Source organism: Castanea sativa, chromosome 11 (genome assembly GCF_040712315.1).
Source record: "Castanea sativa cultivar Marrone di Chiusa Pesio chromosome 11, ASM4071231v1".
Taxonomy (NCBI): Eukaryota; Viridiplantae; Streptophyta; class Magnoliopsida; order Fagales; family Fagaceae; genus Castanea; species Castanea sativa.
In genome coordinates, this window is record NC_134023.1 from 33,750,034 (window position 1) to 33,821,568 (window position 71,535).

At 37.0% G+C, this 71,535-nt stretch overlaps 3 protein-coding genes across 4 annotated transcripts; 2 read left to right on the top strand and 1 right to left on the bottom strand.

Moving 5' to 3' along the window:
• Window positions 1-11,830: 11,830 nt before the first annotated feature.
• Window positions 11,831-12,256, top strand: LOC142616385 (uncharacterized). Its single transcript, XM_075789248.1, has one exon. It carries the CDS (start codon window positions 11,831-11,833, stop codon window positions 12,254-12,256), a length of 426 nt encoding a protein of 141 aa, XP_075645363.1.
• A 13,632-nt stretch (window positions 12,257-25,888) lies between these two features.
• LOC142614913 (protein NUCLEAR FUSION DEFECTIVE 4-like) lies at window positions 25,889-31,462 on the top strand. Its single transcript, XM_075787547.1, has 3 exons — window positions 25,889-26,456; window positions 29,577-30,463; window positions 30,753-31,462. The coding sequence occupies exons 1-3, from the start codon at window positions 26,148-26,150 to the stop codon at window positions 31,216-31,218; spliced, it is 1,662 nt and encodes a 553-aa protein (XP_075643662.1). The 5' UTR covers window positions 25,889-26,147; the 3' UTR covers window positions 31,219-31,462.
• Window positions 31,463-34,381: 2,919 nt separating this feature from the next.
• Window positions 34,382-37,885, bottom strand: LOC142617588 (B3 domain-containing protein Os04g0386900-like). Of its 2 annotated transcripts, none has more exons than XM_075790494.1 (3): window positions 37,680-37,885; window positions 35,678-35,846; window positions 34,382-35,037 (listed from the first exon to the last, which is right to left on the bottom strand). In XM_075790494.1, the coding sequence occupies exons 2-3, from the start codon at window positions 35,813-35,815 to the stop codon at window positions 34,723-34,725; spliced, it is 453 nt and encodes a 150-aa protein (XP_075646609.1). In that variant the 5' UTR covers window positions 35,816-35,846; window positions 37,680-37,885; the 3' UTR covers window positions 34,382-34,722. The 2 variants fall into 2 exon arrangements, with proteins under 2 accessions (XP_075646609.1, XP_075646608.1); XM_075790493.1 differs by having other exon boundaries at window positions 34,482-35,037; window positions 37,640-37,885.
• Window positions 37,886-71,535: the final 33,650 nt, after the last annotated feature.

A 71,535-nucleotide genomic window follows, 5' to 3' on the forward strand; every position in this document is an offset into this window, starting at 1 on the left:
AAAATCTCAATCATACATCAATGCATGCAATTGCCCAAAGGATATCCAAAATACCATATTTGATTATACGTGCAACATAAGGAGAATTCCTAACAATTTATGCATCGTCTTCCAATGTAACTCTACTTTTTCTGCAATATACACCAGTTATTTTAACAATAATTTGAAGTTTCAAAAACACAATATGAAAAATATTCTTTGTGTTTAGAATATAAAGGTACAAAATTGTGCTACAAAAACTAACCTTTTTGAAAACCAAAAAAATAAAAAACTGAATTGTTGGTGTACCAAAGATAGGAAAAGAAGGAATCAGTTGAGTAGAAGATTGTTCCTATTTCCATCTTAAGCTATTTGTTGATGGAGCAATCACTTAAAGAGGGCATTATCTACAAACATAATTAAGATAATCACAACTGAAAGGTAAATTTTCTAACTTGTCCTCTCCCTAAATGGAGGATCTGAGATAATATAATACCAAAAGAATGCACTATATCAACAACGGCATGATGATCTTAGATGTCAATAAATTAACAACAATATTTCCAGTGAGAACCATCTAACTTTCAAAGTTACCACCACTCCACAACACATAATACGAATGATCAAAGTCAAGACTCTTATTGCACAATACTGAAAAAACATGAGAAAAAAACAGTATAGAGATACTGACCACAATCTTCGTTAATAAATTTTCCAGCTCTTTTGATGTAGGACATGGTTTGATTTTTAAATTTTGCAATTATTTAATTATAGGGATTTTATGTAATTTTTTTTATTTTAATTTTAGGTTATTTATTTCCTTCTTTTTAGGTGCTTTTAATGTTGTTTAGCCAAATTAGGGTTTTATATACTTTCACAGCCGCCTTAAGGTTTCTAGTTGCCTTAGGTTTTGTTTTTACTATTTAAACGCATTATAGCCTCCAAAGGCAATTCAGTTTTCAGATTAATAAAAATACATACTTTTTGTCAAATTCTTTCTCTTGGATTCCATTTTATCACCTTGTGGATTCAAGGAACCCTTTTTTGATTCAAGGTTTTACTACCCAGGAACTAATAGTTTAGTTTCTATCCATCAAAGAGATTATTGTGTGTGCTTTCTTCAAGCTTCCACGACATTAATTGGTATCAAATCCTTGACTTACCCTTCTTTGATGGCTAACCAACGAGAGGATGACTACCACAACAATGACGGCGATGACAACGTTAACAACCCAATCCTCACTAGGGCTAAGTTCCTTAATTTTTGTGATGAGAATCACCAATTTTGAGAAAAGAGTCAGAAAATTATAGGAGAAATAGAGCAAAAGATTGCTACTCTTCTTGCTAGGAAATCATCTCACAATAGTAATGATCAATCTATTCAAAGACACACTCCTAACTACAAGAAAATTTCATTATTCGATGGAGATATGTGTAAGTTGGATTTCATTGGCTAGCTTCTTGACTTGGAAGAATATTTTAATTATTGGAAAATTTGTGATGAAGAAAGAGTGTAGCTTGCATCTAATAAATTGGACAACGAAGCAAAGGAATGGTGGGAAGTCAAATCGATAGAAAGCGACAAGGTAAGCATCCAATTTGCTCTTGGCAAGAATGAAAATGGTATTAATTGATTTATGGTTTCCTCATGACGAATATACTAGATTATACAATTGTTGATTATAAATTTGTATATTCATATAAAAAGTAATATGTTCAAAACATAAAAGGTCAACCACAAAACCAAAATTATCACAACCAAGTCCATGTGTCAAGTAAAGGAAAGGGTTATAGGTTTAGAAGAAGGAGCCTATTTCTAAAGAAAATATTGAAGTGGTTAAAAAAGATCAAGACTTGCAACAAGTTACTGAATTGAAGATTGAAAATACCACTTGTCAAAAGTCTGATGAAGATGTCAAAGAAAAGAAGGTTGAGTTGATTGTGATTAATGACATAAATCAAGAGATGGTAATTATTGAGAACTTAAGGAAGATCCAATTGAGGTTAAATATGAGGATGAGTTCACAACTCACAATCTTCAGGTTTCAATTGATTTTTTAAAGATGGCTACGTAATATGTTGATTTCTTGGAGTAACACTTTATGAAGGATTCAAGTTTTAGAACTGGATCAAGTTATTAAAGCATTCAAAATATTTGTTTATTTGGAGTGGAAGATTTCAGATTTCAACTATCAACTTGAGGACGAGATTTTTTTTTTTTTAAGTGGAGGGGTCTGATGTAGGACACAATTTGATTTTTAAAATTTACAATTATAATTATAGTATTTTTATGTATTTTTTGTTATTTTAGGTTTAGGTTATTTATTTCATTCTTTTTAGGTACTTTTAATGTTATTTAGTCAAATTAGGGTTTTATATGCTTTCGTAGGAGCCTTAGGGTTTCTAGTTGCCCTAAGCTTTGTTTTACTATTTAAACGCATTGTAGCCTCCAAAGGCAATTCAGTTTTTAGATTAATAAAAAAAAAAAAATTTATCAAATTCTTTCTCTGGTGGATTCTAGTTTATCACCTTGTGGATTTAAGGAACCTCTCGTAAATTAGAGGTTTATTACCCAAGAAATAACAGTTTAGTTTCTATCCATCAAAGAGAACATCGTGTGTGCTTTCTTCAGGCTTCTGCGACATCATCTTTCAATTAAAAAGATACCTTAGCTTGAGGTTGGCACACACCAAAACAAAAGAGGTTGGCACACACCAAAACAAAAGAGATTAAGAGAGATCTTGATATTGCAGGGAAGAGAGGCTTTGATGAGAAGGGAGTGAATGTTTTAGGTTTAGGGTTTTAGGTTTAGGGTTTTATTTTTCAGTAGTAGCGTGTTTTTTTTTTTTTTTTGAAAAAAGTAGTAGCGTGTTCTAACTATAATAACTGAGGATAATATCTTATTATATTGGTGAAGATAAGTGTGCAATAAATCTGATAACGTGATTCACTACTCCGCTTATAATAGATTACACAAACAATACCAATCTCTCTAAAGAAAAGTTTAATATAAAAACAAAATCCTAAATCACAATTATCTTCACCAAAATTTATTATATATAAATAAAAAACGTATGAGTATGAAATAGAAAATTAGAATTTTTGTTTTTTTATCGAATACATTTGAGTTTGAGTTTAAGTTGGAAAAAATAATTTTATTTTAAAAAAATGATAATGATGTGGCAATCTCTAGAGAGGTCAATAAATAGTCAAATGCTTCGATATTATCTCTATGTATGGTCCATTACTAACTAAGTGTATATATATATATATATATATATATATATATATATATATATATATATATATATATATATACACTTAGTTAGTAATGGACCATACATAGTCATAGTATATTACATATAGAGTAATGCTACAACCACAAACTATTTTACAACATTTTTACAAAATATTGATGTGACCAACCTCTTATTAGTTTTCATTTAAACCCATCATTGATATCACTTTTTCATTTATCAATAATCACTCACCACATTAGCAGTTTGTAAAAAATTTTGTAAAATAGTTTGTATCTCTAGCATTATTCATTACATAAATGACTTATAAATTTGAATTATTTTTAATTACACAAAAAATGGTTCATAAATATAAAATCATTTAAACTCTCTCTTCCTCTAATTTTATACATAAAGTTAGATATATGATTAGATTTATTTATGGTTTATTTATATTAGACTCCTCGTTTTCTACACTAAACTAAGTCACTTGATACAATAATTAAAAAATGTTGATTAGATGAGACACGTAGTACAGAATTAAACTCTAATTGAAATCCAATTTTTACACTAAAGAGTTAGATATATGATTTAGATTTTTATGGTTTATTTATATTAGACTTACCGTTTTCTACAGTGAATTAACTCACTTTGTAAAAAAATTAAAAAACTTTTAGATGGGACAGATGACGTAAAATTAAACTCTAATTGAAATTTAATTGTTACATTGAATTAATTCACTTCGTATAAAAATTTAAAAAATTAGATTAGATGAGACATGTGGTTCAAAATTAGCCTGTAAATGAAATCTAAATTGAAATCTAATTGAATTTTCTCTTAATTTTGGCTTTTAATATATATTATAAGTGCATAAAGAATAAGAATTTACTTGATCATGATAATTTTCGACCATTTGTGTAGTTTACCAAAAGATGTGACGAATATAAATAGATAAAGTACTAACCCGGTGAAGGATGTACCTAAAAAACTTTAAATCAATGTAGCTAATAATTGAAATAAAATTGTAACAATTGTAGAACAATATTCAGTAGCTAAAATACAGCAATATAAGCAAAATAAAACCAATTAAGATAAGGTTACTTACCTCCAAAAGCTATACCAAAAGGAACTTTTCCCTAACACTTCTTCTGAAATTCTTAGATATCACCTAAAACAATTTTGCAAGTACTATTTACTCAATTATTAAATAATTTAAGAAAAATTTTTAACGGTACCTGACTAAAAAAACAAACTGCTAAAAGTATCCAACAATTTCTCATTATTAACTCTTCTCACAAGGACAAAAATAGCATCATAGGGGATTTATCATATATTTCAGATTCATCATTAATTTATTATATTTATTTACTCCCTCCGTCCCAATTTGTTTGTCCTCTATTCCATTTTGGGCTGTCCCAAAATATTGTCCTATTTCTAAAAATAAAAGTTATTAGTTTACTAATATTCCTATTATACCCCTGCTTTATTTTCAAAATTATTTGAAAAGAAAATTAACAAATATTTTAAAAAATCAATGTAATTGGGGCACCTTTTCAGTTGCCTCATTAAGAAAAACTCTTTTAAAAAAAGCTGATAAATTTATTTAAAGATAGTTTTGTAAACTTATACATTTTTATAAGGCAGAAAAGATAATAAATTATGTTCTCTTAAAAGTTTAACTTTTCAAACAAACAAATTGGGACGGATGGTGGGTTACAGTTAGCTTAACTAATAAAGTCTTTGAAAGTTGTATAAAAGACCTAGGGTTCAATCCCCGCCTACACCAAAAACTGATTGGTGTCTTAGTCTGATAATAAAGAGTTATTATCAGGAGCGGACGCCATAGGTTGAAACTCTCTCAAAAAAAAAAAAAAATTTGGGACGGATGGAATATATAGTTATTATGTTTCCTTAACCTATTTATTATGTCTCCTTAGCCTAGCAAATAGTACACTGTTGGGCGGCCCGAAAGCTCTCTTAGTCTCTCAAGGTTTTGTTCTTCCCCAAGTTGCGTTGGGAAAAAAGCCTCATACATAACAAGGGAGAGCATTCCTTATAAGCACATTCTCATGTGCTTCCCTAGGCAATGTGGGATTCCATGAAATGCAAGACCCTCTTTTGGGTCACTACAATCCACCCCCTTACGGGCACACGCGTCCTCGCGTGTGGGGCCCACACTTCCAACTAGGGCATGACTCTGATACCATATGTAATGACTCAAGGAAAAGCGCTAGTCACATCTGCGTTATACCTTAAAAGGACAAGTCACAATTGAGGCTTCTTGCAGTTGTTAATAAAGCTCAGTTCAATCCAGTAAATACCTGATGTGGGACTCATCACACACCCACACACATCACACAATCAATCAAATTGGAACATTACAATCTCCCCCACTTAAATCTCTAACATCCTTGTTAGGGCCTACTTTGTGGGGTAGTGTCTCCATGCCCACACGGGGTTACCGGGCCGGCTCTGATACCATATGTAACGACCCAAGGAAAAGCGCTAGCCATATCTGTGCTATATTTCAAAATGATTAATCACAATTAAGGTTCCTTACAGTTGTTAATAAATCTCAGATCTACCCAGTAAATACCCGATGTGGGACTCATCACACACCCACACACATCACACAATCAATCGAATTGGGGCATCACAATCTCCCCCACTTTAATCCCTAACGTCCTTGTTAGGGCCCACTTTGTGGAGTAGTGTCTTCAAGCCCACACGGAGTTATCGGGCCAGCTCTGATACCATATGTAACGACTCAAGGAAAAACGCTAGCCACATCTACACTATACCTCAAAAAGATTAGTCACAATTGAGGCTCTTTGCAGTTGTCTGACAGAGAGGGCCCTGGTTGCACCCTCACCAAAGAGGATAGATCTAGTGATTTTTTAGTAGCAACAAAATTTTTTACCAAGAGAGCTCTTAACATGGATGTTATTGCAAAAACCTTCAACCCATTATGGAGGTCTCACAATGGCTTCAAGATTAAGAGCCTTGACGATCATATAATTTTTTTTTTGTGTTCGACAACAAGGAAGATGTGGATAGAATTCTTTCGAGTGAACCTTGGAGTTTTGATAAGCATCTAGTTGCCATGCAGAGGTATGAAAAAGAAACTCCTATCAGTGAAATCAAATTTGAAAGGGCCAATTTTTGGGTTCAGCTACATGGCATCCCTTTACGATACATGACATTGGAAGTAGTGGCGGCGCCACATTCAACTCAGGGTGTTCCTAGGAACACCTTGAGCTAGAATTTTTTTTATATATAATAATTAAATTTTTTTTATTTGTTTACCCTTAAAAAAAATTGAGGAACACCCTCAATCAAAATTAGGAACATCCTCAAATTAAAAAAAAAAAAAAATTTGTTCTACTTCAAGAAAAAAAAAACCAAAAAAGAAATTTGAACTAAAATCTAAAAAAAAAAAAAAAAAATTGTAACAGAGCAAGGGCAAGCCATTAGCCCACGAATTGTCAAAAAAAAAAAAAAACAATGGACGGCAAGCCCAACATCGGATGAAGACACAATGTTTCTGCAAGATTTTTATGACAAAAGATTGAAAAAATCTTGGATTTTTGTTGTTTGAAACTAACGCTGAGAAGGAGGGAGAGGAAGAGATTTGTTAGGAAGAGAATGAAGAGACTGAGAAGGCGGAGAGGAAAGACACTTGCAAGAGAAAAAAATAGATAGGAAAAAGAGAGAACCTGTGTAGATGAGAGATGATTAGTTGGGAGCTGGGAAGGTGTAAGTCAACTAGTCAAGGCATTGGGAAAGAAGAGAAGTTTAAATATGTGGATGAGAACCATTCTGAAAAAAGAAAAGAAAAAAGAAAAAAAAAAAAGAGAAGATAAAGATGAGAGAATTAAAAAAATGGTGGAAAGGAAAAAAATCAAAGGAAAAACCTGATTGGTCTTGGGCAATTTAGGAATTTAGAATTTCCTTTTATCAAAGTACTTTCTCATCAGGTCAATTTCTCTTTTGATGTTCATTGATTGATATATATATATATATATATATATATATATATATCTTGTGTCAAATTAAATTATCTGCATCATTGTTTCTCAAAAAAAGATTATCTACACATGGGTGTGTGCTAATATAACTAATAAATAATAATTTAATTAATCAATAATTAATTGACAGAAGCAACTAATAAATAATAAATAATAATTTAATTAATCAATACATTATAAAAGATAAACAAATTAAATTATGTTAGGATAAACAACAATTAATAATTTTATAATTAATGAAACAATAATATAATAATTTATAATATATAAAAGACAAACAAATTAATGAAACAACTAAACAACAATAATTAATAATTTTATTAATATTTCAAATGATTCTTTTACTAGAATTATGGAAAAATATTTGATAAGAAAACCACGTAGAAGGCAATTGTAAACTTTATATATTTGCGTGTTTTTGTATTGTCGTTGTTGTCAATATACAAAATTTTCTTTTTATTAGATTGTGTAATTTATGTTTGTTGAGGAACACCCTGAAAAAAATTCCTAGAGCCGCCACTGATTGGAAGCGGGTTTGAAGATAAGCAGTGTGATTGTAGAAGTGTCTCGCCCAAAGGAGTTCAAGGAAGCTGATGGGGGTAATTTTCTACTTCTCAAGGTTTCCATAGACTTATCTTTGCCATTGTGTCATGGTCGCCTTATTTCGCTCGAGGATGGAAAACAAATTTGGGTAAGCTTCAAGTATGAAAGATTGTCGAACTTATGTTACTGGTGTGGTCGTCTTACTCACGACGATAAGGACTGTGATATATGGATTGAAAGTGAGGGGACGTTAAAACCAGAGGAGAGATAATTTGGAGTAGGATTAAGAGCTTCAGCATATATTTCGACCAAAAAAAGAGAAATTATGGTCCTAGGATTCTACAAGGCAAAGAAGAAAACTCCATCCACTACGCTTTCTCCTTCCATGGATAGTGACAACTCGGTACTCCCCACCATGAAACTCAGTGAGCCAGAGGCAGAGGGTGGGCGGAGCAAAGAGGCAGAAACCGTTATGGAAAATTTGGAGAGTAATAAACAGAGGCGTAACATTGGGATAGTTGTTACTTGCAGTGCAGACACGGTATTTACAATAAAGAGAGGCAATAAAGGCGTGATAAAGTCGGGTTCAAATACTCAAGCCGTTTTTTATATGCACCATAAAGAGATTGATCTACAGTTAAATGTGATTGACGCTGAGATAGCAAAGTTTGATGGCATTGAAACCTCAAACGTAACTCAATCCAAAAGTAATCCACGTGCCAAAATTACTCCCCCAAGTCCAAATCAGTTAAGTGATGCATGTGAGATTCATGAGACGGCTAGGGTATCCAACGTATCTCCCCAGCATCATGTCCTGTCGACCTGGACTCCCAAAGTACGTAGTGCAAATTCTAAGGCAACCACAAGTCTTGAACCTCTCTCAGGGAAAAAATGTGAATCAATTGGAAGTGAGTGCTCATCTGATCTCCCTTCTAAGCGCCAACAAACAACACAGTGGGTCAATGGTGATGATTTTGAAGTGGCGGAGGCTGGAAAACAGCCCCGGCAGAACAAATGAATTGCCTCAGTTGGAACTGCTGTGGTTTGGGTCAATCACGCACAGTTCTAGAACTCACCGAGATGGTGAAGAAATACAACCCGACAATAATTTTTCTCATGGAAACAAGATCAAAGGATTGTTATTTGAAGAAACTATGTTCGAAGCTCCGTCTTGAAAACGTCTTCATAGTTCCACGAGTCAACACGGGAGGAGGTTTGGCACTTTATTGGAAAAACGGAATTGATCTCAAAATTCTTGATTCCTCACCAACATATATAGATGCAGTAGTTAAACTAGGAATGGATGATGCCTGGCGGTTAAGGGGTTTTTACGGAAATCCGGTAACGGCCAACCGAGAACATTCCTAGGCACTACTAAAACACTTAAGTCTTAAGATGGATTTACCGTGGCTGTGTGTGGGGGATTTCAACGAAATCACCAAAGCTGAGGAAAAATTGGGAGGAGCGGCACGAAGAGAATGGCAGATGAGGGAGTTAAGAGACGCACTGGATTTTTGTGGATTTCAGGACTTGGGTTTTGTTGGAGCTCCTTACACTTAGTGCAACAATCAATTCGATGGTGGGGTGACTTGGATATGTTTGGACAGAGGGGTTGCTACTCCTTCATGGTCCTTTTTATTCCCCACGGTCAGGGTACATCACATAGCAAGCTCTTTGTCAGACCATTGTCCATTGTGGTTATGCTCGGATGATGAAAACAGAAGGTTTTATAACAAGGCCTTTATGATTCGAAGCTGTTTGGTTGAAGGATGAAGAGTGTGAAGGGGTTATTAAAAAAGCTTGGGAAGGCCGAAGGGATGGAGATTCTGTGTGCAGGTTAATAGGAAAAGTGGATGATTGCAGAGAAAGCGTTCAGAACTGGAGCAGGTTATCGTTCGGTAATATTCATCGATTGTTAGCACAACAAAAGAAAGATTTAGCACAAGCAGAGGCGGCTTCAATGGCTGGCATAAACCATGACAGGGTGCGGACTCTTAAAGGGGAAGTTTATGATCTTATGGTGAAAGAGGAGTGCTTGTGGCATCAGCGATCATAGACTGATTGGCTAAAGAGTGGCTATCTCAACACTGCCTATTTCCGTAGCCGTGCTACTCAAAGAAACAAAAGGAATTTCATCTCAAAACTGATCCTGGAGGACGGTACAGTTGTGGAAGAAGACAAAAAAATCGGAGAAGCCATGGTGAGCTATTTCAAGCAGCTCTTCACATCCACAGGCCCTTCAAATTTTGATAAGATTATTCAAGGAATTGAAGCCAAGGTCACACCATCAATGAATGCAGATTTAACATGTGAGTCCACTGCTGAAGAGGTAGAAAGAGCCTTGAAGCAAATGAAGCCCTTAACAGCCCCTGGACCCAATGGTATATCACCAATCTTTTTCAAATCATGCTGGAGTTTTATTAGTAAGGATGTAATTGCTGCCTCCCTTGATATCCTTAATTCGGGTTCAATGATAGATAACCTAAACCATACCTTCATCTCCCTAATTCCAAAAACAAAATCACCTGAAGTAGCCAAGGATTTTCGACCCATAAGTCTTTGCAACGTCCTCTACAAAATCATCTCCAAAACCATAGCAAATCGCCTAAAAAAAATACTCCCTAAGCTTGTGTCAGAAACTCAAAGTGCCTTCATGTCTGATAGATTAATTTCAGATAACATTCTTGTTGCATTTGAAACTCTTCATCACTTGAAAAATAAAAGGAAGGGGAAATTGGGATTCATGGCTCTTAAGCTCGATATGAGCAAGGCATATGATAGAGTGGAATGGGTTTTCTTGGAAAAACTAATGGTGAAATTGGGTTTTGCAGATAGGTGGATTTCTCTTATTAGTTCATGCATTCGATCTGTTTCATATTCTGTATTGGTGAATGGAGAACCACACGGTCACTTTGCACCCAATAGAGGACTCCATCAAGGGGACCCTCTATCACCATATCTATTTCTTTTATGTGCAGAGGGCTTACACTCACTAATACAACAAGCTGAATAGGTTGGCACAATTAAGGGAGTCTCAATTTGTAGGGATGGTCCAAAGGTTTCACACTTGTTCTTTGCAGACAATAGTGTGCTCTTTTGCCGTGCAACCACCCAAGATTGCAAGTCAATTTTGGATATTTTACATCAGTATGAGGCAGCTTCTGGTCAGCAAATAAACTAAGACAAAAGACAATTGTTCTCCAGCTCTAATACTGATCAGCCAACGCAAGAAAGCATTAAGTCTCTTCTTGGTGTACCAGCCACTTCCCACTATGAAAGATATCTTGGCTTACCTTCCTTTGTTGGTAGAGGAAAAAAGCAAAGTTTTAGCTACATTAGAGAGCGGATTTGGAACAAAATGCAAGGTTGGAAAGAAAAGATGTTATCACAAGGAGGAAGAGAAGTGTTGATTAAAGCTGTCCTTCAAGCAATGCCTACATTCACCACGGGGTGTTTCAAGCTTTCTAGATCCTCATGTAAGTATATTGAAATGCTAATCCGGAAGTTTTGGTGGGGTTATAAGGGTGAATCTAGGAAAACACATTGGATTGGATGGAAAAAACTATGTTTGCCAAAAGGCCAAGGGGGTTTGGGCTTTAAGGATATTGAAAACTTCGATCTGGCCATGTTGGGTAAGCAAGTGTGGAGGTTGATGCACAACCAACACTCTCTTTTCTAGAAGGTTTTCAAAGAAAAATACTTTCCAAATGGTTCAATCCTTGATGATAGCATCAAAGAGAATGGGTCGTATGCTTGGCAAAGCATTTTGAAAGCACGCCGGGTTGTGCGATGGGGTGGGAGATGGAGAATAGGGGATGGGAAATCTGTACTTATTCGAGGAGATAAATGGTTACCGGACCAACACTCTAGCCATGTGATATTGCCAATAAAAAATTTCCCCAGCAACACTCGGGTGTGTGCGCTAATTGATGAGGAAACTGGGAGTTGGATGGAAGACAGAGTTATCGAAGAGTTTCTGCCTCATGAAGCAAGATCCATACTCAGTTTAACTCTGAGTTCAACTCATGCCGAGGACTCCTTTATATGGACAGGGACAAAAAATGGATGCTATTCCGCAAAGTCTGCATATTGTCTCCTATCGGAGGTATAAATTTACCATCGTCTGTGGAAGAACTAGAAGCGTTGGCTTGTCAAAGGGCCATTTCATTTGCAATTGAGGTAGGCCTCCATGATGTGATCTTTGAAGGAGACTCTAGAACGATATACAATCTCCTCACTTCCAACGTGCCTTGCTTGGCCCCATTTGGACATATAATTGATGACTCAAGGATCTTGGCATCAAACTTGAGAAATGCTTCCTTCTCACATGTCAAGCGTGATGGTAATGCAGTAGCAGACAAACTCGCTAAACTAGCGAAACATTTGTATGAACCTCAAATTTGGTTAGAAGACATCCATGGCAATGCAACCAATCTTGTAATCCTTGACAGAAATTTTCTGCTTTATTAATAAAAGTATTATGACTGTTTTCTCAACCAAAAAAAAAATGCACAGTCATAATATTTTTGTTTCTTTATTTTCCGCCTAATAGTTCCCTAAGAATAAAGCCTAGAGAATACACCATACATATAACCATAAAGGGTGAAAAGTTAACTTGGAAAGGACACCACCTAGACGGCTAGACCCACCTTCTATTCGTTTTTTTTTTCTTTTAATCTCCTGCCACCTGCCACCCCTAGTAGTCTTTAGAGACGAGGACAAAACTAGAAAAATGTACTATATTTTACAAAATCAAAGCACTTGGACACTAGCTTTTACGAATACACCATTCTTCCCTTTTATGGTAAACTTTGATAGTTGTTAGAGCATCTACATCAATTGGTAGATAGTCATGTATAATATAAAAATTTTTCAATTTTACACATTTTGAGCAAAAAATCTCCTACATCAGTGGAGATAAAACTGTGTAAAATCTTGCAAAACCATCCACGAGCTACAATAACCGTGTAAATACACACGGCTATTGTAGCTCGTTTATACAATATTTTATCATTTTCACGTTCGCTCATTTTTTTCTCTCTCTGATCCGTGCTTAACAAACTCAATTCTCTCATCTTTTTCTCAACACAGAATATACACAGAGATACACTTTGCTCCAAAAAAAAAAAAAAACATAAACATACACAAACACAGATCGGTGTTTGACTGGTCGGAGCTCGTGGGTCTTGCCATGGATTGGAGCTCGCGGATCGAGGATCGGAGCTCGCGGATCGCCGATCGGAGCTCGCGAATCGTGATTGGAGTTCGCGGATCGCGGATCGGAGAGGGAGAGGTGATCTGAGCTTGTGATCGGAGAGGGAGAGGTGATCTGAGCTTGTGATCAGAGAGGGAGAGCTGATCTAAGCTCGTGATCGGAGAGGGAGCTAATCGAGAGGGAGAGGGAGAGTTGATCGAGAGGCAGAGGGAGAGGGAGAGGGAGAGTTGGAGAGATGGGTATAGAGAGAGAGAGCAAAAATAAAAAATGAGTAGGGAGAGAGAGAGCGCGCTAATTATATCAGGTAGTTGGGAAAATAATAAAAAATTAAAGAAAATTGATTATTTAATTAAAAAGGGTGGTAGGATAGATGAACTGATGTGGGTGTTTTGTAAAATTGGATGTGTAAAATAGAAAAAAGTGGGTTTTTAGTGTAAAAGTGGATGTGTAAAATGAAAGAACTGATGTGGATGCTCTTAGACTTCTATATCACACCATGACTTTTCATTTTCACCAAATCACAATTCCGTACAACTTTTTAAGGCAGAAACTTGTGGAGAGCCGGACTCACCATGCCTAACCTTCTGCAACTTTCATCTACACTTACATGCGTGACACAACAGTGGGCATAGGAAAACAAATCAGAAACCCATATAGAAAAATCTGCAGGTACCTAGCATCCAAATTACCGAAAATATAAATCTAAATTATTTTTTGTTTTCATCATAAACCTTATTGAATATTTAAATAGTCACACTACTAGTAAAAAATACACATAAAAATATTCTTATTTCATATAAAACTTAAATTTGACGAAAGATGAGATTTTTTAGGCTTTTACCTTAAGTGTGCTATCAATCTTTCTCTAGTTGAACAAACTCAGATGTCCACCTTCAAAAATATCTATTGTTATACATTGACTTAATTAGCTTATATATAACTAGGGTTTCAACTTAATTTTCTAAAAATTCCCTTAATAATATTAATTATAAAATTAACCCCACAAAAAGATTTACTTAAATACCCCACCTTTAAAGTCTCTCTATTTTTCTTTTTTCTTCTCTCTCTCTCTCTCTCTCTCTCTCCTCTTTGGGTATTACATTCTCCCCCACTTATAAGAATTCAGTCCTTTGAATTCACCCCAAGTTGAATCAATTTATCACGCTTTCACTACGAAACTCTAATGCCACAATTGTATCAATCTGTACAATTTTTTTACTCATCCTCAAAGTTTAAGAGTAACTAAACTACGAAAATTCCCTTTCATATAACTGTCACTACGACCCAAAAACTCTGAAAGTTACGTCCATAGTGAATGAAATCTTCAAAACCTACCTATTCAAATAAATCTAGTAACAAATGATATTTCTTCTATAAATAATCTCTGATAATTCTGAACAATAAAGGAGCCTTTAGGGTTATGATGAAAGGAAATCCACAATCAAAGTTTACCGTAAATCAGTATGCTTTAACATCCCATTGAGTTGTATATTTGCTTCCACTTAAATATAAGTTCAAAACTATTTCACAACAAATGTGTAGAATTTTCCGTCCTTAAAATTGTAAAATAGAAATTTCTCCAGTCTCCATAAAAATCAATTGAGCATTGATATAGTGTCTATCATAGAATGTCTATCTTAATCACATAACTTATTTTTGTGATTAAGCAAAATTCTATTCACCTTTAACCTCTAGATGATGTTTGGGCTAAACTCATTGAAGAGTTGAGTTCCTCGTGAATATACCGCTTATTATGAAATCATAATCTCTAAATGTACATTTGCTAGAAGCGAATTCCATGAAATATCTCAAACCCCCCCCCCCCCCTTTTTTTTCCTTTCTTTAACTTACAGATAATAATGTCCCAGCAGCCTAGAACTAGAGTACCACAATTGACTATGCAGCTTTATGATTATTGACCACCTACCAATATAAACAAGGGTACCACAATTGACTATAATTCAAATTGTAAGTCTTTCAAAATAAACTTTCTTGCCATCCCAAATCCTTCAATATCCAATCAAAATATGGTTCACCAGTCCAATTCAATAATTCCATTAACGTTTGTTCTACCCACTTCATCTTCTATTGAGCCAATCCATGAACTATCATCAACTAAAATCACAGAATTACTATTCTAGCATCAAGACTTATCCCCCAAAATATTAGGCAATTTTTCAGTTGGTATATAATCAATATTTTATCATATATACAATGCATCTTATAAGAGCACTATAAAGGTGAATTATATGAAAGTTAAGCTCAAATAACTTTCAAGCTAAAAACGATCAAAATATGAGAAAATACAAATATGAAAGAATTTAATAAACATAAACATATGTTTATTACAACTTTTTTTTGGTTGAAAAATTAATTATGAAAGAATTAAAATAATAATTATTATGTATAGACATAACAAACATTATCTGTTTGAACTTTTAACTTAGTATATTTTTTAAAATCATAATAATTAGTTAAAAAATCAAAATCATTTGTATTATTTTGATATTTTTAGGACATGACCTATCGTTATTTAAGACAATACTCTATATAGAAGGTTGTTTAGGATGCTGCTACATTTCTATCCAAACTCCAAAGTTAGGGACCAAGACAACCCTTTTATTAGTGGTAGTATTGGTATTGAATACCTATTCACACTATGTTGCTTCTTGGTACTGTACTTTCTTCATTTTTGTTTGTTTATTTATATATAAAAAAAAATCTCTATTTTTTTTTACTTTATATATATATATATATATATATATATATATATATTTGGACTTATCTTTGAAATATTTCATCCAAACTGAATGATTAGAAATGAGTCATTACGTGTCCAATGGCCCTTGCTTCATTATGATTTGAAATCATTGCATGTTGATAAGTTTTTAAGATTTAATATGATTTTTATATATATCAAATGTTCGAACTCCTTGATTCATTATGATTTGAAAATATATTGAATGCTTAAACTCCCTTGTAGCAATGCAGTTGAAGTATTTGCTCAATCACTTAGTGTGGGCGCAAGCAACCCGCAATGAGCTTTTTCTTAGGGTTTTCCCAAAAGATTGTCGAAAGTACGCCTTGGCTTACGGTGGACCATGGCAGAGGGTGTAAATAGAGCCGTCACCTAGATTAGGTCTAGGAAACATGAATATAGCACTGTTGTGAAAGGACTGATCTTTACCAAAGCACATGTCCGGAGTTTAGGTATGGAGATGGGAAGGTGTTAGGCACCCAACCCCACCCAACCCATAGGTCGGCATCCACTCATTGTGTTCCAAATCTTAATCTCATTAAAAGGTCTTTTAACATGTTATTTTAATTCACACACACTCTAACATGCATCTAAAGCAAACAAACATGGCATATCATCCCTAAGCCTAGCACTTACTTATCACGACATTACACATGCCTTACAAGGGCAGCAACATCACAAGGCAAATTGACCAAGCATATTCAAGCATTCAAGGAAAGGCATTCAACCAAGCATACAATCTAATATTTAAACAACTCGTATTTAAACAAACAAATGCATGTTCATGTGATCTATGCATGACTTATCTCAATGCAATAAAACACTAATGCCTCAATGTATGTTCATGTTTATATGCATGTCCATTTATTCAACCAAGGATACAAACCCTAATCAAGATCTAAACCAAGAATGAAACAAAACAAGTTAAAGCAAACAAACAGAGACTCAAAGAAAGAAAGACATGTTAAATAGAGGCTAAAAAAATGAAAGAAAGCAAATAAAACAGAAGATGAGTCAATTAGGGTTTCAAGGCACGAGTATGCGTGCGCATCCCATGGCTAGAAACTTAAACCTAGCAACTCCAAATAGAAAACAATGGAAAACAAGAAAACTACCAACCTATCATGCTTCTAATACAAACACAAGGTAAACCTAAACTAACACAACATATTAAAGTACATAAAACATTTAAAAATAATAATAAAAGGAAGAAAAAGTGAAGAGCCAAAGTTAGAACCTTTACCTCAACACAAGAACTCTCTAGAACTTGATTTGATCATTCCCCTCAATCAATCTAATCAACAAAAAAACTAGTAGGTTAGTAAGCTTTAGAACTCAAAAGATCAAGATTAAAATAGGTCTCAACCAAGTAAAACTTGACTTAAGGATGTTTTGTGAAAAACTCTCTCTTTGATTCACTATTTTCTAGTGAATCGTGCGTATATTCGCATCCCTTTGAAAAAGTGCCTTTTATGGCTTTATGTGGTGGTAAAATAAGGGTGTGGGGTGGCTACCAGACGATGTGGGATTCATTTCATACAGATTTAAATGCAAAAAGTTTTCCTTTCATATAATTCTATAACCTTAGCCATGTGCGCATACGCGTGTATGCGTATGCACACTTAGGGTTTCCTACATCTTTTTTTTTTTCTTTCCAAAAATAGGTTTATTCTTCAAAAAATAAGTTATATTTTCCATAAATAATTCCTCAAGTCAAGATTTTATCAGATTTGGCCTAAATTAACCTTGGGCCTCAAAGTAATTTCGTCGTTGGGGAATGGGGGCCTGAGTCTAAAGGGTACAAAATGAGGTATCTACACTCAAATTTAATTCACTCTTCATATTTTTTGAGTACTTTATTGTTTTTAATTCCAATTAGGCAAGTTGGCTCTCTACCCTAATTGAGTTAAAAATAATCAAAGTTCATTTGATAAAATATTAGGTTGATCTTTGAATCCTAGGCTTTTTCTCCATTGTTTCTTTCTCAAATTTATTATGTTATTTGCAACTGTAGTTTCAATATCATCTTGCTCTATCATTAGGTGGAAAAACAACCAATGATAGAGGTTTCTACGTTCGTGTCAATCATTCCCTATATATGGATTGGCCTTAGACTCATTGAGATATTATTACTTGCAAATAATCTACACTTAGGTATGCCTTGTTTTAATTGTAGCAGTTAGAAATTTCAAGATCTCAAAATTAAGCCCTTACATCTCATTTCTTGGGGTTAAATCCTTGTTACCAAAATCTCGAAACTAAACCCAAAGTGCTTAAAATTCACGTTTCTAGCGATTAAAGCCCTCTTTGTTAGAATTCTAAAGATCTTGGAAAAATGAATCCTAAAACTTAGAATTCCGAAATATTTTGGATTTCAACACCTACTGCTTAGAATTTCAAATATATCAAAATTCAATCCTTACAATTTAAAAATTCGAAAAATCCTAAAATTAAATTTCAACTGCTTAGAATTCCAAAGATATCAAAATTCAATTCCTAAGGCTTAGCAACACTGAGATATCTAATTTAAACCTCTAAAGCTTATAATTCCCATTTCTCGAGATTAATCTACTCAAGGTTGGAATTCTCACTATTTCATAATTGAACCCTAGTGCATTGAATTCCAATTTTGGGATTAAACCCCTTCTTCGTTCAGATTCTAGGATCTTGAAATTCAACCTTAGTGCTTGGAATTCCAAATTCTTCGGGATTATACCCTTTTTTCTTAGAATTCCTTAAGATCGCGAAATAAAACACCTACTGCTTAGAATTCCCATTTCTTGAGTTTAAATGCATCTTGTTAGAATTCCAAAGAACTTGAAATTCAACACCCAGTGCTAAGAATTTTAAAGATCTCATAATTAAACCCTAGGAAGCACTGACGCGGCTGGGAGGGTGCCACATCGGAGTCCGATGCAGCTGCCCGCGCGTTGGTGCCGGGTTTGAGTTTTTTTTTTTTGTTACCGGATTCGCACCAATTCGGGCTGAATCGGATCGCATCGGCCGAATATCGGTGTATTTCGGCCGGAAAAAGGAAATCAGCCGATAAGGAAAAAAAAAAAAAAAAAACTTAAACTGAAAATACCAGTGAACTGGACTGGATATTGATACACTGTCGCCGGTGGACTGAAATCGTATCTTTGCTTCTTCTTCTTCTTCGCTTGGTCTTCTTGCAGAGTTGTTCTTTGCTGGAGTACTGAGTTGTTTTGTTCTATTACAGTACTGTTTCTTCTTCTTTTTTTCTTTTTTCTTTTTTGGAAGAATTCTGTTTCTTTTTTTTTTTTATAAGAACAACTTAAAAGGCTTTTTTTTTTTTTTTTTTTTTGTGCCTCTCTAACCAAAACATGAGAGACGCAGCTTTCTCTTTTCTTTTTTTTTTTTCAATGGGAAGCTACACCTATTTTAATAGCTGCTACATATATCCTTTATTTTGTTTATGAGTTGACCAAATACGTGAGCCACTAAACCACATTTTAAAATATATATATATATATATATATATATATATATTTATGAGAAGCCTTATCTATTTTAATACTTCTGTCAATAATTCAAGTATCAAAAACTTTTGTGTACTTATTACTATCTATTTATTTTTCTATTATTATTATTATTATTATTATTATTATTATTATTATTATTATTATTATTATTATTATATGAGTTTTCTATTATTATTATATAAAAAAGCTTGCTTAGCAATATATAAATAAAAATATTTTTAATAATTTTTTAATCACTGCACCCCGCCGCATCCTATTTTTTCAAAAATTGCTGAGTCCCGCACCCATACCCAAATCTGGAAACGCACCCATGCTTCATAAATTAAACCCCTAGTGCTTAGAATTCCATTTCTTGGGATTAAACTCCTCATTATTAGAATTTCAAAGATCTTGGAATTCAATTCCTAATGATTAGAATTTTCCACCGCGCACCCTTGGTGCGATGGTCACTCCACAAGTATAAATGCTTATGGGGTGTGGGGGGCAAGGGCCGGGGTTCAAGTCTCCAGGAGAGAGCTTCACACACATACACACTTAGATTAGGCTAGAGTAGAAATTCTATCTTGTATATATAAAAAAAAATGATTAGAATTTTCAAGATCTTGGAATTCAACCCCTCATGTAAAATTTTGACGAAATTGTATATGTATAATATGTGAACAGAGAATTATAATTAAATGTGATCAATATATATATATATATATATATATATATATATAGAGAGAGAGAGAGAGAGAGAGAGAGAGAGGTTTTAGTAGTAAATGAATAGTTCATTTTTAATAAAATCTCTTTATGAGTTTGTTATTAGAAATGGAGAATGATCACGTGAGCACGATCGTGACCCCAGAGGGCTTGAAAATTTTGGTGAAGATCATATTCTTGAACACATTACCATCATCACTAGTAGGCGGTAATGAATATGAAATTCAACTCGGAACAAAAGAGTGTTGGCTTGTGTGATAATCAGGGTGGTCGATACCGTACTGGTACCGGTACACTTCTATTATATATCGGGAAAAATACCGGCCGTACCAACCGCGTACCGGCCATACCGGCCAATTTCAGGCAATACCGGCCGGTACGCTCGGTACCGGCCGGTATAGAAAAAAGCTTTTTTTTTTTTTTAGTTTTGTAATTTTTGAATTTTTGTAAGGATATAATGGTAACTTATTTACATTAACTTATTAGTATTATTTGTTTTCTTAGTATGCAATGAACAACTAAGCTCTCTATTTTTTATATTGTGTTTTTTTTTTTCTTTTTAATTGATAGTAAAGTATAAAACTATGAATAATTTGTTCCGAATTGAGGTAATGTTTTATGATAAACTTTTATATTTACTATAATATAAGTGAAATATTATATGCTTATAAACATGGTTCTAGAGATTTTGGTGTGTGTATATATAATAGCGGTAAACCCGAAACGGTACACCGGTATTGACCGGTATCCGAAATATATCGTACCGGTGGCCAAACCGGTACAGCCTCCGGTACGGTATTGACTTCCTTGGTGATAATTAAGAGCAGCAAATTGCTTCAAGACAAGGACAGGGCTACATTTGGGCTTTGGGGGGCAATATGATTATGTTTTTGGTCTAAACCTCAGCCCCTGAACTAGAAATCCTGACTCCATCCCTGCTTAAAGACCAACATGCAACGTAATAAGCTTAATTTTCACACCAACAATTTTGTTGAAGATCAAAAGGACCATATTATCTGGTGGGTAACTAAAATGATTTTCTCCTCTACCGAATTCTTGATCGGAACCATTATCAGTATATTTTGTAGGCAACAAAAATAAATATTCTAAGAAAATTACTCATTCTACACACACACACACACACACACACACACACACAAAATTCAATTTGAAGGAAGGGGGATATCATATATCATATATTATATAATAAAAGTTGGGCTTAGAAGCCGTGGTTGTGCCAAGCAGTTTCACTAAATTGTAGAAATTTTATTAGATTTTTTATAAAAAATAGATATAATTTTTTTTTTCTTATCTTCTTCTCCTATAATAATATTACTACACGTAAAAAGAAAACATCAAATATAAAATAAATAAAAAAACATATAATACTACACTTAAAAAGAAAACAGCAACCTAAGGTAGTACACTTAAAAAATATCTTTTATAAAATTTTATTCAACTAACATTAGACTATTTTTTTTTCATCAAATTGAATGGTTTTGTGTATTTTTTTTGTCTATTGCTTAACCTAATTTACTTAAGTTGTATTTTATTTATATGGTTGTTGTTTGAGAATCAATCATTAAATATGTTTCATCCTTTCAATTTTGATTTAGATAACAATCTTCTTTTTAGCTTATTATTAAGCATGTCTTGATATAAATTTGATGTTAAATTGTTCATAACAAGTTGAGTTTTTTTATCAACCATTAAATTATCTAAGCCCAACTATACGAGGAACAACAAAGAGATTAATAAAGAAAACTTAAATAATATTGTAAAAGCCACCTTCTTAAAAGGAATCACGTGCAATATGAAAATTCATTAATGCGATGATTCTCAAATACCACTTCCAAAAACTAAATAGATAATTCTAAGACTCACAAATAAATAAAAACTAAATAAATAGATAATACTAAGACACACTTATTTATTTTTTATTAAATAGTTGAACAATGCTGAAATAACAAGAGTTGCAAGATCAAAACAAAGATCGATTATGAATTTACAGTAGTGTACAAAGAGGTGTTCAACAATCTCCCAAAAGATACAAAATTCTCATTAGAACACAGTTGGTTACAAAATAATAATTTTTTATTTAGGTGTTATCATTTTATATTTGATAGTTTTTATAACAATACAATTTATTCATTTTGTTATTATAATAATTATTTATTTCGTTATTGTTTATCATATAAAATTTATATTATATTAGTTTATAATAAATCGCAGGGTTCTTTAACTAGTATATATAAAAGCGAACTCTAACTTCTCAAACCTCAAGTTATGCCAAAAACTAGAGATTAAAACTAATGAGAACCAAACTGTAGGTTCTAGACTTCTAGGAAACCTAAGGGAAATTTGTCATTTTCTATAATAATAACAATAATAATCAAAATTTGCCTTTATGAATCCTAAATTCTTCACACACAGAGAAAAAAAAAATTACGTATGATAATTGGATTAATGGCACAACTTTTTTTTAATGCCAACTTTCTCAAAAGATTAAATTGGTCACGAAACAAATTTAAGAGTATTCACATTAGCTTGTGCAAAAATTACTGTTTATTTTAGTATAAGAACCAACTTTTTCTATTTTATATACCTACTTTTCAAAATATCATACATTAAATTATCTATTTTACACTACACTCATTAAAATATCAAATTTTCTTGATTTTTAAAATTGTTTCTTTTTCTTCACACACAGTAACCACCATCCACTTTTTTCCATTATACATGAACTGATTTGAGTTATTTTTAAGCAAAATTAGTTGTGTAAATTCTACACATTTTCTACTATACATGGATTGAAGTAAATGCTCTAAATACCATGACAATTTATTGATCGTCCAAAAACTTAATTTTAAACTACAAGGAAATAATTATTTATAATAATCATTTAATTGTAATTCTATCATTCTTCCAACGATGAATGGGATTCAAATTCAAGAGAGTCCAGCAATGCATCTTATCCACAAAGATATGGCAATAGCATAAATTAACCATCTAGTATACTTGTTTCGGGAAAAGAAGCAGCATGGCATGGGCCCATGGCACCGCACCCATACGGCCGTACTTTATGAAATTAAGGACCCAGAAGACAGAAAAGGATAGCGAGACGAGAAGATGGGTAGAACTAAATTTCTTAGCTCAAAAAGGTCAGTCATTCGTATATTACTTTATTGTTTAGTTGAAATGCCGCTGCCAACACTTAAGCATGACACTATCCACTCAAATATTCATTACTAAGAAAGTTAGTTATAATCTCATATCCTTTGGGTGCGAGGCTCTGTAGCTCATAACAAGCCACCAAAAATTTTACAAAAACAAATTGTTTAATATTATGTTTCTAGGTAATCATTTCTTTTTTGAAACCATATTTTTTTGGTAGAGTGATGATTTTTTTTTTTTATCATCAGCTCAAGATATTAATTAATTTTTTTGTTTAAGCGAAATTCGAATCCCAATTATTTTGTTCAACAATAAGAGATTTCATCAATTTAGCTAATGAGTATTCATGTTTTCAGGACCACGTTGATTCACCAATTCCAAATGTTTTTAATACATTTTGTACTTTAATTTATTAATTATAGCAGTACACATGAAGTACATGATGCGAACCTCAATCGACACGCTTTGAGACCCAACAAAAATATTAGAATACTTGCCCAAGAAAGCTAAAATTCAAAGTTTTGATAGAAATCCTGACCCAACGTTTTTAATCGAAACGCGAACCAAAGGTATAAGTTGACATTGACTCAATGATTATAAAGAATCACGAACCGAAGGTATAAAGTTTGAACGCCACAAGGAAGAATCCCTGATAAGTTCACAGTTCTTGAAGAACCAAAAGAAGAGCAAAACCTCACATTTTCTGATTTTTATTCAATAATATATTATATAAAAAACGTTTACAAACTTAAGAGCCTATTTAATGGCTCCATAAAACTTGACAGACAAGAAAACATATTCTAAAATAACTCCTAATCGATACCTAACCATATCAGGAATCAAATTTGACCTAAAAAGCATTAAATACACCTAAAAACAAGGAAATAAATCACCTAAACTTAAAATAACGTTTTTACATAAAAATACCAAAAATAATAAATTACAATAAATAAACAGTAAATTGTGTCCTACATCAGACCCCTCCACTTGAAACAAACTCGTCCTCGAGTTCATCTTTGAAATCTGAAATCTTTCACTCCAAATAAACAAATACTTTGAATGCTTTAATGACTTGATCCAGTTGTGAAACTTGAATCCTTCATAAAGTGTAACAGAAAATTTCTTCTCATCTACTTTCAATTTATTCGCAACATCAATCAACAAAGGGTTGATAATAAAATTAAAATTTTCTACTCCAAGAAAATCAACATATTGTATAGTCATCTTTAACAAATCAACTGAGACTTGAGGATTGTGAGTTGTGAACTCATCCTCATATTTGACCTCAATTGAATCTTCCACAATGTTCTCAATAATTACCATCTCTTTTTTTTTTTCAAGTTTTTTTTTCACTTTTTTTTTTTGGATGATAACAGGAAACAAAAGAAAAAGGGATAGAAAACTGATTTTAGAACCTGTGCTCTAATACCAAATGATGCGAACCTCAATCGACACACTTTGAGACCCAACAAACAATATTGGAATATGATGCGAACCTCAATCGACACGTTTTGAGACCCAACAAAAATATTGGAATACTTGCCCAAGAAAGTTAAAATTCAAATTTTTGATAGAAACCCTGACCCAACGTTTTTAATCGAAACGCGAACCAAAGGTATAAGTTGACCTTGACTCAATGATTATAAAGAATCACGAACCGAAGGTATAAAGTTTGAATGCCACAAGGAAGAATCCCTGATAAGTTCACAGTTCTTGAAGAACCAAAAGAAGAGCAAAACCTCACATTTTCTGATTTTTATTCAATAATATATTATATAAAAAACGTTTACAGACTTAAGAGCCTATTTAAGGGCTCCATAAAACTTGACAGACAAGAAAACATATTCTAAAATAACTCCTAATTAATACCTAACCATATCAGGAATCAAATTTAACCTAAAAAACATTAAATGCACCTAAAAACAAGGAAATAAATCACTTAAACCTAAAATAACGTTTTTACATAAAAATACCAAAAATAATAAATTACAATAAATAAACAGTAAATTGTGTCCTACATCAGTATATCATGCCTTTAAAATCCTTATTTTCTCCTTGGGTGAAACTGAAATCAATGGACTTAAAAATTAAGGTTGCGTTTGGGATTTGAGAAAAAATTAGTTTATTTTATTTTTAAGCTTATTTTTGCTCTTAAAGTGGGTTTCATTGTACTGTTAAGTAGGTTTCATTGCTCCAAAAGTAAGCTTTTAGCTTCTTCTTTTTTTTTCATACTTTCAGCAAAAACTTTATAGTTTCAACAAAATAAGCAATTTCCAAAACTTATAGTTTTCTTCTTTTTTTTTCTTTTTTTTTTTTGTTGATAATTGTATAACATAAAGTCAAGTACATATGTATACCCCATAAATTTGTATCTTAAAATGTGTTAACAAGTAGAACTGTCAAGAATTTTGCAGTTCAACTGATACCTCTTGCTCTTCTAGTATTTTCGACCTAAATCCCTACTCCCAACTATATATTGAATTTAAAAAATAAAAAATAAAAAAGTAATTTCAATAAATCATGAGAACTTCTATAAAATAATTCAGGATAATGATTGAATTGGGAATTTGGAATCACCCTTTAGAGTCATTTTGTATTTAGTATAAATGTATATGATTATGATATAAAAAAACCTATCTTTCAACTTAAAATATATGTAGTTAGATGCACAACTAAATTTAGCCTCTAGGCACGTCCTCATCAACCAGTAAAAAGAAACTCCTTAACCAATATGACCCACCTTGATAGTTGATACCCGTCATGCCCACAAATTCCTTCCTTGTATATAACAAATACAGCCCAGAGAAACTCATGCAACCCTCCTTCCATAACAATCTAAACCCATTTTTTCCTTATATAAGCAATTGAACCTTCAATTCCTTCTTCTTAATATCTTCCTAAACCCTCTTCTCTTTTATTAGTACTTTTGTTCCTTGTCTCAACTCTGAAGAATTCAAGAAAAAGAGTGTTATTGTGTAGCTAGACAAACTAGCTAGACAAAAAAACACAATGGCGGGACAATCAAGAAAATGGATGATACTTGTGGCAACAACATGGATACAAGCATTTACAGGGACAAACTTCGACTTCTCATCATACTCCTCTGATCTCAAAACAGTGCTTGAGATAACTCAGGTTCAGCTAAACTACTTGTCTGTTGCTTCTGATATGGGAAAGGCATTTGGGTGGTGTTCTGGTGTGTGTCTTATGTATTTGCCATTGTGGGTTGTCATGTTCATGGCTTCATTTATGGGACTCTTTGGCTATGGCCTCCAGTGGCTTGTCATTCAGAGAATCATCACTTTGCCTTATTTCCTGGTAATTGTTACTACTTCTTTCTTTAATTCTCTCCTTTTATTTATTGATTGTGTCAAGGGAAAATGCAAGAACTTAGGAAAGAAACTAATTGCCAAGATGTTTTTTTTTTTTTTACTTTTAATTTGTTAAATTATTATCTCTTTTTTGATTCATTATTCATAAGTGGGTTTTGAACATTTTATGCTTTCTTTTTCATTGAGTTTCTTTTGCTAATTAAGTACTATTTTAATTTTAACTTTACATTCATTTTTTTGGGAAAAGTCAAAAGTGGGGGTTTTTTTTTTATTATCTAAAAGTGGGGTCTTTATCTCATAAAGAAGAGGGAAAAAGTGTGTGATTAATTTTTATTGTACTGAATTTCAGTTTCCTAATTATATGGAAATTCATTGATATGTTCATTTATAAGTGAACCTCTAGGCTCCACATAAGAACACCATAGCCGCACACACTTGATGATGGACAGTCTATTCCTAATTTAATTGTGATTGAAATTTAGCTAAGCAAAAGAGTTGGTTGTTTATTTTCTTTGGGTTAGGAAAAAAGGGCCAGTTGGTTAATACCTTAATGGTTACTTCAGTGAAAACAAACTAACGTCTCCATCAATTTTTAGTGGTAATTAATGTGAGAAACATTTTCAATCTAATACAAATTTTGGGCCGCTACTGACTTTATCTTTTAGTTGGTCCACCCTCCAATAGTGACTAGTGTTTTTTTCTTTTTTGAAAGCAACAATGACTAGTCGGGAAACCCATTTTTCCAAATTGTTAGAGTTGCTTTGACTTACTAGATTTAATATAAATTATTTTTTTAGAATTTGTTAAGGTGGTAATTTGTCATTTATTTTTATATGGATCTACAATTAATTTTACTTTATTATCTATTATTAATAATTTAATTCTTAAAAATATATATAACTTTATAGTTACAAAAAATATTATAAAAAAGATTGTGGCTATAAATAAAACATAATTTTAACATATCACTCTAGTGTTGCAATGAGGAAAGGATAAATATTGCCTTGTAATATACTAAAAGGCTTTACTTGAACCAGTGAATAACATTCTTCACTAATACTAGTATGTTGCTTGCTGTTTGAACTTTTATTATAAAACAATTAAGAGCTTAGAGAAATATAGAATGATTGGTATTTGGGAAAGCCTTATCCAAACTTGCCCTTCAGTTTCATTTACAAGTAAGTGAAAAACTAAGCCACACATAATCAAGGTAGGGTTGCAGTTGGAGGGTCCTTTTTTCTGGGGGGGAAAAAAAGAAGCATAATGGTTGGGTACCTTGTTATTTATATTTTTGTAATTTTTTTAGTTTCATTTTAAAGTTATCATATAGTATTTTCCTTTCCTAAAGACAAGAGAAATAGAGGAGACCCAAAGATAGAAGTACAACGTTAATTTGATTCAATGGTACGTTTTGGCTGATCTTGTCACATAATAATAATCTATAGGATAAACTCTTTTTTCTTTTATTTTTATAAATAGGATAAAGTATGTCTTAATGTGCTTCTTGGGTCATGAAATTTGTGTACTTAGTAATAAATGTGTCGGTACAGTGAGATCCATTTTGTTGAGTTTAGTGAACTACAATGACTGGTAGGTTCTTCTCAAAAAAATAAATAAATAAATAAATAAGAATGAATGGTAAGTAGCTCCCCCAACAACCTTGCTCTCCCAACAACCTTGCTCTGACTTTACGTTGTAACTTTACAGCAACAATAATTTTTGTTGCAACAAAAATGACTTTACGTTGTAACTCATAACTAATTAATTTAGATTGTTGTTGCATTTGAGATTTTAATAAAAAGTTATTTATTCTAAGTAGCTATACCTCCTCATCTAACTTTCTTTCTTTGAGTAACAGCATATATAGTTCACTTGTGATTCTTTCCTTCAGTCTAAAGACTCTATGCTTGTGACATATATAATGTATTACTATTTCCTAGTAAAATAAACAAATATTAGACTTTTTCTTAAGATTTCTTCTGTCAGCATTTGACAACGGATTTTTCACATTTGAAACTTTACTTTTCAAAAGTTTTGTTAAATTGCAGTAGTTGAGATAAATTAGAGTTTCAATTTAATTAGGTTTAATGTGCTCTAAATGAATTTTGACAAAATTATGTTTAATCTTCTCTAAACAATATTCATCAATAAATTTCAATTTAGAATGAATTTTTTTTTTCTATAAAACATTCTCATGCATTGCACAAATCAGCCAACAACACTTGTTTATAAGGTCATTTGGTAATGTTGTTCTAATATTGTTGTTTGTATTTTTTGAAAATATGTGTGGGTGAAAAAGTACGTAGAAATACGTGTAATTTTGTTTTAAAACTAAAAACATATGTTTAAACACATTACCAAATGGGCCTATGAATTTTTTTTCCCTTTGTCCTTTCATCTTCCCACACGTAGCATCAATCACAATTAATGTTTTTGTCTTTGTATTTACTCACTTGAATCTTATGAATAGTTTTCTCAAAAAAAAAAAAAAACTTATGAATAGTTCAAGGTCTATTTAGGGCCCGTTTGGTATATATGTTTAAAAACTGAAAATTGTTGTTTAAAAACATTTATAAAAATACGTGTAGGTGAGAAAGTGTATAGAAATACGAAAAATGTTGTTTAAAAACTAAAAATAGTTATTTGAAAATACAAACCAAACACCCCTTAGTAGTATCCTACATCAATCCTGATTTTAACTTACACCAGTATGCAGCGTGGGCTCAATGAGCCCATATCGAAGACTCTAATTTTGTTTTTATTTAACAAAAAAAAGAATTATCCAATATCACTTGATGTTCTTTAAAGTAATACTATTTGGGGGGGGGGGGGTGAGAAATAAGTTATGTATCATTATTTCCAAATCTAAAATAATAATTATTATTATTATAACCCAAAACTTGTAAAAACACAAGCATTTATGCGCTTAAATTTAGGATAAAGGGTGACATATTGACAATATTTCAAAAAAATATAATTAAGGGTAAATGAAACTTGGGAGTAGCCATTCTTATTGTGCATGTATTGCTTCAATTAAATTCGTTATTTCCGAATAATCAAGAGCTAATATATTGCAACTAATCGTAACAATGTTAAATCTTGGCAGGTATTTCCTCTATGCTTGATGGCTGGGTGTAGCATTTGTTGGTTCAACACTGTTTGCTACGTATTGTGCATACGAAATTTCCCAGTCAACAGGTCACTAGCGCTGTCCCTCACCATCAGTTTCAATGGTGTAACTGCAGCCATATACACCCTCATTGCCAATGCAATAAACCCCAATGATGACACCATTTACCTCTTCCTAAATGCACTAGTTCCTCTCTTCACGTCGGGCATAGCACTCATCCCTATCCTTCGCCAACCCCCTCTCCAATCACTCACCACCGAAGCCATTCGCCGTGACTCCTTCATTTTCCTTTGCCTCTACATTGTAGCAGTCATCACTGGCCTATATCTCCTCCTACTCAATTCTTTATCTTCTAATGTATCAGTGGCTCGCATTCTTTTCGGAGGGGCTCTTGGTCTTCTAGTCCTTCCCTTGTGTTTGCCCGGAATTGTGTATGCACGTGAGTGGGCACGTCGGAACATCTACCCTGCCTTTCGTTTTGATAACTCAAGCTTCAATTTGATTGACCCTGATGATCTTGAGCTTCATAAAGAACTCATTGGAAGTGAGAGCAATGGCACGAATGGCAATTCTTATACTGCAGTAGACAAAGATGGGTGTTATGGGAAGGTGATGGAGAAAGATAGGTTGACTGTGCTTGGAGAAGAGCACCCGGCTAGGTTGTTGGTACGGCGGTGGGATTTCTGGCTATATTATCTCGCATATTTCTGTGGAGGAACGTTAGGGCTGGTCTATAGCAACAACCTAGGGCAGATTTCACAATCACTTGGATACAGTTCACTTACTAGTTCTCTTGTCACCCTCTACTCCACATGTTCCTTCTTTGGCCGTTTGCTCTCAGCTGCCCCAGATTTCCTTCGCGAGTATGTACTTACCTTAATAATTCTTATTCCTTTAGTGTTTACTATCTTTAGAGTTCACAAGCAAGGGCAAAGAACCATATAGGTACCAGAAAAGGTTAACATGCACTGATTTTGACATTAAGGTTACTGTTTGGACCAAATAGCTCTGATTTTGACATAAACCTCAGCTAGTTATTTGTAGTGATTATAAGGTCCAAAAAATGCCCAAAAAAGAGACCATATGCTTAGGATCTAAGCTTATTCTTAATTAAATGAAGCAAACTGACCTCGAAATTTTTTACAAATGCAGCAAGGTGTATTTTGCAAGGACTGGGTGGCTTGCAGTGGCATTAGTGCCAACACCAATTGCCTTCTTTTTGCTGGCTTCATCAGGCAGTGAGGCAGTATTGCGTGCAGGCACAGGCTTGATAGGGCTGAGCTCCGGGTTTTTGTTTTCAGCAGCTGTGTCAATCACGTCAGAGCTATTTGGTCCAAACAGTGCCGGGGTCAACCACAACATCCTTATCACCAACATACCCATAGGCTCACTCCTCTATGGTCTTCTTGCAGCCCTGGTTTATGATTCCAATGCAGGGGGCTCAGCCCTGTCAAGATTCTTGGGTGAAACAATGGTATGCATGGGTAGGAAATGCTACTTGAAAACATTTATATGGTGGGGTTGCATTTCCTTGTTTGGTGTAGTTTCAAGTTTCTTGCTTTTTCTAAGGACCAAGCTTGCTTACGAACGCTTTGAAAGGAACAGGACTAGAACATAACTCTGCTCTTAGCACTGAAGCTCCTTTTTTGAGAGAAGGGTTGTGCTAAGTTTTTAGATGAATTTAGAGTTTAAAGTGATACAAATAGTGATAGAATCAGATAGAAATTGTAACTAGAAATCTATTTAGTGTGCTATACAGGAACAGGGTATAATTAAAGAAGCTCAAAAAAGAAAAACTCAGATATTGCTACAGATATCTGGATTCTACAGATGATCACTCCTTAATCATGTTTTATATTTTATCTCTTGTTTGGTTGACAGTGGAATCGTGGATATTAGCAATGTAAGCCAAGCCAACTAGTAAACTCACACATGCCTACTTGTAGAGCTGATTTGTACACGCATTCAATAAAAACAGTTCTGATGGCACTGTGGTGGCAACAGTGCTTGGATTAAGGAAGCATTCTCAATTCCACCTGGTTACTTTTACATGGATTTGAAGGGTCAACTGCTTAATTTGTAGACTAGACAAGACAGAAGACTCATATCAGGTTGAGCTACACAAGTTCAAAATGAAATGATGACACTTCATAGCTTGATGCCTTCAACCCACTGGTTGAAACCATAAACGAGAAAATGATGCACAATATGACAAACATAAACTAAAGGACAACTTGAGCACAACATAATGAAAACTTCATATGAAGATTTCTTCATTTAAGTGACAGTAGATTCAAGTGAGGAAATAGTTGAAGTGAGGACAAATACAAGTACATACTTTTTTTATAAGTAATACAAATTTTATTGCAATAAAAAAATAAAAATAAAAAAACCCAAGTACACAAGAAATGTATTGTGGGTGCAATACAATTACGATCCCAATAAAAATTGGTCAAACAAAATAGGAAGAGAAGAAAAAGAAAAAGATTGTTGTAAAGGTAAGCTCCACTCGAGCAAAGAATGGAAGAAGAAAGATTTAATCGAGAATAGAACCTTCACATCCCTAAATATAGAGCATCCATTCTTGCCAAATACACCACATTATGCAATGCGGCACAAATCTCCACAAAGCTATAATGCGATACCGGCTGAAATTTCCCTACAAAGAAGCAAACAACTCAATGACCCTTTGCGGCATAACCCAGTGAATACCAAACAAGCTAAACACCATTGTCCACAACTCATATGCTATAGGTTAGTGAAGAATTGATCCATTGATTCCCCACACTGTTTGCACATACAGCACAAGTCTATCACAATAATTCTCAGCTTTCAAATATTATCTATTGTTAAAATCTTACCAAAGGCAGCAGACTATGAAAAGAACGCCACCCTTGGAGGCACCTTCACTTGCCACGACATTTTCCAATGGATGGCATGACATTAGAAGGGGATAGTGAATGATAATATCCACAAACCTCAAACTCTCTACTCTTAACTGGCTTCCAGCAACTTTTGTCTAAACCATTGCCCAGCACAAATGTTGAATAAATCATGTCCATAAACAAGGCCAAAGATTCTAATTCCCAATCTTGCACTAGACAAAAAACTTGGACATCCCAATGAAGTCTACCATCAGAGAAACCGATAACATCAGGTACAGCAGACTTTTTATGCCAACTAATGCTGTAAAGTTTTGGAAAATCCTCTTTAAGGGTACAATCCCCACACCACTCATCTTGCCAGAACTTCACTCTAGTACCATCTCTCACATCAAACCGAGTGAATTTGGCAAAAGTCAACCAACCTCTTCTAATGGATTTTCAAAGAGTAACACCATAAGGGCCTGATACATCTTTAGTGCTCCAGCTGCCCCCCCCCCCCCCCCCAATTCACTCCAATATTTTGCCTTAATAACCCTCCTCCAAGAAGCGTCTCTCTTAGACCCATATCTCCACAACCATTTGCCAAGCAAGGATTAATTAAATCTTCTCACACCAAAAACCTAACCCCCCACTTTGCATTGGTTCAAAAATCTAGCAATTTGATTAGGAGTTCAACCATGCCAAGCTTGTCCTGTTTGAACCTGAGGCCTAGGCCCGTGGCGCCATCAAATTAGAACGAGTTTAAGAGTCAAGCCTTGGAATCCCTAGTAGAGCTCAACTGTCCTTGTTTAAGCTCACTCATACAACCGTTGGCTTTACTTAGTCTGCATAGTTGAATGAGAGAATCTAGAATTCTTTCAAGCTAAGGCTCCAATTGAGCATAACATCAGCAGTTGCACTAGACCTTGGTCTACAATTACTATACCCTAGTGCCTTTATATGCACAACATCTAAACTAGCATGGTTGCAAGCTTCAAGGAGTCTTGATTCAATTGTAAACCCATACTAAAAAGACTACGCTTCCCAAATGTGAGTAGCAATATATTGAAAGTAATAATAGGTTACTATCCCGAAAACCTTAAAGATATAGTTCATGCACCATTAAACAGAATAATCAGGTTGCAATTTGCTATCTAGTTCAACGGTTTTCAACTTGTTTGTAAAATCAAACCAACTAAACTTAAGCTTAACGTTCAAGCTATCAGATAAAAAGCCAAGCTTGAAGAACAACAAATTCAACCCAATTAGGCTGTAAGCAAATGAATACCATACAATAAACTGTCAATTGTCCCAAAAGTTTAAACTGTTAAAAAACAGTAAATTTAATGACTTTAACATTTATTCTAACACTCTCCTCACATGTAAGCCTAAAATCTCCCTTAATAACTAATATGTGGGATTTTAACTTTTTTAAATAGGAGGTAGAATTGAGACAAATTTTGAACTCATGACCATCTACTCTAATACCAATTGTCCCAACAACTTAAGCTATTAGGAAATAGTGAAGTTAATCACTTAACCATTATAATAGCACCATGCATATCCCAGTAAAGAAGATCATGAGAAGTAATGTTGACAAATGATCTAACACTAGTGAGTTTCTTACTGTCTATCTATGATAACATGATATCATTGACATCAGAAAACTTACTAACATAAATGTACTACTTTAAGGATATTAAACCCTCTCTACTCAAATAGGAGTTCACTAGAGTATTTTCACATCAAATTCTTGCAAATGTACAATTGTTAGACTAGCCACGGACAAAAAGCATTCTTGTGGCTGAAGGAAATTCCCTACTCCATAGAAAAGAGATGAATAATTAATGTTGTAAATTCAGAAAAAGGATACCCATAAGTTAAATGCTGTTAAATATGTCCACAATTTGATGGATGCCGTATAAGGTTTGTATAAGAACCTTTTATTGTAACTACAAATTTATAACAGTAAGGATATTCTGCATTCATATTACAATTAATTAGTAACAGTCGCATAATCTGAAAGACTAAAAGATATTTCACTAAAGAAAGAAATATTTTTTCCAAAAACAATCCAAGTAAGCATACAGCAGATGCCCCAAAACGAAAACTTCATGTAACATCAACAACTAGTAACATTAAAATCTAAATACACCAGTTAATAGATTCTAGTGCAGCTCTGGACACAAGTGATTTCCTAACAAGTAATCTTGTTCAGGAGATTAACAAAACACAGGAAAAGGCATTAATGAGAGATACTATTCAATAACAATAGGAGTGTTTGAACTCTCCCCCTCAGAACTGACCTTGCCTTGAAATTCAGGTGGGATGTCACCTCTAAGAATTTGAACTCGGAAAACAAGTTTTTTACTGGAGCGCTCTATGAGCTCAAAGACACATGCATCTCCAGCCTTGAGATTGTTGTCATTTATGAATGCTCTCCATCCAGAATCAAACTTTTTATGAGTACGTTGTGCGCCATTACATGACATCTCCCAGTTCTTGCCCCAGTAAGTCAGAACTGTGGGGACCACAAGAGAAGGAATTATTGAATGCAATTTTGCCGGAACCCCCTGTAAATCAACATAAAAATTATTCAAACAAATTAGACAAAACTTAATTTCAAGCAAGGTAGTCAAGGGCAAAAGGTGACCTTAAGGCGCTAAGGCCTTGTATTGCCCATGGCATGAAGTAACAAAAAGGCACTAGCTTGAGTGAAGCAAGGAGCCATATACTAAATATATTTATCATACATATAGAAGATAAATCAAATGTACCTAGTGTATTAAAATATTATAAGAAAGTGTTTTATGTGTTGCATAAGAAATTAGGTCTATCAAATGATTTCAAAATAGAAATAGAATTAACATAGTTTAGGCTCACCTTAGCGCCTAAGTTGTGATAGGGCCAAAACAAAAGAGGGTAAATACTAAATTGTAATTTAACATAAATGCTAATTTAAATTAGTCTGAGACATCCAAAACTTCAACATTCCACTTATTGATCTCACCTGATCTTATGGAGGGTGGGGAGTTAACAAGAAGTCAGAGAACATAAGGGTAGGTTGGGAACCGAATCAAGATTCTAGTAATATTAAAATGAAAGTGGAAGATAGTCCACCTCTTCATTTCCATTCTATTTTTATTTTTATTTTCAGTTTGAAAATCCAAATAAATGAAAAAAGGATTGCGGATAATCAAAGGGAATACTTACCATTTGATACAAGGGTTTGACATGTGATTTTGCAAGAACGACATCAAAATATGGCTTCCCTGAAAGTGGCCAATGTTGATTCTCTTGCAAATTGGTCTCCATAGGAACTTGTCCAGTTTGTGCCTGTGGGTACTCCATTTGACCTTTACTACTTCAATACCTGGATTACCTGCCAAAGAGTGCACTGAATAGTTATATTAAAGCTGTCAACTAGGTTCCAGATTTTTAATTTTTTTTTTTAAGTGTCAATTATACTATGGTACCATACAAAGCATAAAAAAATAAATTAAAAAATTTTATAAAAAAAAAAAACACCTAGAGATTCTTAATCCCATGACAAAAAATAATTCCACATCCAACAGCAGCCATGAGAAATCAAATTGTAGACTATATGTAATTTCAAACAGAGTAAAATATCATATACAGGGTGTGAGTGAAGAATATTGTAAAATATGGCCATATATCTAGTTGATGATATATAGCATGTGCAGAGCATTGGTGCAGAATGGAAATGTGCAGACAAAATGGGTGGAAATACAAGGAAAGACATAACAAAATGTGCATTAACGAGGAAAATGGTGATTTAGTGCATACAAATGAATGTGCTCACTACGCTCTACAATTTGAAATAGTTGGTCGTGTATAACAACCAATGACTGCTCCAATGGAAGTGGCACTCTGAACCAGTTAGTTACAATATCAAACAATATTTTTATAGTTATCATTGGAGATTAGTATCATGTTCTTAAGCAATTCTATTACTTAAACACAACATCCAATGGAATACATATACTAGTTTTAATCCATCTTTCAAAATGGAATCAACACAATTTTATGTGCATAAAATTAATTATAATATAGTCTGAAAAAAGGAATCTGAAAGTAAACATAAATTAATTTTCTTATTAAAAATGTGTAAGTATATCACTGATGAGAATCCAGATAAGCATTCAACCACAGCCAAGAAAAATATATTATTGGTGTATTAACCAAAATGGTGTTGTGTAGGCTACATTTGAACCAAGAAATTTCCTTTCTTTCCTTCATTTGAACCAAGCAAATAAAAATAGTGTTGGATTTTGGAAGAAGGATGACAAATGAAGGCAACATGATTGATTTTCAAACTACAAAAAGTCTTTATTTCCATATTTTCGATTTCCACCTCCTTTTAGCCAAGTAAACAGAACATTGAAAAAGAAAGAGATGAAAGGAATACTTTCAAGTAAGATACCAAAAACATAGTTTCTTCAACAATATTAAGAACACACCCAATTTCACCCCCACATTTCACAACATGCTGAAGTGGTCAAGTGGTGGGCCCATGTTAAAAACAACAATACTACAACATACCCAATTTTACATCATGCAAATGTGGTCAAATGCTGTGAGTGGCCAACCAAAATCTAAAAGTGGTGAGTCCATATAAACAGGACTGGACAAATAGCGTCCGTCCATCACGCAAAATTGACCACATCAATATATTGTGAAATTGGGTGTGTCCATAGAATTATGAGAAACACTAAGAGCACAACAAAAATCTCATAACGTTTTCACAACACCCTTGTTTTCGTAACATTTTCACAACACCCTTGTTTTCGTAGAAGAACTCTAGAAATTATTGTGTAAAATACAGTGAACAGAAAGTGTACACCACTCACGGACGGTAGATGTGTCCCTAGAATTATATAAGAACACAAAATCAAATCTCACAACATTTTCACAACACCCTTGTTTGCATTGTGGTGGGTTCCAGTATAATTTTCTTTTTACATTATTGTGAAACTTTGTTGTGAACATAGAAGAACTCAAAGAATTACTAGTGTAAACTTGCGTTGATCATGATCTTATTTGTTACCCAAATACACAAACACTAATAGGGACAGCAGTGGAGATCAAAATAAGAAGTGTTTACACAAAATAATGAAGCGAAATGAAGAGAGATTTACAGAGATTGATGGTTACCGATGATTTCGGAATGTAAAGTAAAAGGAGATGAAGAGACCTGAGGCTGAGAGAGATGAGGAGTTCTGGAAGTTTGCCCCAAGTACGACAGGAATCGGACGATGCAACAAGAAATAGAATCCTAGTAGAATAATACAATCTCTACGTGTTGTGTTGTGTTGTGTTGGGCCTATCCTATGTGACTGGGGTGGTGGTTGTTGAGAGTGAGAGTGAGTGAGAGAGAAAAAGCCAAAGCAAAAGAATCTCAACTGAAAGTGAAGCCACGATGTGAATGTATGTATGGATTGGTGGCGGGGCTTCAAAAGTTACAATATTTTGCTTATTAGACTCTTTTTTCTTTAGTTTTATTACCATTTTTAGTCCTCAATTTTTTGGCTCATATATCAAAACGCTTCCCACTCTTTCAAAATAATCCTTATCCCGTTATTTTTTGTGTCAAAACATCTAGTTTTTTTTTTTTTTTTTTTTTCATGTTTTCAAAACACATTTTTTTTTAAATAAAAATAAAAACAAGATGCCAAATAACTTTAAAAATATTATATCAATTTTAAATTATTATTATTTTCCAAATAATCTTGTGTTCCAATTAATCTTGTGTTAATTAATGTCCTTTTATTAAGTTTTTTTTTTTTTTGGTTTTCTATTTATGGGTGTCTAAGTCTGGTTGGTAAAAGGATTTAAATATATTTTTTTGTTTTGAAAACCAAAAAATGGTGGTCCTACAGTTTTTTTTATAGGTGGTCTAACACTTGAATCTATTATTTGAATAATGTTTCTAAATATAGTTTTCAAAAGAAAAATATTATGTCTACAATATTTTCACTACACTTTCACAGCAAATCTTAGATGTCAGGTTGTTAATATTATTATAGGTGGGCAAAAAAGTAATATAAGTAGTGGATTCAAAATAAAACTAATAATAATTAACGACCTATGATTTGTTGTGAAAATATTGTGAACGTACCATTTCTCTTTCAAAAAATTATTTTTTATTTTCACGGTTCAAAAAAAAAATGAAAACAATTGAGAAGATAGTTTCCCGATACAGAAAGTGTTTTTAATGACATAATATATATATATATATATATATATATATAACCAAAACCTCTGAAACTCTCACAATTTTCAACTTCAGCACAATATTTAAATAAAATTATCATTTTATTTAAATAAAATTATTTTTGTTTAGTCCAAATTTAACGATGAGTAAAACTCTATCTCTCTAACAAGTCCAACTTAAACTCAAATTCATCATTATCATTTTTTTTTTTAAATTATTATTTTTAATCTAAACTTAACAAGGAGTGAAACTCTATCTCTCTAATAAGTCCAACTTAAACTTAAATTCAAACGTTGATAATATATATATATATATATATATATATATATATATATATGTATAACTGAAGCAAACAACAGAGACTAACGTAAAAAAAAAAAAAATGCAAGCAATCTAATTCAACTTTCTTCTTTGATTAATGAATTTTGTGTCTGGAGGAGAATAAAAATGAACATGACGGATCTACATGGTTGATGTGATGACACAAAGGTGACAGGTTCATATTTGACATAGCCAAGGAGCGCGGATCCACAGTGGACGGACGAATATGATGCAGTAGTCATCCTTCCAGGCTTGGTTCCAAGAAACCCTAAATGGGATTTAAACTATATGATTAGGGCTGATGTGGTTTTGCTTGATCTCCACGTGAACGTGTATAAGAGGAATTCTTGTGTCACACGTTTAGCCTTGGTCAAAGGACTTCTATAAGGAAAAGAACTCTAGAAAGTATGCGAAAGGAAAAGAGTTCTTATTCTAAAAGGAAATGACTACATGGTCAAGGCATGAATGTTAACCCTACACCACTATAAATACTCCAAAACCCTCAAAAACCAAGGGACGCATTATTGACTCAACTCTAGCACTTTAGGGTTGTGAAAAGTTCTAACTTGACCTTCGGAGGGTTTTTGGCCGGCACCACACCGGTGCTCTTTATTAGGTCTTCGCTTTTCATTTTATAGGTGTTGTTTCGATTTGGGAACGCGTGTAGCTTATTGGTGATTTTTCGGCATCATCAGTTGGCGCCGTCTGTAGGAAAAGCATCAGCACTGGAGGGTAATCAGCCTTTGCTCTATCCCTGAGACAAAAAGTTGCATGGTACTCACTTGATCGATGGCAACAACCAACAATCAAGGCGACGAACTGCACGCCACAGCTTTAGAGAGGCAAGTCCAAACGCTTGCGGCGGCGGTTGAGCGCCTAACCAAGCAGAATCATGATCTAGAAGAGCAACTGCGGTAAAGGAATGCGCACTCAAGCGCACCAGAGGAACACTAGGAAGGTGCAAGCGCGGATGGGAGGAACCTGGAAGGGCTTGAGGGTAGCAACGCTCCAAGTAGACCGGAGCGGCAGGACACTAACTGGCCATCCATCTCGGACACCCTATCACCTCACATAGCAGCTGAGATGCAGGAGATGAGGGAACGGATGGATGTGATGATGAACGCCCTAAGAGGTCGAATCTCCAGCGACCTAGATGACCTAGTCCATAGAACTGATTCGCCTTTCACAGCGCTCGTAAGTTCGTGCCCCCTTCCCCCAAAATTTCACATGCCTTAGGTGAAGAATTACAATGGATCCAAGGACCCATTGGATCACTTGGAATCTTTCAAGACCCTAATGTATCTTCAGGGAATACTGGATGAAATCATGTGTAGAGCTTTTCCCACCACATTGAAAGGACCTGCGAGGGACTGGTACAGTAGGCTGACGCCTAATTCCATCGGCACTTTTAAGGAATTAGGCACACAGTTTATATCACACTTTCTCGGGAGTCATTGGGAGTCACCGGCATAAGAAGTCTACCGCGTGTCTGATGAACATTAAACAACGAGAAGACGAGACTCTAAGATCATACATAGCTCGCTTTAACAAGGAAGCCCTCTCAATAGACGAGGCGGATGACAAGATACTTGTAGCAACGTTCACAAATGGGCTGCGAAATGGTAAGTTCCTGTTTTCTCTGTATAAGAATGACCCAAAGACTATGTCCGAAGTGTTTTACAAGGCAACGAAGTACATGAACGCAGAGGATGCCTTGCTGGCCCGAGAGGAAAAGCCTAGAAAAAGGGAAAGGCAGGAAGATACACGACCGGATAAGGGACGGAAGATGGCTAGAACTGGAGAGCGACGGGAAGATCGACGACCCAAACCACCCGCGGGAAGATTCACGAACTTCACCCCTCTCACAGCCCCAATCGACCAAGTGTTAATGCAGATCAAAGATGAAGGAACCCTGACGTTTCTTAGCAAGCTGAAGGGAGATCCGAACAAGAGGCCAAAAGACAGATACTACCGTTTTCATGGCGATCATGGCCACGATACGACGGATTGTTATGACTTAAAACAGAAAATTGAAGCCCTCATTAGGCAAGGAAGGTTGCAGAGGTTTGTGAGGAAGGAGAGAACGGATCAACTCCAGGACCAAATCCCCGACGGGAGAACCAGCGTCCCAGACCACCTGTAGGAGACATACGAATGATTGTAGGGGGCACTACTTCTACAGGGTCATCCAAAAAGGCCAGAAAAACCTATTTGCGGATGGTTCAAAGCATCTAGTTGACAGGTTCCTCACCGAAAATGGCGCGACGTGATAACCCCAGTATCGGGTTTTCGGAAGAAGATGCGCGACGCCTTCACCACCCGCATGACGACGCGCTTGTCGTCAGCATACGGGCAGGGGACTACAACATGCATTGAGTTTTGGTGGATAACAAAAGCTCAGCGGATATCCTCTACTATCCCGCGTTCCAGAAAATAGGGATTGGTAGAGAACAACTGGTCCCAACAAATGCACCCCTCGTTGGCTTCGGAGGGACAAGGGTTTACCTTTTGGGCGTCGTCGCGTTGTCTGTGACGGTCGGGGATTACCCACAGCAAATAACCAAGGATGTAGCTTTTCTCGTGGTCGACTGCTCTTTTGCTGATAACGCCATCCTTGGACAGCCCACTCTCAATGCATAGAAGGCTGTAACCTCAACCTACCATCTAATGGTCAAATTCCCCACCGAATACGGAGTTGGAGAATTGCGCAGAAATCAGGTGGCTGCACGGGAATGCTATATCGCCATGATGGAAATAGACGACCACCTACAAGCAATGAACATCGAGGAACAACGAACGGTAGCAGAACCGGTGGAAAAGTTAGAAGAAGTACACCTGGATGATTCTAGGCCCGAACGGACCACAAGAATCGGCACCTTGGCCAGCTAAACAGTCCGACAAGCACTTGCATTATTCCTCAAGGAAAACCAAGATGTTTTTGCATGGAGTCACGAGGACATGCCGAGGATAGACCCGTCGGTCATGGTTCACAGGTTGAACGTGTCACCCTCTTTCTCTCTTGTCCGAAAGAAGAAACGAGTGTTCGCCCCTGAACGAGATCGAGCCATAGCAGAAGAAGTACGGAAGCTACAAGAAGCAGACTTCATACGCGAGGTGTACTACTCTGATTGGTTGGCAAATGTAGTAATGGTCAAGAAGGCCAATGGGAAGTGGAGAATGTGGGTTGACTTCACAGATCTGAATAGGGCCTGCCCTAAGGATAGTTACCCACTCCCACGTATTGACACCCTGGTAGACTCCACTGCAAGACATGAACTCTTGAGCTTCATGGATGCCTTCTCCGGCTACAACCAAATTAAATTGGATAAGGTTGATCAGGAGAAAACCTCGTTCGTAACGAGTCAGGGACTTTTCTGCTACAAAGTAATGCCTTTCGGGCTTAAAAATGCAGGAGCCACATATCAGAGATTGATGAACAAGATGTTCACGCACCATATTGGTAGAAACGTGCAGGTTTACGCAGATGATATGTTGGTAAAAAGCGTACGGGAGTCCGATCACCTGAGGGACCTCCAAGAGACTTTCGACACTCTTCGGTCATACAAAATAAAGCTGAATCAGAGTAAATGCACGTTCAGAGTAACTGTAGGAAAATTCTTAGGATTCATGGTATCCCAAAGGGGCATTGAGGTTTATCCAGAAAGGGTGAAGGCGATAATGGAACTGGTTCCTCCAAGGACGGTAAAGGAAGTACAAAGTTTGAACGGCAAGATAGCAGCCCTGAATAGATTCGTATCAAGGGTGACAGACAAATGCCTCCCTTTCTTTCACATGCTGAGAAGATCATTTGAATGGACAGACAATTGCCAAAAGGCATTTGAAGATTTAAAGGGGTATCTCTCCACTCCACTGTTGCTCAGCCCATCTATGCCGGGGGAAGAATTGTTCCTATACCTTGCCGCCTCTTCAATAGCCGTCAGTGCAGCTCTTATCAGAGAAGAAGATAAGATACAAAGGCCCGTATATTTCATAAGCCGGGCACTGAGAGGAGCAGAAGAAAGGTACCCTTAGATGGAGAAACTCGCCTTCGCATTAGTACCACGGTACGAAAGCTCATACCATAATTTCAAGCACATACCATAAATGTCATGACAAATAAACCCTTACGAAGAGCAATGAGTAGCCCTGAAGCTGCCGGACGGATGGTATTGTGGACAATCGAGCTGAGTGAGTTCGACATTCGGTATCAACCACGAGCGGCTGTGAAGGGATAGGTATTAGTAGATTTCGTCGCTAAGTTCACCATCATAAAAGACCAGGGGGAAGAGGAGACTCCCTTATGGAAAATCTATACGGACGGATCTTCCAATAGACATGCTGGAGGGGCCAGAGTGGTACTCCACACTCCGGAAGGAGATAAGATCGAATGTATGATCCGTCTAGATTTCTCTACCACCAATAACAAGGCAGAATACGAAGCCTTATTAGCAGGACTGGACCTCTCGATAGCCGCGAGAGCTAAGAGTATGATCATATACTCCGATTCTCAAGTTGTGACCAGTCAGGTTAATGGGAGCTACGAGTGCAAGAATGAGAGAATGAAGAGGTATCTCGAGGAAGTGAAGGGTCGAGCAAACAATCTCCAGATCAAGTTGATTCAAATCCCAAGAGAAGAGAACCAAGATGCCGACCGACTCGCAAAATCAGCTTCAACATAACCTATGATCATCCCCGACCAGGTATTATCCTTCGTCCAACTATCATCATTATTAGATGGCACTAGCATGCAGGAAGTAATCAGTGAGCATTGTTGGATGGCTCTAATAACGGCGTATCTCAAGGATTGTAGATTGCCAGACAAGAAAGAGGTCATAAGAAAGTTGAAGGTTAAATCTACTCGATTCGTTTTGATTAAGGATGTCTTATACAAAAGAGTATTCTCCTGACTATACTTAAGATGCCTCGACCACAATGAAGAAGACTACGTGATGAGAGAGGTCCATGAAAGAGTTTACAAAAACCATTTTAGATCAAGGTCTTAAGTGCACAAGTTACTCCATATAGAATACTACTGGTCAATAATGTAGAAGGATGCCAACACATAAGTCAGGGCCTGGGACAAGTGTAAACGATTTGGCAATATTAAAAGGCAACCAATGGAAGAACTCACCCTTATGACGGCTCCATGGCCATTCGTACAATGGGGATTAGACATCATGGGCCCATTTCCAATAGCGGTAAGGCAGTTGAAGTTCTTAGTAGTTGGCATTGATTACTTCACCAAATGGGTGGAAGCAGAGGCTTTAGCCACTATCACGGAGAAGAATATCTGAAGTTTTGTATGGAGGAATATTATTTGCAGGTGTGGTATTCCGAGGGTACTAGTTTCGGACAACAGAAAACAATTCAACAACGACGCATTCAAAGACTTTTGTTCCCAGCTTGGGATCAAGAATCACTACTCGTCACCTGCCCACCCACAGGCCAATGGATAGGTTGAAGTCACGAACTGGTCCTTGCTCAAGATTATCAAGGCCCGGCTCGAAGGGGCAAAGGGCATATGGCCGAACGAATTACCAAGTGTTTCATTGGCGTACAGGACAACGGTGAGAACACCGACAGGGGAAACGCCGTTTTGATTGGCGTATGGTAGTGAGGCCGTCATACCGGCAGAAGTGGGGCTAACTAGTTACCTGGTGGAAAGCTACAACGAGAACAAAAATGACGAAGCCATGCGTTTGCAGCTCGATCTTATGGACGAAGTCAGGGCCACAGCGGAGCAAAGACTAGCGCGATACCAAGACCTGATGGCGAAGCATTACAACTCTAAGGTCAGGCACAGGGACTTCCAGGTGGGAGATCTGGTCTTAAGAAGGATACTCGGCGCTACAAAAGATGCCTCCCAAGGGAAGCTAGGACCTAACTAGGAAAGACCATACAGGATCATTTCATGGCATAGGAAGGGAACATACTACTTAGAGACACCAGACGGAAAAAAGCTGAGTCACCCATGGAACACAGAGCACCTGAAGAAATACTACCAGTAGGCGAAGAACAAAGACGACAGCATCATTTACCTCCTCATTTCCAGTTTATCTTTTAGTTTTTATTTCCTACAAGTACTTTTAGAGCCAAATGGCGTTTTTTTTTTTTTTTGTGAACAATATTCTACCAATCCATTATAATAAGAGGAGTTTATTCATAACATATGGAATATATTTTGCTCAAAATCTAACAAGTCCACACAGTGGACGGATCATCCAAAAAGGATGAAAATCCAACAAGTCCACACAGTGGACGGATCATCCAAGAAGGATGAAAATCTAACAAGTCCACACAGTGGACGGATCATCTGAGAAGGATAAAAATCTACAAAGTCCACACAGTGGACGGATCATCCAAGAAGGATGAAAATCTAACAAGTCCACACAGTGGACGGATCATCCGAGAAGGATGAAAGTTTAACAAGTCCACACAGTGGACGGATCATCCAAGAAGGATGAAAATCTACTGTCCACACAGTGGATGGATCATCCAAGAAGGATGAAAATCTACAGTCTACACACTGGACGGATCATCCAAGAAGGATGAAAATTGATCAAGTCCACACAGTGGACGAAACATCCAAGAAGGATGAAAACTTATCAAGTCCACACAGTGGACGAAACATCCAAGAAGGATGAAAACTTATCAAGTCCACACAGTGGACAGATCATCCAACAAGGATGAAAATTTACCAAGTCCACACAATGGACGGATCATCTAAGAAGGATGACAACCTATCAAGTCCTTCTAATGGACGGATCATCCAAGAAAGATGAAAACTTATCAAGTCCACACAGTGGACGGATCATGATGAAAATTTACCAAGTCCACACAGTGGATGGATCATCCAAGAAGGATGACAACGTATCAGGTCCACATAGTGGACGGATTATCCAACAAGGATAAAAATTTATCAAGTCCATACAGTGGACGGATCATCTAAGAAGGATGAAAATTTATCAAGTCCCCATAGCGGACGGATCATCTAACAGACAGACCATCTCAGGACCACGTTCATTAAAATGATATAGTAAACGAGTCACTAAAAACAAGATAAAAATTTCTGGTTGAAGTATAAGAATCAACAAGGACAGCCAAAAGAAGACGGATTCATTGAAAATTAGTCAAAGTACTAACGAGATATAATAAGCAAATGACAACAGTTGAAATTAGCTGTTCTCCCATACATTTTTTATACTTAAAAAATAAATACATGTTACTCCTGAACCACAACGGTTTCCTCGTTAGCATCAGAGCATTTGGGTAAAGGTTGACAGGCGTCATCCTCGACGGGTCCTTTTTCACCAACATTTGGGGCTTCGTCATCACCAGGACCTTCGCCAAAGAGTTCTTCTGTCCCTTCAGAGTCGACGGGGTAGGCAGGAGTCTGACCCTCGTTGTCTATATTGATATGAGCAAGGTTCAAATCAGGAAACGAGGCCTTCACCTAACGAAGACAATCGTCGAATCCGTCGCCAAAGGAGGAACCTAGTTCGGCCAAAAGGGTGTCGGAGTCTCTGTATTCCTTTACAACATCAATCTTGGCTAGACGGATGTTGTCTTCATTAGCTTTCACCGTCTCCCTTAGTAATTCCACCTCTTTTTCTAAATTTTCACGAGCTTGCTCGGACAACTTTAGTTTCTGTTCATGACGAGGCTTCTAGAGCTTCAACTCGTCAAGCTCCTCCGCCGTCACCTTAGACTTTGCGCGGACATGCTCCAACGTCTTCTCATGAGCGAGGCACCAGTCCATTAATCCCTTAACTATCACGACCGTCTGCACCAACAATATATAAGCGAAAGAGTAAAAACATGACGAAACAAGTAAGCGACGGGTACTAACCTGAGTAAGACTAAATAAACAGGTCTCCCCCATTGCCTCCGTCGCATGATTACCAAGGTCTTCATAATCCTCGTCTTTGATGATGGAAGTTAACTGACCGAGGGCGTACTACGAATCCTCGCAAAGCAAGATGGGGGGGATTCTCTTTGACGGGGTTAGGATTCACCATCAGACCCTTGCCCTTACCTATCCCTAGCTTAGGGGGCAACTTCGCTGCACCGGACCCTTGACCAGCAGGCAATCCCGTCACCAGCTTTTGTTTCTTAGTATGATGGTCAACCTTTTCAGTTGGTAACCTTTTTGCAGACAGATGAAAAGAACCCGTCATGGTAGGGAGGTCAACATCTTGTTTTCTCTTGAGAGCTTGTTGTTTGATAAGAGGTCTCCTCCTGGCATCATCCATTTTTGCAGAAAGTAGATGAGTGAAAACAATGTTGTACGACAAAGCAAAAGTGGAGGGTCAAAAGACTTACGCTTGCGTATTCCTGAGTCGTATCGACGGGCAGCAGTTGTAGGTTCTAGACCGTCACAGTGCCAATGAAGGGTGTCCAATGTGACGAGCTTTATCCAAGTCCTCTCCGACAACCTGGTGGTCTGGAAGATTTTTTCTAAAAAGCCAAATTGTTCTGTGGTAATAGGTAGACGGTCTCTAGCTACAAAATTGAACGGTTAGAATAACTTCAATACCTCATAAAAGCTTGGAAAGTAAGACGGGCTCATACCGGACGGAGGCATTATCCCCCAAGTCTTATCCACCGGCATGTATTCGTAATCGTCAGAACGACACATCCAACCGTCTCCCTGAAGGAAGAAGTATCGACCCTTCCAGTTACGATTTGAGTCGGGGGTCTCGGACACTAACTTAAGCACCGGACTCCTCGGCACAAAGCTATACATGCCCTTCGACTTGGTAATCTCAGACGGACGATAAAAATGAAAGAAATCTTCCACTGTCAACCGTCTCGCCCCGTCAGACATCACACCATACAAGACCTCAACGCTTAGGAAAACTCTCTAGGCATTTGGCGAGATTTGACTGACGGCTAAACCTAAGTACTGAAGGAGACGACGGTGCAAACCACTTAATGGGAATCGAAGGCCCACTTTGAGCATCTGTTCATACACCCTAACGTCTTCAAGACCCTTGCAATAGCACTTCTCGGACTTAAAAGGAAGACAGATGGGAATGTTATCGGGTATCTGATATTTCTGCCTAAGCGTATTGAAGTGCGGCTGCTTAATGCCGGAGATGAAATCATTCACCATCCACAAAGGAAGCATGATGAATTCCCTAAAACCGTTAGGGCCTATGACAGACTGGATTGGTGGATCTATACTGTCTAAGTCATCGTTCAAGTCATACTCTGACCCGTCCTCATCCTGCCCTTCATCTTCCACATTGGAAGGAAAGCTGGCTGACGGTTCCCTCTCCTCGCTAGAGGTGTCATGGTCTGCTTGACCTAACGGGAATAGCTCTTTGTAGCCCGCTCCCTCGCGGACATAAGACTGACCACTTGACGCTTCACTAGACATCTGACACCTACATATGATGGGTAAAGGAAACCTAAGACTCTAGATCTATGCTGACGATGGACCAACATGCGAAATAAAGAACATAAATTAATAAGCAAAAAAGGCACTCACAGGTGGACGATACGAAAAGGCAACGGACGAGCTGAAAGGACGACGAATCTCAACTTCTTGAGGCAACGGATCACACAAAGTGGACGGTTGCGCTCTGATCAGCAGAAAATTTTCCAAAGTGTAAAAATGAAAGGGATGGGTAATATATATAGAAGAAACGGCGCGGTAAACGAAGGGGCGCATCGATTCCAACAAACTACCAGTGGAGCACCACCACGTGTCCCTAGTACATTTATGACTGTTCCAACGTGTCCATCAAAACAATCCTATCAAGGGTCAATACTAACCGTCATTCCATCAGACCACAGAGGAAAGTTGACGGCCTCATGGAATTAGGGGGCAACTGAAGGGGAATAAAAATGAACATGACGGATCTAAATGGTTGATGTGACGACACAAAGGTGACGGGTTCACATTTGACATAGCCAAGGAGCGCGGATCCACAGTGGACGGACGAATATGATGCAATAGTCATCCTTCCAGGCTTGGTTCCAAGAAACCTTAAATGGGATTTACGCTATACAATTAGGGCTGATGTGGCTTTGCTTGATCTCCACGTGAACGTGTATAAGAGGAATTCTTGCGTCACACGTTTAGCCTTGATCAAAGGACTTTTATAAGGAAAAGAACTCTAGAAGGTATGCGAAAGGAAAAGAGTTCTTATTCTAAAAGGAAAGGACTACATGGTCAAGGCATGAATGTTAACCCTACACCACTATAAATACTCCAAAACCCTCAAAAACTAAGGGACGCATTATTAACTCAACTCTGGCACTTTGGAGTTGTGAAAAGTTCTAACTTGACCTTCGGAGGGTTTTTGGCCGGCACCACACCGGTGCTGTCTGTTAGGTCTTCGCTTTTTGTTTTGTAGGTGTTGTTTCGATTTGGGAGCGCGTGTAGCATATTGGTGATTTTTCGGCATCATCAGTGTCGAATTTTTTTTATATTATTATTATTAATAAATTTCAATTCAACATATGTGGATATTTGTTTATATCTAAGATTTTCTTTCTATCTTATTCTTTTGTAATATTTAGAATTGATTTTCTTTTTAAGTATTTGGGTTAATCTCCATATTTATATTGACAATGTTTTGGGTTTGGTTTTTGTGTTGAAATTTCTGCTAATTTTTTTTTTATTGTACATGGCAAATAAAACATCTCTATTTTTTGAAAAAAAAAAAATCAAAGTTGCAACCTATTTCTTCTAACCTAGGGAACTATAAATTTTTATTTGGTATGTTATATATAAATTTGTTGAATTTGGTTTGGTTTTGAAGTAGATTTTGGGAATTCTATAAATTTTAAAGTTTGATCTTAATTCTTCACCTTAAATGCTTTTTATTTAGGTTCATGTGATTTTTTTTTGTTTTCCTATTAAAAGCTATGATTTTTGGTTGATTAATTATTTGTTTGGATTTATTTCAATTATTTATTTATTTGAATTCAACATAAAAGATAATGGAATTAGGTATCATAATTTTGATATTTTTTCATGTTTTGAATTGTCTATATTGTTATTACTATGAGAAAATCATATTGTTACTCAAATTTGAAACTTGGTGTGTCTTCCTTATATCATGTTCTTTGTTTATATATTTGCAGTTTATATTAGTTTTGTGTGTGTGTGTGTGTGTGTGTATAACTATTGGAGTTTTGCTTTATTAATTTAAGAATTGTAAATTACTTTGTAGGTTTCGGTAACTATGCACTTGCAACTCAATAACGTTCAATATTAGACAACACTTCCAAACTATGGAAAAGTATAGAAGTTAAATATTTCTTCATTTTTTTTAAAAAAAAAATACTATCTAGCAAAATGTCTATTTACTCATTGTTGGATTTTTTTTCAAAGTCAATAGCTTTTCTGTGTATCGCATGGGTTAGCGACTAGTTGTAAATAAATTTAAAATAATGAACCCCACACATTTGCCCCGACTCTTTTATCTCTTGAATTTAGGAATTTATGATTCTAAAAAAAAAATAGGAATTTATCTTTATCACCAAAAATTCACACACTTCAATTTTGAGCTTATCATTATAAAAAATTAAATAAAATATATGACCTCTTTTTTTTTTTTTTACCATGCTTTAGTTTTGATTCTTTTGGATCTTATCATTATCCAAAATTTTAAAAAAAAATGTAATCTACATGTTACTTTTACTTTTTATCAAAAGTAGAAAATGGCCTCTATGGTGCCCAAACCTGGGAATGACGCATTCTGGGATAAAGGATTTGGGCTCCCAAGTTATTCTTTTATGGGTTTCCTCGCACTTGTACCGGTTGTTGCCTCAAACGCTGCCTTAATAGCCCAATCCCCTTTATCTTTGTGGTTCTCAACCTAATTCTCACCTACCCTTTGATTTTTCTTCTCTTTTTCTCTCAACTTACCCTCTCCCTTCTTCCTTGTCTCTTTTCTCCCCCTCTTTTCTTTCCAACCCCCTACCATCTGTCCTCACTTCTCTTATAAAGTCTCTCCTTAGTGGGGGTTCAAATTATTACTTTTTCATCAGTTCCCATGCAATCCCACTTCCGCCTAAAATCCCAAGGAAAAATCATTCTTTCTGAGGATTCTCTTGAAACTTGTTCCAGACGTTAAATAGCATTAAGCAGCGAACTCTCTAAAGGCACTAGCTAGACTCGGGGACCAACCTGAATTTAACCATTTCCTCATCAGTCTCCCACAAGCTTGTTAGTCGGTATTGGGCTAGCCTAGCCCGAACATGGTGGGATTCCCCGAACAACAATTTCTAGATCCTTGCATACCTATTGTTGGGTTGAGCCTATCCCTACAATGTTGGGCCACCTTTGGTTTCCTGGGGCAGCCTTTGCTACCTAGACTGGCCTTAGGCCTTGGTTAAATGGGTCATTTCCAATCACCCAGGTCCAAGCCCCCACAGCCTCCTAAACATCAATTTTTTCAATATTTTGAAAATTGTTTTAAAAATGAGAGTCAAACAAGTATAATGTAAAAATTATTATCTGAAAACTACTTTCACATTCAATTTCTCAAAAACTATTTTCACATTGTTTTTAGAATAAAAACAAAATTCCTTCCACCAAGAGAAAATGCTTAGAACCTATTTGATAGGGGAATTTTTGTTTTTGTTTTCAAAACTGTTAGGACATATGTGGAACTTGTTATGAACATATGTCATTTATAATTGGCTAATCCTTTGACAAAACGCACTTTACTTGTAATTGGGTAGATCTAGAATGGTTTAAAGTCTTCAAGCAACATATTGTTCAGGTCAAGAGTTAAAGCCATGCAAATCTATTCAAGAATCAAGTGAAGAAGTGTTGTATTTTAAAGTTCGACAAATTGTATCTATTGAGGTTTAAAAGTGAATTTTAGCCCAATACTCGACAACATCTCGACAGATAACCTATCTATCGAGGATTACGAAATTCAGATTTCTAGATCTGTTTTTCACGCATATCCAAGCTATTTGTGTAGAGTTTCTTTTCTCACAACCCTAGACATATATAATGATTATTTTAAGGGCCGTCAAAGGTGATGCAACTTGATGCAAAGTGATTATTCACTCAAATTGTGATCGGAGACAATTTTCCATAGTTCATCTTTCTCTTGATGAAGCTGTTGCGTTTGTACACCGTAGGGTTTTATAACCAAGGAACTTCTTGATCTTTATCGTGTGAATGAACTAAAGAATTTTGCAGCAAACATCTTTCTCAAGTTGGTGTGTTGGTCACGTACTGGAATTCAGGCAAAGGAGCAAGCTGTGTGCTGGGATCTGCGCATCAATTGGTTAGTCACGTACTAGGAGTCGTGCATTGAAATGAGAGATTATCACTACATTACAAATCCAATTATGTATTGGGGTAAGGCTTCAACTGTAGGTTGGTATAAGGTACTGGGATTCCTTTACTTGTAACCGCTTATTTTGATAATAGTGGATTCTCGGGAGTAGTGACCTTAAATTCATCCAGTGGGGTTTTGCCTCGGTGGTTTTCCCCAATTCGTAAACAAATCACCTGTGTCAAATTTAATTTCCGCTACATTTAGTTATTTGATGATTTGTTTATACTACCACACTTATTGCATGTTAAATTGACTTAATTAATTCACTTGACTAATTAATTGGTTAATTTACCTAAGGGGTCAATTCATTCTTGGCCTATCAAGTGGTCTCAGAGCGAGCACACTCTGATTAAGGTTAATCTTTACTGTGTGATTCATTGACTCATGTTTGTCATGGATAGAGAACAATCTTTAATTATACCTCCTTTATTTGATGGCACTAACAATGCATACTAGAAAGTACGCATGAGAGTTTTCTTGCAGTCTTTAGATGAGAAAGTGTGGCAAACTGTGGAGATAGGATGGACCAAGCCAAAGGAAGCACCGGCTGATTAAGATGCTGCAAAGATCAAAGCGGCAAACTTCAACAGCAGAGCATTGTATGCTTTATTCAATGCGGTCACAAATGAGGAGTTTAGTAAGATATGATCCACTGAAACTGCTAAGGAAGTATGGACCATCCTCTAGAAAACCTATGAAGGAACTAAGGCTGTTAAGGATTCAAAACTTCAAAAGCTTACCACGAGCTTTGAAGAGATTAAGATGGAGGATGATGAGTCATTTGATGAGTTCTATACCAAGCTAAAGGACGTAGTGAACTCTGCATTTAATCTTGGAGAAACCATTCCAGAACCCAAGATTGTTAGAAAGGTGCTCAGATCTCTTCCATAGAGATTCCATGCCAAGATCACCGTCATTGAGAAATCAAAGGACATTGACCAAATTCCTTTGACAGAGTTAGTTGGCAACTTGCAAACCTATGAATTGGATTTATCTAAGATCAGGAAATCGAGCAAGAGCAAGAGCATGGTATTAAAGGCCAAAAGCAGTGACACCGATGAGTCTTCTAATGATGAAGATTCTAAGATGAAATCCTATATCATGAGGCAGTTCAAAAAGTTTATGAAGAATGCCAATGCGAAAGGATTTGACGAGGACTGAAAGTAATCCAGTTTTTCACAGTTTAAGAACCAAGATAAAGGGAAGAAGAATGCTAGGGATGACAGTCAGTACACTGTTCCCTCTAGACTAAAGTACTTCAGTTGTCAAGGCTTTGGACATATGAAATAAGAATGTCCAACTTATCTCAAGACCATTGGGAAAAGCAAAGCCCTTGCTGCTACCTTGAGTGATACCGAACCTGAGGATGATTTAGATAATGATGACGAGAGAATCTGGAAAACCTTCACTGCCACAATGAATCCTCTTGAGGGGATTGTTGAAGAGGTAGATGAAAAAGAGGACTTGGTGGAGTCTAAAATTAAGAAAATGGATGAACATGATGACATCCATACAGCCTATGCAAAGTTGTACAAGGTCTCCGAAAAGCATGAGAAATTGTATAGGCTGGCTACCAAGAAGTTGAGTGATGTAGAAATTGATAGAGAAGAGCTCTCCACGAAATTTGATGAAGTTAATCAAACCATTGGAGCATTATGGTTTGAGAACAATTTCTTGGCTGAGAGGACCAAGAAGCTTGAAGCAGAGTTGTTTCAAGTTAGAGCTCAATTGAAGAAGACTTCCAGTGCAAAGCTTGATGAGATGCTTAGTTTCTAAAATTTGCTTCTAATAGAACCGGTTTGGGGTATGATTTCTCTTCTCCTAATATTGCTTCTTCTAGTACTACTGTGTTTGTTTTACCTGCTAATAATGTTGATTCTAGGAATAACGATGTTAAAACTGTTTTAGCTAGTGAGAACGTTGACAAGGGTAAATCTATCTTAGGAGCACCTCCTAAACTTGAAAAGAAAGATACTAAAAACCCTAGGACTAAGAAGGGTAATAATCAAAAGTCTAAACAAAAGAAGCAGCATCTCCGTCATCACTGTGGAGTTATAGGACATACTTGACCTAATTGCTATAACTGGTGAGCCACTCAACAAAGAACAGTATGATCTCATCTGGAAACTAGAATTAGTTTCCATCCTCTCTTACTCCTCTTGGAGATCTTCTAAAGACCCTCATGTTCCTTTCGAACTTAAATGATTTCAATTCTTTCCCGTCACAGCCAGATCAAGGGTTCGCCAAACGGAAAGGTTCTTCCAAGGTGTGGAAGGAAAAATACTCAAAGTGATTTAGTCACTTTTTCTCTCTGTCACGACCTCAATCCATGAAACATGAATTTAGATGCATGACTAACCTGCTGAACTTATATAACTCAATAACCATAATTGATCCAAAATAAATTAAAACTCCAAAGAAACAAGTACTCTTAAAAACCTCTTACAAAAAATCTATACCCCACAAATTGAAATTAATCTCCACTATATAAAACATGCATTACATAATAAAGGTAACTGAAATTCTATAAATCTTCAAGTAATACTGAAGTCGCCTACAACTTCCACACTCTACCTTGCACCTTACAAAGCGATCCAAAGATTCTATATTCTCAACTACACTTTAATTTGAAAACAGTAATTGATGGGGTGAGCCACACATCTAGTAAGTAAGGGCATGTTAGGCATGTGAGTGTAACACAAAAACTCACATTTTAAATAACATTACACACTTTTTCACATACTTTTTCACCCACACGTATATCAAAAACTCCCAAATAACATAACTCAAACTACTCTACCAAACACCTCCTAATTATACAGAATACACAACAGAATAGAATCAAGCAAAGCACGAGTATTTTGATTTTTTACAAACTCATTCAATGATATCAAAAATAATTATTCCACAAAACATATAATGAATCACTTAATACATATGTAATCACATCCTAAAATCATTTGAAATCACATACATATAATTGATCAAAACACAGTGTCACATGTACACATCACATATTCTCACATACAATCTTGTGAGCGAATTTACACATATATCTGATCAATTTTAAAAATACTCATTTGGAGTCACATATCACCAAAAAAAAAAAAACAAACAAACAGAGTTTATACATCACAGAATAATTTTCATAATATTAACAATCATTCCAACAATAAAGGCATATCGAATATCTCAATATTAAATTGATACATAAATCAAAGGATACTTAACTCCCTTAGGGAACAAATAGGAATTGAGGAATTTATACCAATATATTACAATTCTTGAGTAAATCTAAAATTTCAATTGCTAAAAGAAACATTTTAAATACCATTTGGAGAATAGGAATATGGCTTTGAAATCACTTGGTTTTAACAAATTAAAGAACAATGACCTTTTTAGAGAACTTACTTTGAAACTCAATTATTTTCAAAAAACAGTTTAATTTAAAAATCATCTTTTAAATGAGATTTGGACATTTTAAACGTTATTTAAAATTTGAAGTATCTCTTTAAAATATTATTTAATAGTCGAAATTTCTCTTTCAATGATACAAAAATACTTTTGACAAACTTAGAAAATATAAGTTTGAAATACAAAACTTTTGAAACTTTTAACTTTTAAGAACCTAAGGAACAAAACTTGTGCATATTATACATAATTACTTAAAGCACTTGAATCACTCTGAAAGTCCAGCTAAAACACCCTCCAAATAGTCTCAAAATGCTCTTAAATAGGACCTATAATCAATCATGGAAATATTTAATATCTTCTACAAAATATAAAGCTTATAGAACTATACAAATGGATCCACTAGGATTATACTTTGCTGAACTAATAACACTTTCAGCACTAAATTAACATTTTTCTAATCAATAATACATCATTGCATTAATCAAAACTCATTTTACCAAGAGGGATGTAATAGCTAACACTTTAGGATTTAATATATAATCCCCAATGCAAATGGTGGACCAAAACCAATATTATACTGTTCATGGATTTACATTCATTGACCTTACGGATTTAATATGAGAAATTTGGTATGAAAATATCACATTTTTCCTTATCCTTTTTATAGAAATTGTAGTCGTGTCACTTGAACCCTTAAATGGTTCATTGTGTAGGAAATAGTCAACACCTAGGCAATGACTATTGAAGCTATCAATACACCATCAGGGAACCTGGACTTTGACAAAAAGTAAGAGAGAGTTAGTGGCACATGGGTGGGGTCGGCTACAATTGTCCAACAATTTAGAATTAATGTTACGGTATATGAATCAGCAGCCAAAAGTTCCTATAGACCTACTAAAGTGATGCTAGCCTTATACATGGATTTGACAATTTCGGCTTTTGTTCTAGGGTCCGAACAGTGGCAACCTAGAATTCTAGAATTATTAAAAAACTGTAAAATCGTAATCTAAGAAATTACCAATTCAACAATCTACACATCACTAAAGTTTTCCATGATAAAATTCTAACTCCTTATTTCTTTATTTCTTACGATGAGAAATCATACCTTGAACAATCTGATTGCCTCTTCAATTGTATGTGCTCTAAACTCCAAGGAAAAACTCCTCTTAGCCTCTTTGATAAAACATTTCCTATGAAAACCCTGATTATCTCTTCCTCTACCTTGTAGTTTGTATTAGAGATAAGTCCCACATCGGGTATTTACTAAGTTGAACTGGGTTTTATTAACAACTACAAGGAGCCTCAATTGTGACTAGTCATTTTGAGGTATAGCGCAGATGTGGCTAGCGTTTTTTCTTAGGTCATTACATATGGTATCAGAGCCGGTCTGATAACCCCGTGTGGGCTCGGAGACACTACTCCACAAAGTGGGCCCTAACGAGGACGTTAGGGATTTAAGTAGGGGAGATTATGATGCCCCAACTTGATTGATTGTGTGATGTGTGTGGGTGTGTGATGAGTTCCACATCGGGTATTTACTAGGTCGAACTAGGTTTTATTAACAATTACAAAGAACCTCAATTGTGACTAGTGCTTTTGAGGTATAGCGCAGATGTGGCTAGCGCTTTTCCTTGGGTCGTTACACTCTCTCCCTTTCTTTTTTTTCTATGCATTACTTGTGTGATTTGCTTTCTTATTTTTGAGTCAATCTATTTTTATGCTATGCTTTGTTTTAACCTGTTTTTGTTTCTTTGCTTTCAGTTTTTGCCTTATTTTGTTTTTCATTAAAAAAAATTGAAAAATCAGAAAAATACAAAAACAGTGTGTTATGTGTACATTGGTACTTGTGTACCTTGGATGGCCATTGAAACAAAATTTTCTAAACTTTGTATCATTTGTAGCTTAGATGGGCATCTCAATGCACAGCTAAGCAAGTGAGTTTTGTGGCTCGTGTTTGTGATGAATAAGATTAAGTAATCTCTTGTACTTAACACTCAGATCACTCTTTTTAACGGAAATGACTAAAAAAATCCTAAGAGAAATGTATAAATAATTATCTCACCACTAAAACCAGCCAATCATGTATAACATCTGTATGCTTCGGCATAGCAAAATTGTGATGTTGTTAACTTAACATAATTGGGTATTTCTTCTCTCTCTCTCTATATATGCCCATGCATGATATGCTCAAATGAAAAAATATGCAAAGAAAATCAAACGCAAAAAGAATCAAAATACTTTTAAATATGGTTGCAAGCGTGTTTCTAGGAGATGTGAAAGTTATAGAGAGAGAAATGCATAAATAATCATCTCACCACTAAAACTCACCAATCATGTATAACATCTGTATGCTTCGGCGTAGCAAAATTGTGATGTTATTGACTTAACATAATTGGGTATTTCTTCTCTCTCTCTATATATGCTCATGCATGATATGCTCAAATGAAAAAATATGCAAAGAAAATCAAAAGCAAAAAGAATCAAAATACTTTTAAATATGGTTGCAAGCGTGTTTCTAGGAGATGTGAAAGTTATAGGATGTACCTCGAATGTGATAGTCCCTATCAAGCAGTTATGATTGTGTGTGAATTAAATTGATTTTCTCATATCTCAAATCGTCATAAAATGAGACACTTATATAATCTTGCGATGTTTTCACACATATCACGCAAAATTCTTTGCTACTTTTGATACATGTGCAGGTACAATATAATTTGAACATCACAAGAAATACATGTGTTATGTATACCCACTAAACTGTCTTTACTTGTTTTTAAAATATAAAATTGGTTAGACTTGTTGTGTGTGTGTGTGTGTGTGTGTGTGTGTTTTGATCTTAAATGCTTTACATTTTTCTTGTTGAGAGATGTTTTTGAAAGCTTAAAATGTTGATTGGATCTTTAGTTGAGTAACTTGCTTGATTGCATTCATTTTCTATGTTTTTCTTCTCTTTGAAAAATCTGTTTTTATCAAGCTCAACAGCTTCTTGACAGCCCTCGACAGATAGCTATCTATTGAGACCCTTGGACTTCTTTTTCTTGACAGATCTTAACGTATCTTTGATCCATCGAAGCTTTCTAGAACTTGTCTCGATAGTTTCTTGACAGATTCTTGATCTATCAAGAAAGTTTCTGTTTGGCCGATAGCTTCTCGGTAGCTCTTCGATCCATCGAGGCATTTTTGCCATCAATAGATTCTTGACAGCACCTCAACAGATTTATCTGTCGAGAATTAGTGCTCGACAAAATCTCGATAGATCCTCGATCCATCGAGATGCTTTTTCTTTAAATAGATCCAGCGTGAAATCTGATCTCATTTCTCTTGTTCTTTCTCGATAGAAACTATCTTTTCACCTCCCAAACTCTCTCTTTTCACTCTAAACCTTAAACCCTCTTGGATTTTGGCCAAATCCTTACTTTTTCTCTCTAGTAAGCTTCTCTAATCCTTCATTCTTCATGCATTTCACGAATTTAGACCTAGGTTTTGGGTTTTTGTGTAGTTTTTGGGGTTTTTGAAAATTGATGAGTTTTTCGTAAAATTTTTGGGCTGAGTTTTGCTTATATGATATTATATGCTCATGCATTGCATTACATTTGCATTTTAACAATGTTTCATGCGTTATAGATGTGTGTTTCTATGTTAGAACCTTGAGTGCTGTAAGGATTAGATTAGGCTGAGCACATGATGCATTTTTGTTACACGTCATATGCTCATGCATTGTTCATGCATACGTACCTTTTCATTTCATATTCTGGTATTATCTGTTGATGGTGCTTTTCTGCTTGTCTCCCTCTCTCTCTCTCTCTCTCTCGAATAGTCTGTGCATGGCACCCAAGCGTAAAACTACTCCATCCCGGAATCCTCTTCATTCCGAGGCATCATCTTCTGATCCTACACCTTTACATGTTAGGTTCCATGATGAGAAGGCCCGTAAGGACTTCTCAAAGAACTTCTCCAAATGTGGCATTCATTCGAAACGCCACGTTATCCTATCGGACTTCTCCAATACTACTCTACCGACTGTCATTCACAGGCAGAGTTGGGAATCTCTTTATGAGATACCCATGAGTTGTCCCTCCGTGATTATACAGGAGTTCTACTCCAATATGCATGGTTTTGATTTTTTCAGTACCTCAATTTGTTACTTTTGTTCGAGGTATTCGTTTAGTAGTTATTCCAGAGCTTATCTCCAAAGTGTTACATATTTCGAGGGAATCACATCCTGATTACCTCGGATGTCCATGTTTAAGGACTGTGTCCAAAGACGAACTTCTGTCTCTCTTTTGTGAGACACCTTTTTCATGGGGTGAGCGTCAAAACACCTCATGCTCGAACTTTGCAAAAGGTCTGAGGTTTCTAAATATGGTGATGACATTTATTCTCTATCCTTTTGTTGTCCCTCATTGAGGACCTTACTATTGACTTTCCCTTTCATTTCATTCTCTCCCTTATAGATGTCTATAAGGATATGGCGACCCGTGATAAGCTTATCTTTCCTTTTGCTATCACGAGGATCATTTGTCATTCCTCTGTCTCTTATCCCGAGTCTACTCACTTCACCTTCATGGGTGCCTTGAGTGCGGCGTCCGTTAGACAGAGCAAGGCCCAGCTTCGACCGAAGCGGCCACGGACCGAGCCAGGTACTCCTCCATCCTCCTTCACTCCATCCACCTCTGCTCTTTCTTCTTCCGCGGGTGGTGTAATGCTTGATGCGATCATGGCGCAACTTCAGCGCATGGATGCTCGCCCTGACACTTTTACTGATGAGATGAGTTAGGTGACCACCAGTGTGGGTCGTATTGCACGACGTCAAGCTCACCTTGGTGGCTTCATTGCTTATCCCTCTCCATCTCCACAGGCTTCAGAGGACGAGGATGATGATGACGGCTTCAGTGATGATGATGGTGAGGATGAGAATACTAGCTCTTCTGGTGATAAGGAGATGATTGCTTGTCAATGACTTGCCCTTTGTCATTCATGACAAAAAGGGGGAGTTGTTTTAGGTATGAGAGTAGTCATGTACTTAGGGAGAGAGTTAGCATAGGACCTTTTTGTTAGGGAGAGTGTTTTTTTTTTTAAGGGATGTCGTGAGGATTTTTGTATCTTTTCTTTTCTTTCTCTTTCAGATACATTATCTTTTTGTACATCGGTCTTTTGACCATTTAGTGATAGCAAACATTGTATTTATCTTTGATATATATATATATATATATATATATATATATATATATATATTTGATGATGTTGTTATCATGTTCACCTATCTCTCCATGTGTTGTTTCTTTTCTATTTTTATACACATGTTTCTTATGTATGCAATATTTTATTTCTGTTTCACACTAAGATGCCTTGATGAGTTTTGTTTAAAGTGTTTTAGAAATACAGGTTGTCAAAATCTATCATGCCATGAACTCTCTTCTTGCAAGGTTTTTCAAGAGTTTGTGTCAGGATTAGATTTTATTGTATTCAGGCTGTGAGTATGAGTTGAGTAATTTATTACTTCTCTCATATTTCATTTGTTTTTGTGGTTTTGTCACGGATTGCCAAAGGGGGAGATTGTTAGGACATATGTGGAACTTATTATGACTTATGAACATATGTCATTTAGAATTGGCTAATCCTTGATAAAATCTTTCTCAAGCTAGTGTGTTGGTCACGTACTGGGATTCGTGCAAATGAGTAAGTTGCGTACTGGGATCCACATTAGTCATGTACTGAAAGCCATGCATTGAAAGGAGAGATTGTCACTACATTACAAGTCCAATTGTGTATTGGGGTAAGGGTTCAATTGTAGGTTGGTATAAGATACTAGAATTCCTTTACTTGTAACCGCTTGTTTTGATAATAGTGGATTCTTGGGAGTGGTGACCTTAAATTCACCTGGTGGGATTTTGCCTCGGTGGTTTTCCCCATTCATAAACAAATCACCCATGTCAAATTTAATTTCCGCTGCATTTAGTTATTTGGTGATTTGTTTGTGCTACCATGCATAATGCATGTTCAATTGACTTAATTAATTCACTTGGCTAATTAATTGGTTAATTTACCTAAATGATCAATACATTCTTGACCTATCAAAAACATTATGAAAACAATTTTCAAAAAATTGAAATTAAAACCAGTTTTCAAATAATAATTTTTATATTATACATGTAAGTGCACAAGTGCACCTGGCCTTAAGAACAGTTATGGGCCCAGGCCCAATGAGCCTTAAACAATATGAATTTGTAGAGTGTGGGCTTGAAACCCAGGTTAGAAGTGTGTGGGGATTAAATGACAAACTAAAGATTGCAAATACTTGGAAACAACAAGGAATATTGTAAATCGGCCTCCTCGGATGTAAGCCGAGAGCTGTTCTTATATTATATCTTTCTCTTTGTCTTTTTTCTTTTTAGGTTACAAACAGTCCGTCCATGTTTCTGTTCCAGGTTCCTCCTTAAATACTCCTCTTTTTAATACTTTGTACACGTGTTGCCCCAACTCCTCCCTTAGCCTAGATATTTCTTTTCTTAGTGCCTTTGAACAGTAACTAGAAGTTTCCTTTCCACTGTCAAGTGTCACTTCCCCATTAATGCGGCCAGGGTGGTAGGTGCAGGGTCTTTAATGTGGAGGTAGCAGCCTTTATCTTTGACATTTTTTCAACATCGGTGCTTCTAGGACATTCAAGGGTTCACCCCCTTTAACCATTGGTCTTGTCCGTGTCCTTTCCTAACTTTTACCATGAAGTCCCGGGTTCTTCGGTGTCAGTCCGAAGGGAAAAATCATCCTCGGCTAGATCCTCGGACCCTCGACGTATGGGCCGACCCATAGTACTAACAAGTCCTAAACCCAAGAGCAGGTCGGCCTTCCTTAGCATGACCCAACGGCCCATATTCCCATCAAGGTCTTTTTACTCCCCACAATAGCCCCTCAAAACTCTAATTTTCGACATCCGAGGAGAAAAATAGGGTTTTGACCTAACGAGGATCCACTCCACACACTTTATAAGTGATGGCACGTGTGGAAATCGTTTCGCGTCCCAGAAGATGCCACTTGGCGGTTTTATTTTCAAAAACGCGCGCATTTATTACTGTAAGTTACTCTTTGTCTCCTATGTTCAACGGTGAGATGGGCATCCAACGGTCCTCGTTACTCCACGAAATTTTAGACGGGACAAATATAATTTCGAGGCCGCCTTTTCGCACATCGTGACGCTTCGGGAACCTGCGCCTTCATTTAATTCATCAGGGATCAATCCCATCAAAACACCAACAATCATTCTTTACCAGCAGAAAACCGTGGAAACTTGTACCTTCAACTTTTGTAAGTTCTTGCTCTCTCTATTCTTAACATTTTCTCCTCAGATACAGTCCTCGGCTGTCTTCGTAAATATTCTCCCTTTTAGAGTTTAGCCTTTCGTTCTTTTCTAATGGGTAGGTTCAAGTGTCTAGTGGATACCGCCGCTGGGATGGAAGGCTTTAGGGCCAAATACCATATTCCCAGTGATGTAGGGTTAAAATATTGTCCGGCAGAAGCCGTGGCCGGTTCTAGGAAAGAGGGAGAGGTTATCATCCCAATGATAGCCTTTATAGAGGGCGGGATGACCCTCCCAATGAGACCTGTAACTAGGGAGTACCTTCGCAGCCACCGGTTGTGTCCCGATCAGTGCCTCCCAAACGTTTTTAGAGTTTTGGGTAGTGTAGATGCTCTAAACGAGCAGATGGGTTTAAACCTCACATGGCACGATGTCGTGTTCCTATATGAGTCCCATAAACTTTCTAAGGTAGGTTATTATATCAAGTCTCGGTCCAGCACCGTTAGGCTAATCTCCTGTCTGCCCAAATCCAACAAAGGCATGAAGGACGACTACTTGATCGTATCTGGGAACTGGCACGACGGCCTCCACTGCCCAGTTGAGTGGGGGGATCCAGGTGCGATGTCGTAGGATTAATCTCCCCACAACACAACTTCTTCTAACACACACAGAAATGCGTATTCATACTTACTTAAACTTGTTAAATATTTGTGTGAATCTGACCAGGTTTGTTTGTTTTGATGTCTTTTTTACAAATAAGCAACACGTGCGTCCTCGTCTGAGCCACTGTAACGTCGCGGATCTAAACCGAGTACTTCACTCCGAGGTGTTCGTCAGCGAGGACCTACAACTTAGAGCCGCCCATCTGATTTTAGGATACAATCCCATCTCCTCAGACTTCCAAGAAATAGAAAACGCCATAATCGCGGGTGACCGGAGACGAAGAAAAATAAACGTAGCCCGGCCCAACTTTTTAGACGACCGCGACCTCCCGGACGCTCCTAACACCGTTCTGTACAACCAGCCTATAGCAGCAATTCCCCTTGCTATGCACTCACAAGCAACTGTCGTTCCAGAAGAGCAGGTGTCTTCTTCGCACACACTTGACGACGAGATAGATCAATTCCATCTCGAAGACACCGAGAGACCTCATGGGAACCAGTTTGTGGTACTTTCCGACGAGGAGGAAGAAGCCACCGAGGCCTCTGGAATTGCAGGGTTTGTGGTTGCCCTACCCGAGGACGAATCCGAAGAAAATATGGGAAGAATGCAGGGTCTCCTCACCAACAGAGCTGCTAAGGTGGTAGAGAAAAAGACGGGGACGTCCCAAGTTCCCCCAGCTTTACCACCTCCTCCTCCTCCAGCTGAGCCAAAACTGCCAACCGAGGATCCCAAGAAGAAGAGAAAGGGGGATAACGAGGGGACGATTAATAAGGACCCCAAGAAACCACGACAACAACTCCCACCGGCCCAGCAGCAGAAGCTGGACAAGGGCAAGGGTAGGGCCCGCTCGGTTGAAATCGGGGAATTCAGGGACGAGGCTGAAGTGCGCCGAGCACCGACCACCTGGTCCCCCGATCTAAGACTGGACGGTGCACCCATCTCCTGCCAGTCCAGTATAAGGGCGGTTCAACAAGGCCACGCCCACCACCTGGCCGAGGTCTTGGAACGCCCTCTCCTGCTGCCCAAGGACATGGAGACCTTGGAAAAAATGGGCCAGCCACAACTATTCCTCTCACTAAAAAGAGACTTAGCGCTGGTAAGTGTTTCTCCTTTTTTAGGAAGATTCCACTTTTAACAATACTTATAAGTAAGTTTGTTTTTTACTATTCCTAACTCCATCATACTTTGTTACAGGCTATTCAGGAGGTCTTTGTAGCTAAAAAGTTTATTGAAGACACTCGGAAAGTAGCCAGAACTGAGCTCGAAATCAGGCTGGAGACTGAGAAGTCCTTGGGTACAGCCCTTGCTGAGAACGAGAAGCTGACCTCGGAGGTGGCAGATCTGAGGAGAGAGAAAAATGGGGTCGAGTCAAACTTGAAGACTATGAAAACCCAGATAGAAGGACAGCGCAAGCTCCTTCGTGAAAGAGATGAAGAGCTCTCCCAAGCTCAAAGGGAGTGCTCAGATCTGAAGAAGGAACTGGCGTTGATGAAGAAAGAAGCCAGCTCCTTTCAACTCTCTCTCCAAGCTGCCAAACAGGCAAGTTTCGATGAAGGGGTAGCAACCACAGAGGAGCAGCTGACAGAGGAGTTCGCGGCTTTATGCCGCGAATACTGTCAAAAATTATGGGGGGAAGCTTTAAACGTAGCAGGAGTTCCCCAATCTTCGGATCTGAGGAAGTCCGAGAACGATTGGCTTCCCCTAGAAATACAGGAGATTGAAGAGGCTCCTGCTGCTACTCCTACCCCCGAGACAACTCTTCCTGCTCTACCTCTGGTGGTCCCACAACAAGTTCCTGATCCTACAGAGCCCTCTGGTTCTAACAAAGAGAAGGAAGGAGAAGGGGATGCAGAGAAGGACTTGAGCCAGATAGTGGAACCCAACGTCCTTCCAACGAAGACAGCAGATAAAGGAAAGCAAGTTTTGACTCCTTTTGAGCTGGAGTTGAGAAAGACCGAGGGCACCAGTACCTCTCAGCAAGACCCCCCTCTAAAGGCTTAGGACTTATCTTTAGGACTTCTCTTTTTTCATGTTTGAATTATATATGTAATGTATATTTGACTAATTAATGAAGAACAATTTCATTTTGCTTTTCACTTGAGTTGTATCTGTTTTTACTTTATACTTTTTGTTCTTATTACAGAAGTTTCTCAGAGTAAACAACTCTAACACCAAGGATTGCACAATCATAACTTTCATATAATCACACGCATATTATTAAAGATTTAATAAAAGGTGACATGGTTAATATATTTAAACTATGCCTTGATTAAAAAGAAGAGAGGACTTCATATAACAATTAAACCCTTATAATGCATAACACTGTTTCTAGTAGGATGTAAGATCCGAGGACCGTTCCTTACACAAAATTGCTTAACAACCAAAGATATGAAACTTAATATCCGAATTTAATAAACAGTAACGCATTAACATCCAGACATAATAAGGAGACAACCTTGATCAAAGTTGTGGTCCGAAGATAAAACTTAACCAATTTTCCGTTTGATTCTTCAAAATTATAACTTCAAATGTTAATTTTCCCAAAGTAGGAGATCCAAGGACCCGACATAACTAAGGTTCTGTTTAACAAATGACAAGACATCAATTTCCACAAGGTTTATGGTCCGAGGACTGCACTTAACCAAGTTTCTATTTGATTCTTAAAAATTATAACTTCAAATGTTAATTTTCCCAAAGTAGGAGGTCCGAAGACCCGGCATAACTAAGGTTCTGTTTAACAAATGACAAGACATCAATTTCCACAAGGTTTATGGTCCGAGGACTGCACTTAACCAAGTTTCTGTTTGATTCTTAAAAATGATAACTTCAAATGTTAATTTTCCCAAAGTAGGAGGTCCGAAAACCCGGCATAACTAAGGTTCTGTTTAACAAATGACAAGACATCAATTTCCACAAGGTTTGTGATCCGAGGACGACACTTAACCAAGTTTCTGTTTGATTCTTAAAAATGATAACTTCAAATGTTAATTTTCCCAAAGTAGGAGGTCCGAAGACCCGGCATAACTAAGGTTCTGTTTAACAAATGACAAGGCATCAATTTCCACAAGGTTTGTGATCCGAGGACGACACTTAACCAAGTTTCTGTTTGATTCTTAAAAATTGTAACTTCAAATGTTAATTTTCCCAAAGTAGGAGGTCCGAAGACCCGGCATAACTAAGGTTCTGTTTAACAAATGACAAGACATCAATTTCCACAAGGTTTGTGATCCGAGGACGACACTTAACCAAGTTTCTGTTTGATTCTTAAAAATTGTAACTGCGAGCATCAGAGTTGCCCATAACTTTGAAATATTAATTGACAAAAGCTCATTTCATTAATAATAATACCTTCTAAGATTATTTACATTCCATGGACGTGGTACAATTCGTTCGTCTAGGTCAGCTAGCCTATATGACCCTATGCCTGCTATTGAAACAATGCGATAGGGGCCTTCCCAGTTAGGTCCTAGCTTACCCCAAGCTGGGTTCTTAGAAGTGCCTACAACTTTCCTTAATACAAGATCACCAGGCGCAAGTGGCCTTAGCTTCACGTGGGCATCATATCCTCGTTTTAGCTTCTGCTGATAATAGGCCATTTGGACCATAGCTGCCTCACGCCGTTCCTCAAGTAAATCAAGATCTTTCTCTAGAAGTCCCTTGTTATTCTCTGGGCTAAAAGAACTTGTCTTTAGAGTAGGAAAACCAGATTCCAATGGTATCACCGCCTCGGCTCCATAAGTCATAGAGAATGGCGTTTCTCCAGTGGATCTGTGCGGTGTGGTCCGATACGTCCACAGGACATGAGGGAGCTCTTCTACCCATTTGCCTTTCGCATCATCCAACCTCTTCTTGAGCCCGTTGACTATGACCTTGTTAACGGCCTTGGCCTGCCCGTTTCCTCGAGGATAAGCTGGGGTAGAATATCTATTTATGATACCCATGTCACCACAATATTGCCTAAAGGCGTTGCTGTCAAATTGAACGCCATTGTCTGAGATAAGTGTATGCGGTATACCAAATCTAGTAACAATATTTTTCCATATAAATTTCTTTGAATCAACATCTCGGATATTGGCTAAGGGCTCAGCTTCAACCCATTTAGTGAAGTAGTCTGTTCCCACGAGCAGCCATCTTTTGTTGCCAGCAGCTCTCGAAAATGGCCCTACAATGTCCAAGCCCCACTGTGCGAAAGGCCAAGGGCTGGAGAGAGGGTTAAGAACCCCTCCAGGTTGGTGGATATTAGGGGCGAACCTCTGACATTGATCACATTTTTTGGCATAATCCTGAGCCTCCCTCTGCATATTAGGCCACCAATAACCCTGAGTCAGGGCTCTATGGGCTAAGGATCTTCCCCCAGTGTGGCTCCCACAAATTCCCTCATGCAGTTCCTCCATTAATGTTTCTGTTGATTCAGGGTGCACACACAACAAATACGGTCCTGAAAAGGATCGTTTGTATAGCTTCTGGTCCTCGGACAACCAGAAACGCGGCGTCTTTCGACGTACCTTTTCTGCTTCAACCCTGTCTTCGGGAAGAACGTCATTTTTAAGAAAAGATATGATCGAATCCATCCAACTAGGACCAGGCCTTATTAGATGGATGCGAGGTGCGTTAGCAGTTACGAGAGAAGGTTCTACCAGATCCTCAACGAGAATAACCCTTGGTAGACCTTGAGCCGAGGATGTTGCCAACGTAGCCAAAGAATCTGCATGAGTGTTTCCACTCCTAGAGACGTGAGCTAAGGCAAAGGAGTCGAATTCAGCCTGCTGACGCTTGACCTGGGCCAAATATTCCTGCATTCTGGGGTCTCTAGCCTCCATGGTCCCCATGACTTGGCCGACCACTAACTGCGAGTCCGAGAACACATGGATTTCCTTGCCACCCATCTTATGTACCATTTGCATGCCTACCAAGACTGCTTCATACTCGGCCTCATTATTAGTAGCCGAGAAGGCCAATCTCAAAGATTTTTCGAAGACAATTCCTTCAGGGGACATTAGAACAAGTCCAACACCAGACCCTTTTTGATTAGCAGCCCCATCCACATAAACTCTCCAAGCCGAGGGCGATACGGCTATGATCACACCAACTGATTTTTCACCCATGTGTGCTTCTTTTGAAATTTCTTCTAACAATGGTTCAGTAAACTCTGCCACCAAATCAGCGAGGACCTGTCCCTTTACCGAAGTGCGAGGCTTGTATTTAACATCAAAGGCTCCCAAAATAGTTCCCCATTTTGCCACCCTGCCAGAATAATCAGCACTACGCAACACAGCCTTAAGAGGCAACTGGGTCAAAACAACCACAGTATGAGATTGGAAATAATGAGGAAGTTTGCGCGTGGCGTGGACTACAGCCAGAAGTGCTTTTTCCAAGGGCAGATAGCGCACCTCGGCCTCATTCAAGGACTTACTAACGTAGTAGATCGGTCTCTGTATTCCGCTTTCATTCCTTATAAGGACCAAGCTCACCGCGTGAATAGCCACGGCCAGATAAGCGAATAAAACCTCGTCCACCTCAGGGCGAGATAAAATAGGTGGCCGAGAAAGATATTGCTTAAGCTGTTGGAAAGCTAACTCGCAGTCCTCGGTCCATTGAAACCCTTTCCACTTGTTCAACAACTGAAAGAAAGGACGGCACCGGTCAGCTGACTGAGAAATAAATCTATTCAACGCAGCAATCATTCCAGTCAATTTCTGAATCTCTTTTGGGTTCCTAGGCGGCTGCAAATTCTGAATAGCCTTAACCTGCACTGGGTTTACCTCTATGCCCCTATGAGTAATCATATATCCCAAGAACTTTCCAGATCCCACGCCAAAAGAACACTTGGAGGCGTTAAGGCGCAACTTATACTTCCTTAGCATTTGGAAGGTGTCGGCCAGATCTGTCATGTGTGAAGGTACTGTCTTACTCTTCACCACCATATCATCCACGTATATTTCGATGGTTTTTCCCAGTTGCTGTTCAAACATTCGGGTCATCATTCTTTGATAAGTAGCCCCAGCATTTTTTAATCCAAATGGCATGACCTTATAATGATAATTCCCGGTTGGAGTAATGAAAGCAGTCTTCTCCTGATCCTCTAACGCCAAGGGAATTTGGTGGTAACCCTGGAAGGCGTCCAAGAAACTCATCCGAGGATGTCCAACAGTAGCATCTACCAGTTGATCAATCCGTGGCATTGGGAACAAATCTTTAGGACAGGCCTTGTTCAGATCAGTAAAGTCTACACATACTCTCCACTTGCCGTTCTTTTTTTTAACAACAACAGTATGAGCCAACCATTCAGGGTAGAAAACTTCTTTGATAGCCCCCGCCCTTTTGAGTTTAAGAACCTCTTCCTTCACAGCCTCAGAATGTTCTCGGGAAGATCGCCGAGGTGGCTGCCTCCTCGGAACAATGGCAGGATTGACGTTTAAACGATGACAAATAAAGTTCGGATCTACGCCTGGAGCCTCATAGGGGTCCCACGCAAAGACATCTAAATTATCCTTCAGAAATTTCAACAACTCCATCTTCTCTTGGTGTGGCAAAAGTATGCCAACTTGGAAGAACCTCTCTGGATCATCTGTTATTACAAACTTCTCTAACTCCTCACAAACAGCCTCGTCTCCTGTCATCGCTCCAGGTGCCTCCGGAGCTGTTAATTGCTATGACTCCTGGATGGGCAAGGTTGATGACTCAATTTCTGACTGACGAAGCACCGCAGCCGATATGCATTGCCTAGCCACTACCTGGCTGCCGAGGATTTCCTCAACATGCTCCCCCGAGGGGAATTTCACCTTAACATGTAAGGTAGAGGAGACAGCTCCCAAAGCGTGCAGCCATGGCCTGGCGAGGATGGCTGTATATGGAGAGTACGCGTCAACCACAATGAAATCTACCTCAACCGTTTTTGTGCCGGATTGAACGGGTAAACGGATCTGTCCCTTCGGCACAACGGCCCTTCCTTCGAAGCTTATAAGTGGGGAGTCGTAAGGAGTTAGATCTTCCAACTCCAATCTTAGCCCTTTAAATAGATCAGGGTACATGATATCTGCACCGCTGCCCTGATCTATCATCACCCTTCTCACATCATAATTCCCTATCCTGAGGGTAACCACAAGAGCATCGTCATGGGGCTGGATAGTCCCTACTTTATCCTCCTCGGAGAAACCCAAGACAGGTAAAGTGCCCTTTAATCTCTTCAGCCTGCTACCCACATCCTCGGCCTGCGGATGGGAAACCGCCATCACCCTAGTGGAACCTGAGCCGGTCCTACCAGGTGCAGCGAAAATAACATTAATTGTTCCCAATGCTGGCCGAGATGAACTGTTCCTCTGGTTGTTTGAACCAACTTGACTGACTCGCCAGTGGCCGACACAAGTGCTGCTTTAACTTTCCTTCACCGACGAGCTGCTCTAGATGGTTCCACAGGGTCCGACAGTTCTCAGTAGTGTGGCCCACATCCTGATGATACTGACAGAAAAGGTTTTGATTTCTTCTCGCAGGGTCCCCTGCCATCTTGCCGGGCCATCTGAAGAAGGGCTCTTTACGAACTTTTTCTAATAACTGATGCACTGGTTCTCGGAACACAGTATTTACAGCCTGAGGTGCTGCCGAGCCGAATTGTCCGAAGTAATCCCTCCTCGGCTTGTTGTTGTGATATCTGTCCGACCTGAAATCCCTTCTCTCCTGCGGGATAACCTTCTCCTTTCCTTTCCCCTGCTGCTGGTCTTCCTCTACCCTTTTGTATTCATCAATACGATCCATAAGACGGCGTACGCTGCGGACGGGCTTTTTCGTCAAAGACTTTCTTAGGTCGTGATCAGTAGGGAGACCCACCTTA

Excerpts from the sequence above, each read along its gene's own strand:
- LOC142616385 (XM_075789248.1), top strand. The coding sequence starts at position 11,831 with ATGGACAGGGACAAAAAATGGATGCTATTCCGCAAAGTCTGCATATTG.
- LOC142614913 (XM_075787547.1), top strand. The coding sequence starts at position 26,148 with ATGGCGGGACAATCAAGAAAATGGATGATACTTGTGGCAACAACATGG. Across the intron at positions 26,457-29,576 it reads TCACTTTGCCTTATTTCCTG|GTATTTCCTCTATGCTTGAT; the intron begins GTAATTGTTACT and ends AAATCTTGGCAG. Across the intron at positions 30,464-30,752 it reads GCCCCAGATTTCCTTCGCGA|CAAGGTGTATTTTGCAAGGA; the intron begins GTATGTACTTAC and ends TTACAAATGCAG.
- LOC142617588 (XM_075790494.1), bottom strand. The coding sequence starts at position 35,815 with ATGGAGTACCCACAGGCACAAACTGGACAAGTTCCTATGGAGACCAAT. Across the intron at positions 35,038-35,677 it reads TCAAACCCTTGTATCAAATG|GGGGTTCCGGCAAAATTGCA; the intron begins GTAAGTATTCCC and ends GTTGATTTACAG.